Genomic DNA, 72,089 nt, shown 5'->3' with positions numbered 1-72,089 from the left:
ACCTAATTGGTAGATGTTTAGATCTTAATAACCAATTGCAGTCACCAACAGTGGAATGTTGTTAATATTTGGCCTGTATGCAGTGGCGATAACATTTAATTTGGAATCAAAATCATTGAATATGTTGCATCTTTCCTCATAGATGAGATTAAGTACTTTCTCATTAGACATGGCCTATTTTTATCTAATTTCATTTAACCCCTTCCACGCTGATGACGAGCTGGGCTCGTCATGAGGTAGCCTCCTGCTACGCTGATGACGAGCCCAGCTCGTCACGTAAAATGCGGTTTCGCAAAACTCCGCGTTCGAGCGGAATTCCGCCCGCATGCTTGCGGTTAATCATGTATAAGAACAATGGAGTGGTATTTTTGAAGACACTGGTTATTTAGATGTCTACAGTTGTGTTATTATACAGAATGTAGTGTGGATGATCATAGACTAAGACAATCAAAGGTTAAAATCTGTGACATTATTAATTGATTATGTTATAGTATGTTATTGTTATATATGCATATTAAAGATAATACATTTTTGCAATAAAAAAATCTTTTTATGTTTTAGGTTTATGGTAGTAAGTTCCTGAAGAAGGCGTACATTACGCCGAAACGCGCGTCGAATTGTTACTACTAAATTTAATATTAATTGTATAAACTTTTTTGTTTATTGATTGTTTTATTAATTTTATCCTTTATTAATTGAAATATTGTAATCCTGATCCTAAATTGTTTTGATGTGTATGTATTATGTTGTTTTTAACTAATTATGTAATAAAATCAAGACACCTACCTATATAGACATCTTTTCTGTCTCTTTGGTTTCTACAACACCCTCCGACTGTATAATTATGTTTATGTTCATGTAGTATTGCCTAGGATTTGGTTTTTCACATATGTATGATAGTGATGTCTTACTCACAGTACCATCCTCCCAGTGCGGCACTCTCAGTCCAACTCTCCTAATCAAGGAGCACCTCTAATCAATGGTGGCAGAAGCACAGCAAGTGTCATGGTCCTTTCATACCAGATCAAGGAGTGCATAAACCACTTGCCTCAGTAGTGCAAGAATATCCTTTCTCCTACCCTTTGATTTTCTTTGGGATCTGTAAATCCTTGTATCAAACAGTGGCATCAATGGAATCCAATTCACTGGGGCCTTTTGGATGTGCTTTTGTTTTCAATAGCCTCCAATTAACCTTAGGATCCTCTTTCCACGCATTCACGGACACTAGAACTATTTATTCTGCTAGAATTCTTCAAGATAGGTAACAACTTCCTCTGTCTCGCCACCATCTGAATAATGCTACCTTAAGCATTTCCAAGAGGGCTTCTGTATGAAGTCACCATACTAAAGGCTCTACTTATTTCATGGTGTTCAAAATACTACAATTTTATTTCTCATATATATGCTTACAAATAAATGTAGTCCTAATCACTTTTTTTCATAATTCGATACAATAATAGTGTGTATCAATGTTTAGACAATGTTTATGTGCTTAAATTATTGCTACACTAAAATTCATGAATTCCTGTTTTAACATAATCAAAACCTTCACTGGGTCATAAAATAAAGAAACACCTAGGGGCCCATTAGAATGTCGGGCGGATTGCCCCCGCCAGGCTGGCGGTGGCCCCCGCCAGCCTGGCGGGGGCAATACGCCCGACATCCGCATTCTAATTCCCCTCCGCCATATTAGGATGGCAGGGGGGACCGCGGCGGACGAAAACACCGTCCGCCGCTGTTCTGCCCCCGTCGCATTGCAGGGGCGGTAATGGGATCATATGGTGGTGGTGTCTATCAGACACCGCCATCTATATTAGGATGTGCGTCTGCAGCTGCTTTTCCGTGGTGGCAATGCCACCACGGAAAGGCATGCGGTAATTGCTTGTGGGGGCCCGTTGCGGGCCCCCAAGGACTCGGGAGGGGGGTGCACATGGGGGGTACATATGGTACCCCCCAGCAGTTCCATGCACAGCATGGCAGGCACCGCGCAATGCCTGCCATGCTGTGCATGGAAGTGCACAGCATGCCTTCCGGCCATTGTGGCGGGCGGTGCTGAATGCATCACCCGCCACAATGGAATGAATGCAGGATGCGCCCGCATTCTAATGCTGCCCACGGGACCCCCGCCCTTAGGGCGGGCGGTCCCCTACTACGACAGGATGGTGGGCGGACAAAGTCCGCCCGTCATCCTAATGGACCCCCTAGAGCTTCAATATAAATTGGACTAATATCATGTTTGTTCAAATTCATTATGGTATTCTTAGCCTTGTCTATTAGTCCTTCTTCTACCCCTTATGTCTTGTTTCCATTTGTATCTTGTTATTCAACTTGGCTTACTTCTTATTTTCTTCCACCTTCACCTCTAAGATAGCTTATTTTAACACCCAGAACTCATCTTAAAAAGTCCCTTAGTTCATGAGATTTTTTGATGGGCCTGCTCCATTATCCAAGGAGTCTGCTTCCAAACTAGCCTCTGAGCTAGAATCAATCAAACCGCTCCACAGAGATTTTCCATTGTTAAGACCTCTAGGATTAGGGGACACTGGAGGGCCATATTATTCAGCAGAGTTATCTAAACTATGCATCAAAAAGGAAAAATATGCAGCATGTTGGGAATTCTGGCATTGTCATTCGTCTGAGCACTTGTGTCGGATTGTACTAACCTTGCGTGTAGCATTCAACAGATGTGGTTTCCTTTTCTGTTTCTCACCCTCCCCACCAATGTCTGCGTTCGCTAGATATGAAGGCCAGTAGTAGAAGTGGGGAAAGTGGAATGTGATAAGAGAGAAAGCAGAAACACAGAAATTTGAACTCTGCCTTATTACTCCTGGGGCCTAGAAAGTCTGTGGGCTGTAGTGGACAACTAGAAAACATAAAGTTTCTTACCGACCTTGTCATTAGAATGTTAACTGTAATTGTGAATATGGATGCCTTAGAAATATCTCGGTATAACTCTCTATGCATCAATCAGAGACTCAGAATTCCTGACAACTAAGCATATATGAATGTAAGTATTTCAACCATGGCATGAGCACCTCTCCTTATTTTTAGAATACATTTCTCAAGCATTTCAATGCACACTCTCTGATGTATGTAGTTTAATTTTGATTTCTACTGAAAAGTAATACATTAAAATCATCCTGCTCCCTTTTCTTAAGAAACAACCACATATGCCAGTACTGCAACACTGTTTATCATAACATCACCATGAAGAAAAGAATTAAACTACTTCTTCAAAAAGGCACCGTCCCCCTGAATTAATCCATTTATTTTCAAGTCATAAGTCAAAAGAACACAATTTTACTTTTATCAATAAAGTTACATGTTAGATTCAGGGGAGAGAGAGGAAGAGAGAAGGGAAGGAAATTCCTTATATAAAAATGTTTTATGTTTGCTAAAAAAACATTCATTCATTTTCCACATACATACTCATATATACAATGTTTAACACATCAAGAATGTGGTGTGTGAAAGAAAGAGAGAAAGGTGAAAAAATTGAGGAAAAGTCTTCACAGACTAGAAAAAACGATTGTGCCGTAACAAAAAAAGAAAGAAAAGAAACATTTAGAATTAAATTTGTAAATTTCACAATAGGCCATCTAAACCATTCGACATCATTTCCAAATAATTTTTCTCAGTAAACAATGATTGGCCTAACACAATGCTGGTCGACGCGTTTCGAGTTCCCAGTGCGAGGAACTCTCTTCAGGACCTCTGATGGTTCTGAAAAATAAGGAAAGAACTATGTCTTATTCTGTTGTAGCGGACCTTTTTGTATTCACACCCACTTCCAGCCGGGAGCGGTGAATCTCTTACCTTAGCTAATTTTCTTGAACACAGTCACTTCCATAGTGGCATTCATTCTACAAAAAAATGACAATGGCCCTTGTAAATGTCTTGTCTGGGCGGGCATCTATGCAATGTATGGGGATTAAATGAAAAGTCCTTACTTGTAGCTGCTTTCGATTTGCTTATCTTATACACTTCAAATGTCCGCAGGTCTGGGCTTGTGGAAAAAGCCTGCAACCAACAAACATAACGTTTTAATACCGTGTGAGCATTCCTATGGAATGCAAGGTGGAACTTCAGTTGTTTTCATACCTCAAAAATCACTTAGTCCTGCGTTGTCCAGGTGTCTCCTCGTATTATTGGAGAGTCTATGGGGAAGGAAACAATGGTTCAATAATTGACCGGGGCATTGCACAGGCAGAAAAAGTCGGTCTGATCTTTATTTGCACAATGGCGTTTTATTTACAAAACGATGTAGTCGCGGCAGCATGTGGCATGTCTTGCATTTATTTTCACAATGACGTATTATTTACAAAACAATGTTGTCACTGCGGCATGTGGCATGTCTTGCATTCGTACAACATTATCTTAAAACGTGGCGGCAAACCGGTGGCTGAACACTACTCTTATCTCAATTCTAGAGCTGTTAATCAATTCACCTGGGAGGGCAGTTTTGTGTCCCGTCTCTCTCAGCTTGGCGTTGCCTCTGTTTTTGCTCGCCTTCGGCTGCTTTCCCGCTGATATCCCGTGGGCGGTTCCATTAGGATTTCTGGGATTTGTAGTTTGTATCAGATTGCGCAATAAAGTTTTATCGGTTCCTCCCGCGAACAATTTCTTTTGCATTGTATGTGGTTTATATTGTTTGTCATGTTTTGCCTTCACAATAAAGTTGATTTAAGGGAAGATGGTCTCAATGATTAACATTGTTATTCTTCGCGTGATCGTTCTTCTAAGATCCAGAAATTTCTATGCTATGAGATGTATCAGCGGAGAACAATATACGAAAAATGATTGTACTATTATGAAGTTATTCCGTTTATCACAAATGAAGTGTTTTAACAGCCTTTTATATGTTCAATTTCGCAGCATTATGTAACTTGGGGACGTCATTCAGAGATTAAAAATCTCTGACAATTCATTCAATCCTTCTGTGGCCGTGTTGAATTTTATAATTAGCATTGCCTCTTGTTTAGATAACTTTGCCTCCAAATCACCACCTCTAGCATCATGTTCCACTTTGGATATTACGGTCCATTTTAATTGCTGTTCTGTGTGAGACTTTGTATGCCAGTGATTCACAAGGGGCGCAGTTTGTACATTTCTTCTGATTCTGGATTTATGTTGCGATATCCGATATCGTATTTCTTGGGTGTGCAGTCATAATATCGAGTTGTTTATTTCGACTGGACAGAATATCGAGTAAAAAATATAGAATGGACATAATATCGACTAGACATAATATAGACAACAAAAATATCGACTAAAATGGACATAATATCGAATCAAAAATATAGAATGGACATAATATCGACTAGACATAATATAGACAACAAAAATATCGAATTTAAGGTAAGTTAATACTAGTTTTAATTTTTTGTGTAATATTATTCTGTAGCGGGTTGTGGGTTTATAGGGGAATAGGGTGGGAAGTAATTTAAATATAATTTATTAAATCTGTAATATAATATTAATTGTTAATTAATTATTAATTGTTAATTAATTAAAATATAATTGGTAATTAATAATAATTGATTAATTGATCAATAATTATATTTTCGTAAAATATTTTCTGTAGCGGGTTGTGGGTTTATAGGGGAATAGGGTGGGAAGTAATTTAAATTTAATTAATTAAATATGTAAATTAATAATAAGTGTTAATTAATTATTATTTGGTAAATAATTAAAATATAATTGGTAATTATAAATATTTAAAGAATAAATAAATAATAATTAGTAAATTAATTTCTGTAGTGGGTTGTGAGTTTATAGGGGGATAGGGTGGGGAGTAATTTAATAATAACTAATTAAATATGTAAATTAATTAACTTTGTTAATTAATTAATAATTGACCATTAAATAAAATTTACTTCGTAAATAAAAGTAATTGGTTTTGGAAATTAAATTTAAGTTTTGGGTTTTTGGGTAAAGGGGTATTTTTAGGGTTCAGGGTCAGTTTTGGGTTTTTGGGTAAAGGGGTATTTTTAGGGTTCAGGGTCAGTTTTGGGCTTTTGGGTAAAGGGGTATTTTTAGGGTTCAGCGTCAGTTTTTAGTTTTTGGGTAAAGGGGTATTTTTAGTGTTCAGGGTCAGTTTTTAGTTTTTGGGTAAAGGGTATTTTTAGGGTTCAGGGTCAGTTTTTAGTTTTTGGGTAAAGGGGTATTTTTAGGGTTCAGGGTCAGTTTTTAGTTTTTGGGTAAAGGGGTATTTTTAGGGTTCAGGGTCAGTTTTCAGTTTTTGGGTAAAGGGGTATTTTTAGGGTTCAGGGTCAGTTTTTAGTTTTTGGGTAAAGGGGTATTTTTAGGGTTCAGGGTCAGTTTTTAGTTTTTGGGTAAAGGGGTATTTTTAGGGTTCAGGGTCAGTTTTTAGTTTTTGGATAAAGGGGTATTTCTAGGGTTCAGGGTCAGTTTTCAGTTTTTGGGTAAAGGGGTATTTTTAGGGTTCAGGGTAAGTTTTTAGTTTTTGGGTAAAGGGGTATTTTTAGGGTTCACGGTCAGTTTTTAGTTTTTGGAAAAAGGGGTATTTTTAGGGTTCAGGGTCAGTTTTTAGTTTTTGGGTAAAGGGGCATTTTTAGGGTTCAGGGTCAGTTTCGGGTTTTTGGGGTACAGGGGTACAGTGTAAAAATAAAGTAAAATTAAATTTAAATTAAATTAATTTAATGAAATTAAATTAAAATAAATTATATTATATTAATATGTTTATTTAATAATATGTTTTTATATATATATATATATATATATATATATATGTATTATTTTTGGTGATGTAATTTTTTAATTTCTATTAATTATTTATTAATATTACATTTATTTAATAATTATTTCTAAGTTTATATTAAATATATTTATATATATTATTTTTAACTTAATTTTAAGACATTTAAAAAAATCGATATTTTGACAGTCTATATTTTTGTAAGTCGATATTTTGGAGTCGATATTTTAGTACTTACCTGTTTGAAGATAGGCAGTCGATATTTTGTCCCTCGATATTTTTTCCTCGATATTTTGGTATCTCGATATTTTTGAGGTCGATATTATGTCAGTGATCCATTTCTTGTGATGTTTTCCCGATGTATATTTTGCCACATGGGCATTGGATCGCATAAATGACATGTTTCGATTTACAATTTGTGAAACTTTCATGTTTCCAAAACAACCCTTTGTGGCTGAATAGATCTCCTTCAACTGTAGAGGTGCAACATACACAGTTGCCACATTTATGGTGGCCTTTCACAGGGGGTAAGTTGACAAAATCCCGCACTGTTGGCATCCGATCTTTTGGCATTGCTGCTCGTACAATTTGGTTCCCTATACTTTTATCCTTCCTGAAGGCAAACAGGGGAGTGTCTGTTAATTTTTGATCTAGGCCTTGTACTAGATGCCAGTTGTTTCTGTTCTGTTTTTTGAGCCAATTGGAGGTCGGGCAGTACGTAGATACGCAAACTATCCTGTCTAGTGTTTTTTTCTGGTTGGATTGTAATAATGTATCCCGGGGAGTCCACCAGGCTCTTTTTATCGCTCTTTTTAGTAGTTTTTTTGGGTAACCCCTTTCCAGCAAGTTGTCTTTCAACTTACTGGCATGAAAGAAGAATTCATCTTTGTAGGTACAATTGCATCTGATTCGCAAGAATTGTCCCACTGGTAAATTGTCTTTCAGACTTCGTGGATGGTTGCTAGTGTAGTGCAGGGATTTATTTCTGTCAGTTTTGTTCTTGTAAAGAGTTGTTTTTAGACTTCCTTCAGAAGGATAAATTTCAACATCAAGAAATGGCAATTTATTGCGTGAGTGGTTTAGACTGAATTTGATGTCCTCTGTCTGATTATTCAGCCATTCATGAAATTTATGTAGCTGATCCTCGGGGCCTTTCCATGTTAGAAAAATTTAATCGATATATCGGATCCAACATCCGATATACTGATGATAAGGGTTATTTTCATAAATGAATTTCTCCTCATATTGTGACATGTACAAAACTGCCAGCTCTGGGGCAAAGGGACACCCCATCGCTACACCTTTGATTTGGTAGTAGAAGTCTTCCTTGAACTTAAAGTAGTTCCTTTTGAGAGCTATACTTGCTAGCTCTAGAATAAATTCTGTTGGTATTCTCATTGGTCTTTCTCGTTTGTTTAAATATATTTCTAGAACTGCTAGACCTTCTTCCTGAGGGATCTGGGTATATAAGGATGTAACATCCATACTCACTAGAAGATCTTTTTGCTCCTCAAAATCCATCATTGCAAGTTTGTTGATGCAATCTGTCGTGTCCTTAATGTATGATTTCACATAGATCATGCAAGGTTTGAGAAAGAAGTCCACATACTTTGAAATTGGTTCGAACAAAGATTCGCAACCAGAAACTATTGGTCGCCCGGGCGGTTGATGTTCATCTTTGTGCACTTTCGGCAGTACATAGAAGATCGGTGTCCTGGGATGTCTGTTTTGAAGATATTCATATTCCTTCTTTCCAAGGAACCCATTTTCAAAACCTGTTTGAAGAATCTTGAAAAGTTGGTTCTGTAGTTCCCATGTCGGGTCCTTTGGGATTTTCTTGTAGCAGTTCACATCTGAAAGTTGTCTGTTAACCTCAGTTGTGTATTCCGTGGAGCCCCAGAATACTATTGACCCGCCTTTGTCGGCTTGTTTTATGACGATGGAATAGTCATTTTTTAGATTTTGTAGGGCTTCTTTCTGTGGTTTTGTTAGATTGTATTTAATGAAGCCTTGTCTTTTATTTTCCTGAGCTGTAATAGCCGAAAGAATGGTTCTTTCAAAGGTGATTACCTCCTTTGGTATTTTATTTGATGGCGGACAGAATTTTGAGGGTCTCCTCAGGCCCGTGGTCTCAGAACTTTCAGACAGTTGTTGTCCTGAAAAAAATTTTGTTAATCTGATCTTCCTGCAAAATTCAATGAATTCTGTTTTCAACTGTACATAGTTAGTAAATCTTGTAGGGACAAACGATAGTCCTTTCTCTAGTGCACTTATTTCCGTAGATGTTAGAGTTTTTTTTGATAAATTATGTATCGAGGTTTCTTTTAGTTTCTGTATGTCCGTGTTCGTGTTGACATCTCCCATGGTTGGTCGTTGAATCTTGTTTTCCCCCTTGGTTTTCGTTGGCCTCTCCCTAAAAAAGACTGTTGTTGCACTTGAGGGTTTTGTTGATGGAAATTCCCTCTCCTATTAAAGCCTGTTCTGTTATTGATGTTGTCCGTTTCACTCCCACTTGAAGATGATGATGTATCCGAAAAGGTGATGTAATTGTTTTTAGACCTTCCTTGATATTCGGATAAATAGCGCCTCGAGTTGGTGCTCGTATAAAAATCTTGTTGTAAATAGGGATACGCTTTGTCCAGGGAGAAGTTCTTTTTGTCTTTTTCAAATTTGGACTCTTTCTGATTTATAGTATAATCCTTGAACTCTAAAATGTCCTTTTCGATCTTGTCCAGTAAGCTTTTTGAGTCAGTGATAAGTTGATTTATTTTTATTTCAGATTCCAGTTTTTCAATTTCTATGAGTTGTTCTTTTGACAGTCGTTGTGCTGTTTTGATCGTCAGGACCATGAGGTCCCTGCTGCACTTAGTCTCAATGAAACTGTATCCTTTTTTATATATTGGATCCTCTGTGAAGATTACTGGGATGTTGCGTACTATTAGTCCATTCGGTATGGTCCCAGAACGTAGATGCTGTATGAGGTAGTGTCCGTGGAGGTCCGTTCTTATCTGTTTCTTTTTGAGCCTAATTAATTTTTCTGACTCGTTATTTACTTTAGCTGTAGAGCTCAAAGCTGCCGAGCTGAACAGTGGGGGATTGCTAATAAGCTTTTGAATATGGTCTTCGCTATACGCAAAAGTTTCATTCTCTGACATGGTCCAAGCGAATGGAATTGCGTCGCTTAGTGTGTCTAGCTAGAGCTGTGTGTGCTTGTCATCTGAGAAGTGTACAAAAGTGAGGAAAAATCTAAAGAAAAAACTCAAGAAAAACATACATGCAGTGACTCATTCACTCTCTGCCTGCCTAGATATAGCCAAATTGGCTCAGTCAATCTGAAAAAGACAAACCGTGGTTTGTCTGTGTCACCTCCTGCCAGGTAGGAACCCAATGTTGAGCAAAAAGATCAGACGTACTATCTCGTCCTTTGTACCCTCGCGGGACTGCTCCCGCTACAAATAGCAAAAACCAATCAAGGGTCTGGCTCATCTGCAATAAGGCCAAGCCTTAGAATTAAGAAACAACCACATATGCCAGTACTGCAACACTGTTTATCATAACATCACCATGAAGAAAATAATTAAACTACTTCTTCAAAAAGGCACCGTTCCCTTGAATTAATCCATTTATTTTCAAGTCATAAGTCAAAAGAACACAATTTTACTTTTATCAATAAAGTTACATGTTAGATTCAGGGGAGAGAGAGGAAGAGAGAAGGGAAGGAAATTCCTTATATAAAAATGTTTCATGTTTGCTAAAAAAACATTCATTCCTTTTCCACATACATACTCATATATACAATGTTTAACACATCAAGAATGTGGTGTGTGAAAGAAAGAGAGAAAGGTGAAAAAATTGAGGAAAAGTATTCACAGACTAGAAAAAACGATTGTGCCGTAACAAAAAAAGAAAGAAAAGAAACATTTAGAATTAAATTTGTAAATTTCACAATAGGCCATCTAAACCATTCGACATCATTTCCAAATAATTTTTCTCAGTAAACAATGATTGGCCTAACACAATGCTGGTCGACTCGTTTCGAGTTACCAGTGCGAGGAACTCTCTTCAGGACCTCTGATGGTTCTGAAAAATAAGGAAAGAACTATGTCTTATTCTGTTGTAGCGGACCTTTTTGTATTCACACCCACTTCCAGCCGGGAGCGGTGAATCTCTTACCTTAGCTAATTTTCTTGAACACAGTCACTTCCATTCATTCTACAAAATAGCAATGCATACACAGATTGTAAATCTAATCCCTTGTATGCAACAACACTGTAACATGGCTGCACAGCGAAGTACACTATGAACCATGATGATCCAATATAACCACCATCTCTCTACACACTGAAGAGTGAGTGACCTGCAGGGAATCATAGTTCACTGCGTGAGCATTAAAGCACAGCATATCTTCAATATGTGTGCAGCCTAAATCCAGTTAGAGCAAGCACTCTATGATGACCATCAGCCTTACCTTCTCTGAATGCACTCAGTGCAAGTGGTCCCAAAATACTGCTTCCCAGCCCACAAAGCAAACTAAACTGTGAGGAGTACCTCCAGCCCTGCTTCACGATAATATATTTTATTTATCAATGTGCTTTTGGGTAGGGGTTGTATATCAAGAAAGAAGGGGCATCCTGGGTTTCATAGAGACCAGGGGGCCTATTACGATTGCGGTTTTTCCGCATCCTCCGGGCCGGCGGAAGCCACCGCCGGCCCGGAGGATGAGGAAAAACCGCAGCGGACCCACCAAAGACCCACCGCCACATTAGGATGGCTGGTGGGTCCTTGTTTCCATCTGCAGCTTTTCCACCGCGGTTGGCTTCAACCGCCGCGGAAAAGCTCTAATATGGTGGCGGTGTCTCTCAGACACCGCCAGCCATATTAGGATGGGCTTTAAAAAATGCTTTTCCGCTGCGGGTTTTCTGCCATGGAAAAGCATGTGGAACTTCACTGCGGGGGCCTGTTGCGGGCCCCCTGGGTGAAGGGGGGGTGGGGGGTGCACATGGGGGGTACCTATGGTACCCCCTGCAGTGGTATGCAGAAATCGGCAGGCACCGCACGGTGCCTGCCGCTTTCTGCATACAAATGCAATGTATGCATTTTTACCATTGCGGCGGGTGCAGCTTGAAGCCGCACCCGCCGCAATGGTAAAAATAGAGGATGTGACTGCCAGGGTGGCGGTCACATCCTAATTGGACAGGAGGGAACTCCGCAGGCCATGCGGAGGTTCCCTCCTCCTCTATGGTCGCGGACGGACTCAAGTCCGTCCGCGATCATAATCGGCCCCCTGGTGTGAATATTATTCTAAAGGATGCAAGGGTCCCTTTGTGGGTAAGAATTAAACTATAGTAACAATCATAGGTATGAGCTTAAATATCCAAAGTTATAACTAAATTTTATACAAACATAAGATGCAGTGGGACGTGAATCAAACTTGACGTGATCATTTGCTCAGGCAAACAAAAAGTGATACATGTGACTTATAAGTGAAATCGAGGCATCACATGCAAATTAGCTTCAAAATAGCCCAACAAATTTACAATGTTTAAAATGCTAAATAGGGTTTGTATGTGAAGTCAATGACACTGCGAGCCTTTATTAATAGAAGGATCATCATCATGCCAAGTATAGATATGCATCTGAGATGCTAGAAAATGTAATGTCTTGGAGAAACGTCTTATTGCAATCAGCGTTTTGTGTGCAGCTGATGTGCAAAAAACCTGGGCAACAGATTATCCTGGCGGTGGTCAATCTAAAGATAAATCTGAAAAAGAGCTCAAACAGGATAAATGATGAGCCCCAAGGGGTTTGAACATACAAATGCCATTTGCCAGAAATAGATGCAGTGAACCATTGCTGGGAAAGTTAGTAAGGGTTGACAAATTCCTTTTTTTTAATCTGCGATAATAGGATGCAAATTTTCAGGCAATTCTGCTAATTTCCTCTTGTTTCATATGCTCCACACAGATATAAGCAAAGGTGGAAGGCAGGGAGAATGCCCTTAAGCACAAAAAATCCATTAGTTTAAATACACTGGCTGATCCCTGACAGAGCATGAAAGCAAGTTTCCTAGATGAGGAGCCTGCATGTGCGGTCTGCCTGCTAGAGCACCAGGAGGAACTTGTACACAAACCCTGCACACATGCTCCCCTTTTGTGGAATCTATTGTCATGAAGGCCATTCAATAGCTAGATAAAATATTCACATTGATTCCATTATCATTAATGCATATATCTTGCCCAGCCCTTCACATTTCTCCCAAAAGCAACCACCACTGAATTGCAGTTTTGTCAGCGAATTTCTGAGGATATTTGTTAATAAATCCAACTTACAAAGCACAATGGTAGCAAAGTACAACAACTCATAGCCGGCATTGGTCACATGGCCTGGTTGCTGACCTTGCACTGAGTCCAACATGCTGCAGGCAGTCAACCATGGCACATGGCCTATGTCTGTGTACATCAGGGTTTGGCCATAGGGCCTAACCTCAAGCCATGCCCTTAAGCCACCCAATCATGGATGGCCAATTCTCAATGTGCATGGCCTTTGGCTGTGCGCAAACAGGGTTGACCACAGGGCCTAGATTGGGGCCCTGTGCCCCAACCATTCTGAGTGATGATGTAGGGCATAGAACTAGACAAGAGACAAGTTATTTTATTGAGTTTTAATGGAGGGCTTGTATGGATTTTGTGTTTTTTGTTTTTGAACCGAACTTTGTTGAAGCTAGTGACACTTTGCCATGTTATCATTTGCAAAACTGGGAGTCTGTTCCCTTAGCCACTAATTAGTTTTGCACTGCATGCAGTACAAGTCAAAGCTGCTAGCATGAGGGTTGTTCTGATTTGATTTGATTTGATTTTAAAACTTATAATGTGCAACGAATGCCCGGAGGCGTCTTGGCGCTAACACTAAAAGATCGATCCAGAAACAGCAGCCGGTACATTAGATGTCTGTTTGAAAGAGCCATGTTTTTAAAGATTTCCTGAACATAGTGAGGTTCAGACTGTTTTTGATCGTGATAGGTAGGCTGTTCCAGAGTTTGGTCACTCTTACCAAAAAAACCCCGCCACCCCAGCGTACCTGCTTAAATCTGGGTGCTTGCAGCAGCTTCTGATTAACTGATCTGAGATTTCTGGAAGGAGCGTAGTACTTTATTCTGGAAGTCAGATAGAAAGGGCCTCTTCCATGAAGTGCATTAAACGTAATGCAGAGCTCCATGAAAGCTATTCTTTTCTGGACAGGTAGCCAATGAAGTGCCACCAGCCACTGGGCTACTGATTCATGCCTAGGAATATTCAAAATGAGTCTGGCAGCCGCATTCTGCAGACGTTGGAGCTTGCTCAAATGTTGAACTTGTGTCCCGAGGTACAGGGCATTACCATAGTCCAACCTTAATATTGCAAGGGCAATTACCATTGTTTTCAGGATCTCAGGTTGAATAAAAGCATGAATCTTTCTAATCAGCTTAAGCATAGCCCAGGACCTTGCTGTGAGGGCATTGATCTAACTGTCAAAAGTTAGCCGATCATCAAAGATCACCCCGAGATTTCTGACTTTAGGGACTGGTAGGGGGCACTCACCCAGCTCAGTAGGCCACCATTTAGGCGACCAGACCAAAGGTTTGGTTCCCAACAGTAAAACCTCTGTTTTGCTGCCGTTCAGTTTCAGACAGTTAAATTGCATCCAGCTATTAACATGTGACATGCAGGTGTTAAAGCGATCTGCCACCTCGCTTTCATTGTTGGTAATTGACACCACAATTTGTGTGTCATCAGCATAGCTGATTACAGAGAAACCGTACTGTCTGATCAGAGCAGCTAGAGGGGCCACATAGACATTGAAGAGCGTAGGGCTCAAGGAGGAGCCCTGCGGCACTCCACAGTTCAGATTAAACGTTTGTGAGCCGGTCCCTCCTACTTCTACCCTAAAAGATCGTTCAGCAAGATAAGATAGAAAGAGCTTTAATGACAGGCTGTGAACACCCAGTTCAGATAGTCTCGAGATTAGGATCATGTGGTTGACGGTGTTGAAGGCCGCCGATAAGTCTAAAAATATCAAGGAGGCCTTCCCGCCTCCATCGTGAGTTTGCCTGAGCTCTTCACTTGCAGTAATGAGGGCAGATTCGGTCCAATGTCCTTCTCTTAATCCGTTCTGAGAATGGTCCAGCAATTTGTTCGAGGAGATAAAGGTGGAAAGTAGGGTATTAAGAAGCTTCTCCAGGATCTTTGAACAAAACGGAATTCTGGAAATTGGTCGATAGTTGTTGGCAACATCGGGGTTTAAGTGAGTATTTTTTTTAGCAGGGTATAGCACAGATGCTACTTTCCATGCCATTGGAAACTTTCCATGGTGTATAATTCCCCCAAACAGATCTACTAGTTGAGTACTAAGCAGAGCAGAGCTGAAATATTTTGGGGGGACAAGGGTCAGAAGGGGCCCTTGATTTAATTTCTTTAATGGTTTGGATAATTTGATCCCTGCTAGGTGGGGTGAAGGAGAAGTTCAAAAGGTTCATTGAGGGGACAATATTTACGTTAGGCTCAGCAGAAATGTTGCGAAAAGTGTCATAAACTGTTTGCACTTTATCAACAAAGGCCTGGCCTAAGATATTACAAAAGTCTACATTGTCACCCGAGATCCTTTCATGGGATTTTGGCCAGTTTTTTAACCGTCTTAAATAGTTCTTTGCTCGAGTTGTTGGATGCTAAGATCTTATCCGAATAGTATCTGCTTTTTTCCTCCTTGATTAACTTTTTATAAGTGACCAGGGACTGTGCATATTTCTTTTTTATTTCTGTGTTATAGTTAGATCTCCATTGTTTTTCTGTCCTACAACATAGCTGTTTCTGGAGCCTTAATGTCTCTGAAAACCAAGGTTCAGATGGTTTTCTTCTTCTTATCGAGGAAGTACGGAGAGGCGCAGCTATATTGACCGCCTGTAAGATCCAATCGCCGATATTTTTGACCGCTGGTTCAATATCTAACCCCAAATTAGGTGCATTCTCTAGAAGAGAAGTATGAAAAAGATCCAGATCAATTGTATCCCAATTTCGATAAGATAAAGTTGGGGGCAACACAGATCCTATATTTGTTTGAGCAGTGGCTTAAATTATAAATGTGATAGCTCTGTGATCAGACCATACCACCGGAAGAATTTTATCAATACTGATCATAGGATTGGACGTGAAAATACCATCCAGGGTGTGGCCCCCATCATGGGTACACTCTTTAACCAAGTGTTCTAGACTCAGCCCTGCCAATACCTCAAGAAGGTCGCCCTTACCAGTACCTGAAGTGCTCTCAAGATGGTAATTAAAGTCCCCTAAGATGGTATAGCTTGCACGATTTATGCTGGATTCCAAAAATGGAGTAAGGATATCAAGCAGAGGGCGCTGAGCTTTAGGGGGACGATATATTAGAAGATCATTCAGGGAGTCATTATGATTCAATAGGACCTGAAACTCGAGCAGTTCGCAATCCGACGATGTTTTTACTGAGATGTCATTTTTAGTGATAATTGCCAGTCCACCCCCTCGTTTATGTGTCCTGTCTGCTCTTGTAATGTGAAAGTTTGGGGGGAGTGCTAATATTAGGTCCGGATCGGAAGATTCATTGGTCCAGGTGTCTGTTACAAAGACTAAGTCTAATTTGATATTTAATCAACAGGAGAGATTGATTAAATATACTTGGCAGCGCGCAGCTGCGAGAGTAAAATACATTTTAATCTGTTGAATAGTGCTCCGTTACACATTCATAATGGAAGATTCAGGCCTGTCCTTTTCGAGAGAAGAGGCGGACGCCATTCTCAATGACCCCTTATTGTTTGCAGACCCCTTAGTCGCTCAGGCAATATCACGGATTTCTGACTGGGATAAGTTGGGCGAACAGAAAAAGAGTCGTATTAGAGCCATTTTATATGGCACGAGGATGAAAGAATACCTAACAAATAAAATGGCTCCTAAAGGTCTTTTAGTGACTAATGCACCCCGCATCTTTCTGGAAGATAGGGTGTTTATACAGGAATGGGTCCAAATTGCCTGTCATTGCACACACGACTGGGCTATTCTGATTATCAAAACAGCAATGCGTTTATCAGAAGCCCTGTTAATAGAAATACAGGCAACAGAAACCAATATAAAAACAAAAATAACTGGTTTCAAAAAGAAACTTGAAGAATTTAATAAGGAGATAAATGAATATAAAGATAACCTTGCCCAAATAAAGGTCGTAAAATTTAAAAAGGACCTAAAACGGTGGTCGTATGATAAAACCTACCCATATGCCACCCCAGATTATACCCCACTCGATCGGACCAACTTTAAGTCTGACACTTCAGATGACTCTAAGTGGATCTAGCACTGGTAGTAGAGGTAACGAACAGCGTGGGAGGGGCCGAGGCAGGGGAGCAAAACCTTCTCAGTGGTTCCCTTATCAACAGCAAGCGAGTGATGGTTTTCCATTCAATCCGTATAATCAACCAAATTACCCACTCAATATAGGTTGGAACCCATATTTTGTGCCACCACCACCACATTTCCAACAAAATATGTACCCCCAACCTTTTTTAGAGTTTGGCCGCAGGGACAGGGGCAGGAGGAGAAGAGCGAATCAAGTACATTGGGGACCGACCGACTCCGTGGGCGACAACACACGGAGCAAGACACAAGAGCAGAGAGTGGGCCCCAGCAATGTAAAACCTTGATCAACAACCTTTCAAAAGTTCCTTTAAACCCTGATGAAACTGCAGTTTTGGAGAAAGGACTTGGCTTTATACCTACGCCACGCCTTGACCCCTTCAAACTGCAGTGTGAACTCAGTGAGTTCTTTAGAAAACTTAGGTTAAAGACCTTTTTTGAGCACCAAGATCAAACAGAAAGTCAGGCTACAGCTAGTGACACCAATTTTAGGAACAAGTCTACTTTTTTTACCACCGTCGCATCTAATACCTGCTGACATCATTGCCTTTGAACAGGCAGTATTCCATGAAGTAGAGTCTTTGGTTGAACCTACCCCCTTCAAAAACTTGATAGCTGGTGAATTCCAAGCTATTCAATCACTCAAGAAAAACAACGAAATTGTCATCAAGAGTGCGGATAAGGGGAGTGGTATCGTTATTCAGGATGCCCCCGCCTATGACCTAGAGTGCAGACGCCTTTTAGACGATACCAGAAATTACTCCGTCCTCCATCAGGACCCTTCCCCTTTTTTGAAGGATGAAATATTGGAACTAGTTAGGACAGCGGAATGGGACGGTTACATCAGTAAACATGAGGCAGACTTTTTAAGCAACTCTGAAGGAAAAATCCCGTACTTTCATACCCTACCAAAAACCCATAAAAACCGGCTCCCTCCCCCTGGAAGACCGATTGTTTCGGGTATTGGTTCCCTTTTGGAACCCCTTTCAAAGTTCTGCGATTTTTTCTTTATGCCATTGGTGCAGGCAACTAGCACCTACATCAAGGACACCAAAAGCCTGCTAGCCATGCTTCTGACCGTTCAAATGCCAGAGGAGCCATGCTTTCTTGTCTCTTTAGACATTGAAAGTTTGTATACCTGCATGCCGCAGGATGCAACTATCAAAGTTCTGGCGGATGTTCTAGAACAAGCTACCTGGGACTATACCACTTCCCGGACTTTTATTATTGAATGTGCTACATTAGCCCTCAAACGCAACTTCTTCCAATATGAGGATACCATCTACTTGCAAAAGACAGGAACTTCGATGGGCAGTACATTTGCCCCCAGTATTGCAGGTCTGTATGTGTACAATTTTGAAGGGACTCACAACCTGGCTGCCACCAACCCCTATACTCTCAATGTTATCCTGCGGCAGAGGTACATTGATGATGTCCTTTTAATCTGGAAGGGTAATGAGGAAAGTCTCCTTGCTTTTTTTGATTGGGTGAACACACGTGATCCCCACCTGAAATTCACCCATCAATACCATCCTAGTTCCATTGTCTTCCTGGATGTAACAATAACTAGGGTAGCTGACCATCTAACTACCAAGACCTATTATAAGCCCACCAGCAAAAACAATCTGCTACATTTTTCGAGCTTTCACCCGCGGTCCTTGCGGGAGAATTTACCTTTTGGTCAATATCTGCATATTCGCAGAAACTGTAGTTCCCTGACCGATTTCAACATACAGTCAGAAGATCTTACCAACAAACTACTGACAAGAGGTTACCCAAAAAGAATTCTAAACAAAAGCTGTAAGAGGGCCAAAAATCTAAATAGGGAGGCCCTTTTGGAAGAATATAGTAAAGACCAGCAAGCCGAGACACCCTTGACCTGTGTGACGACTTACAGCAACATTTCCAACGCTGTTAGTCGTTGCATTGGCAAGCACTGGCGTATTTTGACCAGTAATGGGCGCAAATGGAAAAAAAACCTTTTTTCGTACAAACGTGACAGGAGCCTACAAGATGTACTCGTCCACACCCGCCCAAGAACAAATAATATAACACGGGACGACAGTGTACTCACCACATGGGGTTTGCCTCCTGTCTGTGGCCATTTCCCTTGTGGGGGGTGCAGTGCGTGTCATCTTACTACAGCAACAAAGACACTTAATCTGGAGGAAGGCAACATATGCATCTCAAAGGGCATACTAATTGTAATTCAAGTCATGTTATATATCTCGTCACATGTCCCTGCAATCTTAAATATGTCGGGATGACTACGAGAAAAATAAAATTACGGCTTGGCGAGCACCGCAGTAATGTTAGGTGCCGTAAGAGTACCACAAAATTAACTGCACACTACCTAGAATGCGACCATTGCCCTAACGACATCAGATACACATACACAGGGATTAAATGACGCTATTCCGATGGGTTCAGTGATGCGGCGGTAACTCTCTCCATCTGCATTACTGAAGCAAGCTTCTGTCCGCGACTCTTTACAAAACAAACTCCCTCCCCTCTATGTAATAAAGAAAGGTTGACCATACAACTAACAGTACTTTTCCCTCGAGCTTGTTATAAGTATTAGAAATTTTCTATTCACACAGTTAATGAGATTCTTGATCGTTCCTCAACTGACAAAATGGCCTATGATCCATGTTTTTCGTCACAATCTTTTAAAGTACTTAAAAATTCATACATGCACTAACAAACGTATTGGAAGCTGCACTGTTTTAATTTGGTCACTAGGAAGTCATATGCCTAATGTGCAAAACCGTAATTAGTGTGGACACCAAGCTATAGAGATCAAACATTAGACTGTTAGTGTATATTCCCAAACGTTTTGCTTTTTCGGTCCAACACATGTGCTAGTGAATTTCATAAGCGTGTAAGGCTCTGATACTTGCCTCTGCACATATTGGACTACGATGCATATTTGGCTTTCTGAACGCAACTCGTTTTAATGATATGTGAGACATGTTTTGCAGCCTCACAGTCATTGAACTCAATAAAGTTTCCTTTAAAAAGAAAAAGATACATCAAATACGAAAATAATGCTGGCCCTTTAAGAAACTACATCAGAGCCCCGATCACGTGACTACGACTAGCATCGATCACGTAATTACAAATGGTAACGTATCCCTTGTATGCTGTGTTTTCAGGCTGTGGATGAGGATTCAGTAGGTCCCATGGAGGGTAGTCACTGGGATATAAGTGAGTGGGCCGGTAGCATGTTTTAAGTTTCTGTTTACCCTGTCGAAGCTCTCTACTTTGACCGAGTGTGCTTTCCTTCCTCCTCTAACTTTTACAAACCCAACTCGGTTTGGTGTGTGTTCTGGGCTTTTGCACTTTTCATTGCATTCTATAGATGGTCCGGGCGTGAAGATTTCCCCCCCGCCACGAGCCTAAGGAGTATCGTTCCTGATACTTTAGAGTGAGTGCAACATCCTGGAACCTTCCATAAATGAATGTGTATTTTAATTTATTTATGACTTTCTACAACGGGCACTATTTTTCATTTTCGTTTTTTGGAAATCCCTCCCAGCTCACTATTAAAAAACTAAGTGTGCTTTTGTTGAGGTTGATATTCCTTTGGGTTGAGATACCTTTATTGGGCTCTATAAATTTGTAGCAGCAATATTTCTTGTACGTAAAACACACTAATTTTAGTGGGGTTCAAACGTATCAAGAGATTTGTTTCAGTGAGACATATATAATATTATGGTGTTTCCATTCTGTACTATTTCTTTGGTGGGCTCACCCTCATGCACTTTTTCTGATAACAACTGCGGATTTCATATTGAATGACATACTGGGAAACGTTGTAATAGCTCACCCTTGTTTTTCTGTTTTTCTGTGTTTTCTGATTGTTTGCAGATACTTCAGCCCTCATACTTTGGAGGGAACGCACGAGGAAGTTCCTGTGCATGGTTTTACATTCAAGTTTGTAACCTTTTTTTGTTCTTTTCCCACCCCTGGTGGTAGTGGCGCCTTAGTGTGCGTCACCCACAAAGGCGACTTTCACCTTTTGATCCTGATGAATGCTAAGCCCGAATTTTGGCTCTCTATAGCAGAAACATGTTGACCCTTAATTCTTTATAGGACTTTATTGGTTCAAATTTACACAACCAGGTTTATGTCTGCCTTGCAATAATGTTTTTAATGGAGTTAGAGCTACCTATTTTTTCTTCACTGGGGATTAGCCAGCACTCCTTTTAATTCCCTTTTCACTACTGTTGGATACCACTCCACTTTTTCTCAACTAGAGCCCAATGACGACAACTGGCAACCGACTTTCTGTTGGTGCCGGAGGGCTCTTTTTCTAGCACTGTGCATGTATCTGTCTATTATTCCTACTTTGGTGGTAGTAATTGAATCCCCTTTATGGTTCGCCCCCCCCTGTTTTTTTGTTTCTTATGTCACTCTTCCGTTGATTTGTACTAAGTCTAATTTGAGACTATCGATCAACTCAGCAGTCTCCAAGTTGTGTCTGATTAGAGAGTGGGTGTTAAGTAGCATAGCCTTAATCTGTGCAGCAGACTCTTGCTGTATATATAAAGTCAAGGAGGATGAAAAAAGAAAACAGAGATTACACTCTGAGCACTTACTGGGCTCCAACAGAGGGTTAATTCTGGGGGGTTCTGCCCTTCAATTTGTTCAGCACTACTGCAGGGACAGATTCTTGTGTTCCTGTGTCCCTTGTGTTATTTTGTCATTTCTTATAAATACATTTTTCATTCTTCTCCTTGAGGTGCATTTGCATTGTTGAAGGCTCAAAAGAATATCAAATATTTATTAGCTGATTATGGTATGGACCATGAAGGCTCCAACCTTTGGTCAGAGCCTTAAGGGCTGCATCATAATAGGCCGCTCGTTTTCCTTTCCTACCGCCTCATTATGATGGCGACGGTAGGAAAGGAAACGGGCCATTCCGGCTGGCTTCCAACGGGCTTAAGAATTCGGCCTTGAATATCAAGGGTGGCTCTTTCCGCCCTTAAGATTACGATCACAGTTTCCTACATGGTTTCCATACCAGTCTAAAGCATGTTAGGGTACCCCCAGCAGGGCCCCTTTGGTGCATGGCCTCCGGTTGGAGGCTGAGGGGGCATCTATGGTGGCCCTCTGTTGATCCCTGCACCTTGTGGCAGACACCTTGAGGTGTCTGCCACTTGGTGCACGATGAACCGCACCTCCCATTTCACTATGGGAGCATGCATTACAGCAGGTTTAGAGCTGTAATGCGTTCTCCCATAGTGAAATGTAGGAATGAGACCGTACAGTGTTTGGTCACATCCTAATGGGGTGGTCGGGACTGCCGACTGGGTGTCGGTCGATCCCATGACCTCCCATTTCACTAGGGTAGCCTGCTTTACTGCGGGTTTAGAGCCATAATGCATGCTCCCATAGTAAAATGTAGGAATGAGACTGAACAGTTTTTGATCGCATCCTAATGGGGTGGTTGGGACCGCCGACCGGGTGTCGGTCAGTCCCATGACCGAGTCGGTGTGGGGCGGAAGTGATTCCGCCCGACATCATAATGAGCCTCTTAGTCCTCTTTTAAACTTTATATTTTGAAGTTTTGTACTTACCTTCTGGAATTCATTTCCTACTTTCCTGGACATGAGGAAACCCTCTTTGGTGTTTTTTTCTATCACCACAGTCTTAACTGGGCAAAAAGACTTTGTCTCATCTTATTGTGACTGAGAAGCAAACAGTGGTCATGGAAATACCTCCCAGTTGTGTTAGGCATGACTCTAAAGTGGAAAGAGCAGTGCGTCATAGTAAGACCCACTATGTCCTTTGGAAATGGAAGATATTGATCATGTCATTATGACATATATGTTTGAATGCAGTGTAAGGTTATAGTTTCAAACAATGAAAACCCCAGAATGCCCTTAATCCTGTGAAATATCCTGCAGACTTTTGTATCCATAATGCCGAGGTTGAGTCTCTGAACACAATTCTTAACTTTTCAGTTCACTTGGAACGCATACCTTGAGACTGAATCTGAGCCTGATCACTCACAAATAAAAAGCATGTCAAAATAATGCATTTTTCATATTTTATATGGCACCTAAATGTGTCTGAAATTTGGGTCCTTCAAATTAGTTTGAGAAATTGAATATATACACCTGAATGGAATGTGTAGTTTTCAAACTCTGCACAGTACCAATGAACTAAGGGGTCGATTATGATGGCGGACGGACCTGCGTCCGTCTGCCACCCCCAAGGTGGAGGGACGGTCCGCAGGGGCAGCGGCGTTCCCTTCGTTGGAATTAGGATGTGACCGCCACCCTGGCGGTCCCATCCCGTATATTTAACATTGCGGCGGGTGCTGCTTTAAGCAGCACCCGCCGCAAAGTTAAAAATGCATGCTGTGCATTTGCATGCACAAAGCGGCAGGCACCATGCGGTGCCTGAGGCATTGTGCATGTAACTGCAGTGTACTCCCCACCCCCCGTCACCCTGGGGGCCCGCAAAGGGACCCCAAAGCAAGGACTGTATGACCAGCCTGTCCCTTTAGGATATCTTTTGACTTTGATCTTGTTTTTCAGAGTGTCGGGTCCGTGCTCATGTCCTGCTATTGCACCAGAAAATTACCTGTTGTGGCCAGCCAATCAGTACCTTCAAATCTGCAAACCCAATTCAGGGTTTGAGTGCCTGAAAATGATAGTGAGAAAAAGATCTATCTTTCTAGTGGGTTCTATTATTTTTACAGACACTTCGCAAACCCTGGGTTCAAGGACTGTCCTTGAACTAAATGACCAGATAGCTCTGTAAGGATGTATGACATTACAACGCATGCTTTTACCACGCATGCCTTTACAACGTGGGATTTACAACGCATGCCTTTACAGCGCATAGTGCTTTGGGGCGCTGGATAGTGAAATGTTTAATTTACTATTCCAACTTCAGTCCCCGTGGATAGTAGGGAAGGTGTTGGATAGTCAATTAAACATATTCCCTATCCTAGAGCGCCCCCCAGCGCAATGCGTTGTAATGGTTTGCAGTGTAAAAGTTGCGTCGTAAAGGCACTGCGTGGTAAAAGTTGCGTTGTAAAGGATGTTTCCCCTCTGTAATGTAGCTCTACAAGCCCACCTGGCATCTTTTTCTAACACTAATTTCTCACAAGCGGCTGAACAAATTTACACTAAATCCCTTTACTTCTACATTGATTGATCTGCCTGAAACTTAGGGCCTTTGCACTTCGCAATATGGTGCAAGAAAGACACAACTGGAAAATGAGAATTATGAAGCCATGCAAGGCAAGTGGCTTCATTGATCTGGAGTAATTCAATGCAGTTCAAATCACGGGACAGCACTCCGTGGGCGTTGTATGGGTTATCCAAGCAACTCCCATTTTTTTTTCGGATTTCCATATTTGCTAAAAGTGGTAGACCTGGGAATGCATCGAAATCATAAGGCTTCTAAGAAGAGGTGTAACAAAGAGAAATATCTATATTTCTCCTTGTTACTTTCTCTTTCTTGAAAGATGAGAATGCATCCCTTCATGCACAAAAAACAAGCAATATGAGAATAGAGAGGCAACAAGAAGAATGTTTGTAAAGTTTTTCACAAAGTCAATAATAGTCCTTCAATGATATGCACAAATCACTTTTATTGCATCCTCAGACATATTCTTGATTCAAGAGGATCGGACAAACAGTCAACGCGTTTCACCCAAAAGCTTTCGAAAATAGAAGCCAAAGTTTAAAAATAGTGCGTTTTTTAAACTTTGGCCGTTGGCGGGAAGAGAGACCTGGCGTTAGATGTGGGACGTGGTTGGAGACCTGATCCCCTATTGCAAGTGACACATATCATAGTGTACACTGCCGTCTCGAGTTGAATGAAGTTACCAAGAAGACTATGAACTTATGAAAGGAATATTGTTCCGGCTGCTGAGATAACTCAATACATTTTGTTCACACAACTTTCTTCCATCTGAAATGCTGGATACTTCTATTTTCGAAAGCTTTTCATATTGCTGTTGAAAATCAAAATAAATGCTGCTACACTAGCGCATTTTGAGCATCTGCCCAGAGGAAGCCCAACATGGGCGAAACGCGTTGGCTGTTTGTCCGATCATCTTGTATCAATAATATGTCCGTGGATGCAATAAAAGTGATTTGTGCATATCATTGAAGGACTATTATTGACTTTGTGAAAAACTTTACAAACATTCTTCTTGTTGCCTCTCTATTCTTATATTGCTTGTATGTTTTTTGTTCTTGGGCGGTGGAACTAAGAGGTGGGCAACACTGTTAAAATATTTTGTATTGACTTTGGTGTATAGGGTGGTTTGTGCAACTGGTCATTAGTTACTGCCTTTTTGCTGTTTTTCGATGCACAAAAACAATCCTGCATCCAGGCACCTTTGCACCATGGTGCAAGGAAGTCTGCATTGATGTTAAGCAAGCCATTGTGAGCCAGAGATGGAAAAGGACAGGAATGCGAGATAATGCAATTAATGAGAGAAGATTATGCCTAATGGCTATAGAGGACGACCTAGAACTTGTGGAACAGGGTTTGAGTCTCGGCAGGGGCGCTCTACTTCCTGTGTTTCTGGGCAATATCACTTAATCTCCCCATGCCTAACAAAATGAATGTGTCCGCCTGTAACGCAACTGGTGCTCAAGTAAAGCAATCTCAAATACCTTTGGGTTGAGATTGCGCGATATAAAACTAGACAAAATAAATACAGCACATTCCTTTCCCTTTCCTGTAAATCAAACCAATGCGGCCCAGCAAGGTGCCTTGTTGTGCTGCATTGCTTTACACATCCATAAACACGCCCCTTAATATGCTGAAATAACCCAGCTTTACTTTTCCTGGAATCTTTCATGCAGGTTCACCAAACGGGGCCAAAGTTTTAAGCAAAATCACGAATCATTTTTTCAATGGAAACTCAGACGTAACCATAAGTACAGTGTCACTAAATATACTCACATACACACAGGACACTTGCCAATACAGTACCTTTTGTCCCAGTGACATTTGTTCAGGCTTTTTCAAATGTGATTATATCCCTCATCACAAAGTGTTTACACCCATATTTAAGGATTATTGAACAATGACAACATTTAAAAAATCATAACAGACGATAGTCAAGAGCCAACTCATTTCTTTTGCACAGCGCAGACAAATGTTTTTTGAAAGTTATGCTTAGTTGTGTCAGTGGGGGTATGTAAATGTTCCACTGGGTACACATCTTCATTTCTTAATAAAACTTTGCCTAGATAAGAACATATTGATGGTTTATAAATTCTATTGGTGTTTTTAAGGAAAGTTAACTGACATTTACTTAGTCGACTCATATTTTTTAAAATGGCTTGTCAATACTGTCATTGCTATCTCCCTTTTTCATCTAATTATGGTGCAAAACTACAAAATTCAAGTAAAAATTGAATAAGGGTGTTGAGTGGCCGGAATGCAGGTAGGATATTTACCACACCTGATATCACAGGGGGTAGTATATACCAGGGAAGTTAAATACCTCATAATATTTTCAGTAACAAAGTGGGGCATACACAGTTGACAGGGAAAATTAGGAGTGGTAATCTCTCACTCAATAATGCTGGATGATCATCATGACCTTAAGGCCCCTTGGTGGATCATTGGTTTATGCAACAGGAGCCAGCAAAGGCACCCACCACTTTAAACACAGAGGCATATTTATGAAATTATCATGCAGTGCAGTGCAGCACAGCGCATCATTTACCTTGCTGTGCTGAACTGCATAATAGGGAAAGGATAGTAATCCACCATGCTTAATAATATACCGCACAGTCCTGTCATTTACCAGTGCTGGCGCACAATGTGCTGACTAACGCCAACACTGGCAACAATCCACCAGGGTGCAAGTGTGCCTGCATTGCAAACAGGATTGTTTTTGTGCAAGAAGGAATAAAACAATCTTGAGATAATGCATCACAAATAGAAAGTGGAAGTAACTTGGAAAAATAAAGATATTTCCCCTCATTACGTCTCACCTGGGTAAGCACAGCATTTAGATGCATCATCAGCTTTGCCAGTTTTGGTAAATCTGGGAATGCCCCAAAATCAATGGGTGGATTCTTGGGAACACCCACTCTCCATCCATGGAATACCTTCCAAGGGTAGAGTAATGCAATGCAGTGATTTGTACTGTTCTGAGTAACTCTGGAGTTATCAAGCCATGCATGGCCATGCAAGTTGGCCTTGAGTGGCTTGATACATCCAACTTACTTTTTGTGTCAACCTTGCTCCCCATTTGCTTGGTGCAGGGGCGATGCCAAACCTTCATAAACATGCCCCACAGTGCTTCCCTCAATTCTTGATAAAACCAGGGAAACAAAAGTTTGGTGGAGCCAGAGCAATGCTGATTTATGTATGTGTTCCTGCTCTAAATGAGGCACATATTCTACATCCTCTGCATGGTGTCCCCTAAAAAGGTGCTGATTATATTATGTATGTGACTAGTTATCCTGAATTAAAAAAAACAAGTTGGCTGAATACTCTATTCATTAAGTGCTATATCTGCAGTAAAGATTGTTGTTTTTATCTTGCATCTACTGGATCAGCTACATGGTGCTCATGAGATGGATGAGTTATGAACAGAAGTAATTAAAGCAAGTTTGTTTAATACTGATTATTTTTTCAATTATGTGATGTAAAAGAAGTTCATTAATAATGTTTTCAATTTCTATGAACATAACTTCTGCAACCCGCTGACCATGCCTTCCTCAATAGCTTCAATCGATCATGAAATGTAAATCATGTGGTTAATTCATATTTGGATTTACTTTCACTGTTGTTGCATTCTATATCTTGAGAAGAAAGCGAAACTGTTGAAAATAGTCATTTAAATGTGACATTTTATGAGTCATATATTATCTTTTTTATGTCCTTTTATGGATTCGCTCTCTATTTAAGTTATAAATGTTCAGCGGTACTTAAAAGGAGAAGCAGAGAAATGCACTTCAATCCCTTCAGTTATTAAGCAGAAGCCAGATTCTCACAGATTGAAGACAGAACGGTGTAAGAAGGAGAAGGAGGAAAAAAGGCAGGCAATCCTTTTTCTGTACATGATCCGAGGGTGTGGAACAGCATTCCTAACATCGGATCAGCACCAACTCTCCTGCAACTCAGTAAAAAAGGTGGTGAAACACCTCTTTAAAGAGTGCTACTCCTGACCTTTCAGTATACTCTTGACCTTCCCCCATTAATTGCTTCTTTCTGCGGCCATGTCTCCTGTTCAAGCGCCTTTGTTCTCGAGATATGTGAACTCACTGCAAATACCAATACATACATTCATACATTCACCCACAGAGTCACCGGTGCACAGGGTAATTAATTCCTGTGTGGCACATTCCAGCCCCAGAGTTACAACTCCAATCAACAATGAAACCCCTCTTGGAATTAAATGTTAAATATGTGAAACAAATGAAGAAAAGAGACACTTTTTAAAGTCTTTGTGGCAGATGATGGTCTTTGCACAGACACAATGGGCAACAATTTATATTCTTCATGCCTGCTACACACCACCAGCAGACAACGATCATCTCAAACAGGAAGGCAGCACTCAGATAAATCCCCTTGAGATTTGTTTAATTACACGGAAGGATACAGCCACCAGCAATATGGTAGTGTGAAAAGTGGTGCCCCCTGATAACACCGGGAGCATTTGCCCTACATTGTCTCGAAAACAGCTATTTTGCTTTGCCATTGAAGAGACTCGCCTGATTTGCAACCAGTATTGCCACTTGTAATATGTGACTCCACTGTGCAGCAGTTTGGAACCAAAGCTCTATAGGAGCAAAAGTGTGTCTAAAGCAAAAGGCACTCAGTCAGTAGAAGAGGGAAGGAGTGAAAAGGTGAATAAGAAAGGGATGACAAAAGTGTGGTAGGAGAGATAGGGAGACAGGAAGAAGAAACAGAGACAAAGATTTGTAGGAAAAGAGGGCATGAGGCAAGAATTAGGGAAAAGCACATCAGGAGATTGATGCGGGGGATATTGGGTATACGTTGATGGAGAAAGATAGAGCGCTGGACAGAGAAAGAGATACATTGAGTGAGGCAGGGATTATTGGAGAGGCGAACACTCTGAAGGGAAATATATGTAGGCTAAAGGATGGATGGTGTAAGTGAAGAGGGATAATATGAATGTTCATATACATATTTTTTTATGCACATAGTTCTGCATGTGTACGTGTATCCATGGCTTTTTCGAAACACTTGTTTATCCCATCTAGCTTCGTGGGTAGTGCAGTGGCTGAATGACCAAAAGTTATATAGAAGATTTTTTTTACCATTTTTGTGTTAATTTTTTTATTATATGTACTTTTATCATACAATAAACACTTTACAAAAAATAACACTGAACTGTAAAGAATGAAATAAAATGCAATTGCAAGGAAATATAAAGCATCAATTTGCATCCAAGTATGATACGATATCAATAAATATCAACATGAAAGAGATAAAACAAAAAGGGCTACAAATGAAATTATATGAACGAGTGAAAACTATAATGCATGTTTTAAATTAAGGAATAGGCAGTAATGTATGAATCCAGGCTAGACCACATGTAAGATCCAGAAGTAGATAATTAATTCCGAGTATGTAAATATGAGGAGTGCCCACGCCTTAAAAAAATAATCCAGTCCCACCAAACATTAACTGAAAGTAACTTAGCATCTTTCCAATTAGAAGTAATATATTTAAGTGCAGTAGAAATATGGAAATCCAAAAGTTTACAATCCATAGGAGATGATACAGTTTTAAGGGGAAAAGATTTAAGGATTAAAATAGAGAAAGATAAAGATATTTGGATTTTAAGGATCTGAGTTATAATATTCCATACATCAGACAAAAACTGAAAAATAATAGGACATTTGTAGAGTAAATGTAAATGTCCAGTCATGGTATTACAATGCCAACAGTTTGAAGTATCTAAAAGTTTAGCTTTAAATAGTTTATCTGGAGATTAGAAGCATTGGTATAGCAAATAACTATTAATTTGTATGAGGGTAGCCGGGAGATAATTAGCAGTGTTTGACTTCGAAATATCCTTCCATGGCACATTTGAGAGCTGAATATTTATGTGTGGTGACCATTTCTGGGTAAAATGTGTAAAGGAGGAAATAAGAGTATGCAGAGAGAGGAGCGTAGAGGCCTCCGTAAAACGCACATCTCAATGGAATGGCAAGCCATACTCATAGAATTTGAAGCATGTGATGTCACTGTATTGGCATAGGCAAATGCTGCTGATATGATGGTTATGATGTATAATGGATGCAAAGCCTAGGACCTTCCCCCCACTTTTTTCTCTCCCTCTCCCTCCCCCCCTCCCCCTCCCATCTCTCTCTCCCCCCCAACATTTCCCCCACCTGATTGAAATGGAAGCACACCGAAGGGTGCAGTAGTTGACAAACTCAGAGGAAGTTAATACTGAAGACAGGCGTGTCGGAGGTACGAGGAACAGAGGATAATACTGTAATGTATAGCAATGACCCAGTGCAACGAGAAACACACGAACGAGTTGATTAAGTGCAAGGGAAGTTGCGGGAGGGGGGTTTAAGAATTATAAGGGATGTTATGAAAAAGAAAACTGCAATGTTATGTATACTCAGATTTATGTGCACAGTACAGACTATATTGTAAGACGTACTGAAAACAAATGCTGTAATACCGGAATAATTACTGCAGATAATAAAAATATTTCACAAAAAAAAGAAAAAGGAGGAAATAAGAGTAGAAGGTTTTTTATATACTTTAGAGGCTATGGGGTCTATTAGATGGCGGACGGATGGCCGCCGCCGGGCTGGTTGTGGCAACTGCCGGGCTAGGGGCGGCCATCCGTCCTCGATCGAAACCCGGAAAACCGTCAGTCACATTAGCATGGGAGTGATGACCGCGGTAGTGAGAAATTCCACCCGCCACTTTTATGCCAGTAGCAGTCCACACGCTTGCCTGGCGGGTAGAGCTGGACTGCTAAAATGGGGCCGGTGCAGGGCCAGGCTCTGCCGGCATGAATATGATGCCGGTGGTAGCCAGCCTTTCCGCTACCATGGCACAGGCATGCCGAGAATGTCATTGGGGGCCCATTGCGGGCCCCCAATGTGTGAGGGGGGATGTGGGTGCACTGGGGGGGAACTCTACATGTCCCTATTCCAGGTTGCAGGCACTGTGCAGTGCCTGCCACACAGTGCATGCATATATTCAGGACATGCTCCTTTTGACTTCGTGGCAGTGCTACTGGCAGCAGCAACCGCCTCAATGTTAAAGGACGCGATCATACTGCCGCTGTCGGATTTCGACTGCGGAGCATACTAATTGGAGCTGCGGTTATGCCGGCGGGCCTGGCGGAAGGTCTTTTCCCGCTATCAGAGTGCGGGTGATTTCCCGACACCATCCTAATAGACCCCTATGTGTCCTGTATGACTAATTGTGTTAACACAAAACTCCATACTAGAAAGTTGGGTCATAGGTAATAGTTGAGAAAACGCATTAAGAATGGTGTTACATAGTAATGTATATTTAGGAAATTTAGATAAAGGTAAATTATATTTGGCTTTTAGATCATCAAATGAATAAAACATGTCTCCTTGACATAGATCAGCAACAAAGAAACTATGAACAACAATCCATAAATTCCAAAAATAAATATGTTTATGGTATTAGAGTTTGTTTAGAACCAAAGGGAAACTTTCTTGGTAGATGCAATGGTTATAGAACATTTATCAACAAATGATAAAAGGGCAATCTCAGAAGCCACAATAATGGGTGATCGTTTGCCAAATGAGCTATTGGCCATGGCAATGAATGCCGGTAATGGATATGGTGCCAGTATATTTTCCACCAGAGTAAGCCATTTAGGTGAGTTAGAAGGAGACATATTATGGAACCATAACGAATATTGCATCAGAAGAAATGATACATTGTACCTTTTAAGGTCTAAGACTAATGCCTGCAGGCTTATTCTCCATATAAGCTTAGTAAATAATTTATAAAGGCTTACAAAAATATTAGAAGGAAAAGAAAGGGGTAACCTGGACAGCAAATAAAGAATTGTTGGAATTATAGACATTCTAAATGCCTCAATACATCTCCACCAATTTAAATGAAGATGGACCATCTATCCCATTTCTCTTTAGTGCTGGTTAGTACTCTAGAACAATTGGTTTCAATTGGTCTTTTAATCAAATCAGTAAATGATATGCCTAGATATTTGAGTGTTTTTGGAGTCCATAATATATCAGTATTTGCCAACATTGTAGAAATACAAAGAATATTTAGGGGAACAAACTCTGTCTTGTTAATATTCAAAGAGTGTCCAAAAACATCTGCATACTTATAAATAATATTGAAACTAATAGGTAAGGAAGAAAGGGGATCATTAACATATAATAACACATCATCAGCATATGCAGAAACATTTATAGTAGTATTCTAAAAAAAAAACCACCTGTATATTTGTCGCTAATGCAGAGATAACACAAGAGGCGATCTATGGCAATAAGAAATAACAAAGGGGATAGTAAGCATCCTTGACGCGTACTTCTATATAAATAGAATGGAGAAGTAAAATCCACCAATAACATAAAAAGAAGCCGAGGGTGCTGGGTACAATGCTTTAATTATGTAGAGAAATGTTGGCACAAACAGAAACATTTCCACTGTATTAAATACAAATTGCCACTTTACTTTATCAAATGGCTTTTCCGCATTCAAGGCCAATGTACCAGCTGGACAATTGATGTGCTTAACAAGAGATTGGACATGACAAGTGTTATTGTCATGGTTACAGGGTGCGGCTCTAGGGGCATCACCACATCCTGTTCCATCACTCCATCTCGCAGGTATGCATGTTCACGTAGACTTTGTGGCAGGGTTCATTGTCCTTTGTTAAGTCACAGATCTGTCCACTAATCATTGACAGATTATACTCTGCTCCATGATAATACCATTAATGACATTACAGCATCCATCTTTCCTGCTATAGAAATGTCTTTCTGCTAAGTATCCTTTCCTGTGTTGTGATTAAAAGAAGGCGTTATACTGTTTATGCAATTATCACTGTGGTTAAAGTAGGCGTTATACTGTTTATGCAAGTATTACTTTGCTTGTTTTGCTAGTGACTTTTCCTCCCTCGTAACGTAACAAAGGCTGAGCAGCTCCATACGATACCACGCCTCCCGCGTGACGTCACGGACTTCCTTTAGCGTCACATACGTCTGGGTGGGTCTCTCCTATAAAAGGGAACCATGTCCAACGATGCGTGCTCGCTATTCAGTACAATTTAACCGGAGCTGGTTTTCTTCACCGCAGGTCATTTCCATCGGAGGCCGGAAGCTCTCAGAAGCAGCAGATTATGTAAGGTGCATCTCTAAGGTACAGTGGAAAGAGGAGTCGGGTCCGTAGAATCAAGGTAGGACTCTTCTTTATTCGAACTGATGTCTTCCACTTGATTGAACACGCTCCCAGAACTGTTGAGACAACAATTTCTGTAATAAATAATCGAGTCTGTGAAGAACAGAAATAAGACCTTGGACACTGAAAAGACATAATTGTATGATTAATCAGCGGGGAGTTTCTTGAGAAAACTGTTTGAAACCAAGGCGAATTTAGTACGTGTACATATGGAAGAAAACTAAAATCTTGGAAAAATAACAATGTTATTGAACTAAAGAACTCTTGTACAAAGTTGTGAGGCAGGTCCTGCTTCAACATTATTATTCCTGAACCTAAGACTTCCGATAGAAAGACTTTGAAGACAACATAAATAGGAACATGGTGGGTATTCTTGTGCTTTTATGTATTAGAAAACCTTGGGTATAATTCATGGTTGATTTATAAGCAATTTACTAAAAGGTTTCTGTACTCTTTTATAGCAAACCCCCAAAAATCGTTCCTGGTCAAACTTAAGGGAAGAACAGGTGATTATCTTAAAAGATAATTAACATAGGAAATTATAGATGTTAAAAGATCGAGTGTAAACGTGTGTCTTCTTGTCTTTTCAGATCTCCTTCCCAGCAGTTCCCTTCCTCCCCTCCTTTCCCTCACCAGGCCACTCTAAAGCTCTGTTTGATAACCGCAAATCAGAGATTAGAGGTGCCTGGAGGTGGAACCCTTCTGGCATCGTGCACGTCCTGAGGAGCATCGTCCTGACAGTTATGGGGTGACAACCTGCCGTTCATAAAGCCAGTCTGGTCAGGTTGAATATTTGAGAAAATGAGGGGTAATAATCTATTTGCTAAGATTTTAGCATATATTTTACAATTCTGAGTAATTAGAGATATGGGATGATTTGAAACTAAAGTAGGATCCTTATTTGCTTTAGGGAAGACAATGATAGTGGTTTCATTTAAAGAGACATTCAACATAGAAGAGTGTTAAAATTCCGCCAATAAGGAAAGTAGGATAGGAGATAGTGGGTCTTAAAAACATTTGTAAAATTTAGCCAGAATACCTTCTGGGCCTGGTGTTTTATTGGGGTTTAATGCTTTAATAGCTGTGATTATTTCATGAATATCAATAGGATTTTCTAAATACAGCCTATCAGTCTCAGAAATGTGATGTAATTGACAAGTATTAGGGTAATCAATGATGGCTTCATTTTGAAGAGCGAGAGGTTAATGATATTAAGAGGAATAAAAGGATAAAAACTCTCTCAATATTTCTTCAACACCTACCAGTAGAGTACTTTTATTTGTTTTGATGGCAGAAATTTGAATTTTATCACGCTTAATGCATATATAGTTAGCTAACTAAGTTACCTGAGAACAGGGTCAAAGCGACCTTTGACCCTGTTCTCAGGTAGGTTGCCCCACAGCCGCCGCACGGTCCTCCTGTGACGCTGCTCCTGTGCCCCCATTGTCGCCTTGCCCCTGCCGCTGCCTGGTGCGGCGTGCGCCTCCTGTTTCCTGCCTTGGTTTTTGTCCTTTGCTCTCATCTGTGATCTGTGTCCTTGTCTTATTTTATTCTGTGCCTTGATTGTGTCCTTTTTCGCCTTCCGTGCCTTTTTTATTCTATGCCTTGATTGTGTCCTTTTTCGCCTTCCGTGCCCCCTGTGCCCTGCAGTGCCCCCGGGCCTCTCCCCACCCTCCCCCGGCTTCCCTCGCTACCACTACCCACTTCTGCATCCCTGCGGCTCCGCCCCTCGCTTCTCCCATTCGCCGCCCCGCTCCCGCCTCCCAGCTGCTCCACCCTCCCTCTTCCCCTCATATGGAGGCCGCGTGGCGGTGAAGGGAGCGACCTTTGACCCTGTTCTCAGGTAGGTTGCCTGCCAGCCCCCGCACGGCCTTCCTGTGACGCTGCTTCTGTGCCCCCGTTGTTCTCAGGTAGGTCGCCCCCCGCAACGCCAGACAGCTCTACAACTCCAGCACCCTCCACGCACTCAACAACGGACAAGACCACCCCTGCTACCGGGCCACCCCGAAGCGCACCCAAGAGCCCTTCACCTGCCGGAACTGCAGATTCACCAGCATCCAGCCAACCAAACCACCAACCAGAGAACCCAACCACCTCCGCTGCATCCTCCTCAACACCCGCTCCACCCACCAGCAAGCACGCCATCGAATCCTGGAACCTCCTAGACTCTACTGCCCCCGACGTTGCCTTCCTGATGGAGATCTGGCTGGACGCTACCTCAGCACCAGACATTGCCATAGCCATCCCACAGGGCTACAAGATCTCCCGCAGAGACCGCACCAACGGAGTTGGAGGGGGAATCGCCATCATCCACAAGGGCACGATCAGAATATCGACCAACACCCACGACACCCTCACGAGAGCCAAGCACATGCACTTCCATATCCACACCGACCCCAACACCACCCTCAGTGGAACACTCGTCTACAGACCACCTGGCCACGACCACAGTTCAGCGACACCATCGCCGACCTCGTCAGCACCCACGCCCTCGCCTCCACGGACTACATCCTCCTCGGGGACCTGAACTTCCACCTCGAGAACAACAACGCGAACTCCACCGCCCTGATCGACAACCTCGCCAACCTCGGACTCAAATAGCTCGTGACGATACCCACCCATGCTGCTGGACACATGCTGGACCCCAATCTTCTCCACAAGCCCCCACATCTTCTTCAACCACACCACCGAACACCACTGGACCGACCACAGATGCGTCCACTTCACCTTCAGGAAACCCACCACACACCACCACACCCAACAGCTGCCACGCCGCTGATGGGTCAAGGTCACCAAGGACGGACCAACAGACTACCACCCTCGCCCTGAGACCACCCGCCGACCCCACCGACCCCGACCCCGCCGCAACCAACCTCAAACAGTGGATCAACAAGAAAGCCGCCCGGTTCACAGAAGACCTCTGGATCTCCAAAAGCACCTGTCGGAAGCTGGAAAAGAAATGGCTCCACGACCGAATACCAGACAGCCCACAGGAGTGCCCCCCGCAGACACCACCAATTCATCAGGACCGCAAAAAGGACCGCCTTCAAGGACCGCCTAGACAACAACACACACAACACCAAAGAGCTCTTCAGCATCGTGAAAGAACTCTCCAACCCCAGCTCCAACACCAAAAACCTCCCACCATCACTGAACAGAACCTGTGCGACTCCCTGGCCACCTTCTGTCACCGCAAGATCACCGACATCCACAACAGCTTCAACTTCGACAACCCCGCACCCACCATCGAGTCCACCACCCCTGGGACCACCACCCGCACCAGTCGCCTGACTGCCTGGTCCAACGTCAGCGACAAAGACACCATCAAAACCATGAACTCCATCTACTCCGGACCCCCATTCGACCCCTACCCTCACCACGTCTTCATCAAAGCCAGCACAACCATCGCACCCCACCTCCGGAAAACAATCAACAGTTCCTTCGAGACAGCAACCTTCCAGGAAAGCTGGAAGCACGCCGAGATCAACGCCCTTCTGAAGAAGCCCATGGCTGACTCCAAGGACCTCAAGAACTTCCGACCCATCTCCCTGCTCCCGTTCCCGGCAAAGAACAGAGAAGATAGTCGACAAACAGCTAACCCGCTACCTCGAAGACAACAACATCCTGGACCCTTCCCAATCCGGTTTTCGCAGCAACCACAGCACCGAGACCACTCTAATCGCCGCCACTGACAACATCAGGTACCTGATGGACAAAGGAGAAACAGCCGCCCTCATCCTCCTGGACCTATCAGCAGCCTTTGACACAATCTGCCACCGCACCCTATCAGCACGCCTCCATGACGCCGGAGTCCAAGAGAAGGCCCTGGCCTGGACCACATCCTTCCTCTCCGGCAGAACACAGAGCGTCCACCTCCCACCCTTCCGCTCGAAAACCACAGAGATTATCTGCTGCATCCCACAGGGATCCTCCCTCAGCCCGACGCTGTTCAACATCTACATGGCACTGCTCGCCCACGTCGCACGACAACACAACCTCAACATCATCTCCTATGCCGATGACACCCAGCTGATCATATCCCTCACCGAAGACCCGCCCACCGCCAAAGCCAACCTCCACAGAGGAATGAATGCCGTAGCCAACTGGATGAAGGACAGCAGACTGAAGCTGAATTCAGACAAGACAAAGGTCCTCATCCTCGGACCCACCCCATCAGCCTGGGACAACACCTGGTGGCCCACATTGCTAGGCACAGCCCCGGAACCCACAGACCACGCACGCAACCTGGGGGTCATCCTCGACTCCACCCTCCCCATGACCAGGCAGGTCAAAGCTGTCTCCGAGTCCTGCTTCAACACCCTCCAAATGCTCCTCAGGCTCCTTAAATGGATCCCTCCCGACAAGAGAAAAACCGTCACCCAGGCTCTCGTCACCAGCAGACTCGACTACGGGAACTCCCTCTACTCAGGAGCAACAACCAAGCTCCTGAAACGACTACAACGAATCCAGAACTCCTTGGCACAACTGATCCTCGACGTCCCCCGATGCAGCCACATCACACCCCACCTGAGAAGCCTGCACTGGCTCCCCATCAACAAGAGGACCACTTTCAAGCTCCTCATCCATGCGCACAAGGCACTACACAACACCGGACCTACATACCTCAACAACTGACTCAGCTTGCACACCCCCACCGAAGCCTCCGCTCAGCCAACCTTGCCCTCGCCACAGTTCCCCGTATCCGGAAGACCACCACCGGTGGCAGATCCTTCTCCTACCTCACTGCCAAGACATGGAATGCTCTCCCCACCAGCCTACGACAGACTCAGGACCTGCTGGCCTTCAGAAGACTCCTCAAGACCTGGCTCTTCGATCAGTAGCGGCCCATCCCCCCCCAGCGCCTTGAGACCCTCACAGGTATGTAGCGCGCTTTAGAAATGCATTGATTGATTGATTGAACAGTTGGCCAGATTTGTTTGAGTTAAAATGAAAATTAGATTTTCCTTTTGAAATAAGTAATCCTGCTCTTTTACTAAGCATACAATTGTATTCATATCTACATTTCTGAAGTTGGCACTTATATTGTGTATCTCACGATGAAATTAAAACTCTTTCCAAAGTTGCTATGTGTTTTTCTAATTTGGAAAGGTGATCGTAGAATGGTTTATTGTTATGAGCCATAATAGAAATTGTAACTCCTCGAATATAAGCTTTAAAGGCATCCCAGAGGATAGGTTTGGAGGTATCACATGGATTATTATGCAAAAAATACTCAGTAATGGCCAGTTTTTTGGAATTAGTTGGATTAAGAACTATATCAGAGTGCTTTCTCCATCTTTTATCAGAAATATGAGAATCTGAAAGAAATAAGGAAAAGGATATTAGGACATGATCAGAAATTGTAATAGGGTGTACAACTGATTCATTAATCATTGGCATAGAAGGAAGGAATCAGTGGTGACACACCATTTTGCCCTAAATCGACGTTCACGCCACAATTGGCGGTGCTCCCTCCACAGATTGCAGCCTTTGAGGAAGCAGTGGTTCATGATTTAGAAACAGCTAACCTCAATCAATTGGGCAATTTCTCTAACATGTCTAATTGTGAGAGAAAGATATTGAGAGATCTGGGGAATAATAAGGAAATCATCCTGAAACCCTGAGATAAGGGGGATGCTACTGTAATAATGGACGTAGAGGCCTGTCATCAAGAATGCACCCGACTCCTTGCCGACCCCAGAACCTACAAAAGACTCAGAGAGGACCCCACCCGAGGAGATCACCAGGGAGATTGTAACCATGGTGGAAGAGGCGAGGAGTAACGATTGGATCACGGAAAAGGAAGCTGAGTTCCTTGTGAACAAACAACCGAGGGTTCCTTATTTCTACTGCCTTCCGAAGATCCACAAAACAGCAAGACCCCCTCCTGGTAGACCTATTATCTCTGGGATGGGGTCTTTGCTAGAACCTCTCTCGCAATTTTGCGATTTCTTTCTGAAGCCGCTGATACAGCATTTACCCACCTACCTGAGGGACACCCTGGACATCTTGAACCTGTTGAAAGACATACCATTCGATCCTGACCATGAGTTCTTGAAAGGGCTCGATATAGAGGCCCTCTATACGAACATTCCATAGTTTAAAATCTCTGGGTCTTAGAATCTTTACTTTTTGAAAGGGATTGGCCATATGAAACCCCACAGGCTTTTATTTTACACCTGGCTGAAATAGCTCTCACGAAAAACTTTTTTGAGTTTGAGGGGGGCTGTATCTCCAAACCCATGGAACTTCCATGGGGAGTGTTTTCGCCCCAAGTCTTGCGGGGCTTTATGTAGGGGCTTTTGAAGAACTGACAGTGCTGAATACCAATGGTCCATGGACGAACAATCTGAGGTTGTGGAGACGTTATATCGATGATGTCTTAGTGATATGGAGGGGCAAGAGAACATCTGTTGACCTTTTTCTTGACTGGCTCAATGCCCAGAATCCGTTCCTCCATTTCACTTCGACCATCACTAAGACCAACCTACCCTTCCTGGACCTGGTTATTGAACCCAGCGGCGGTACCTTAAAAACAAAGGTCTTTCATAAACCTACTGACAAAAACGCTCTGCTGGCATTCGAGAGCTTCCATCCGCGCTCCCTACGGGAAAATTTACCAGTAGGACAATTTTTCTGCATCCGCCGCAATTGCTCTGAAAAGAATGATTTTATTGAGGAATCAGAAACCCTGACGAACAAGTTACTTACCTTCGGTAACGCTTTTTCTGGTAGATACAATATCTGCCTGTGGATTCCTCACCTTGTGAATATCCCCCTTGTGTCAGCAACGTTCGGAATTTTTCTTCGTAGCTCGCCGGCGTGGACGACGTCACAGGAGCACGGCATCGCGCGCGACTCCGACTGACGTCACCGACTCCTTATTAGGCCCACGTCGGCGTGATGACGTCAGTTCCGCCCTTTTTTCCGTGCCTTCGAGGCACCCAGACGGACCAACGACAGCAAATATGCAAATATACAGTATACACAGTACATACAAAACAAAACCGCACACAAAGTGCGCAGCAAGATTAGCAAAATAGCAGAAAATATACACACATAAAACCAGGTATAGCAGAGTGGACAACGGGGAGGCGGGAACGGCATGTGAGGAATCCACAGGCAGATATTGTATCTACCAGAAAAAGCGTTACCGAAGGTAAGTAACTTGTTCTTCTGATAGATACATCTGCCGTGTGGATTCCTCGCCTTGTGAATAGAGTCCCACAGCAGTCCCCACTCCTGGAGGAGGGTATCCACTCTGCTATACCAGGAAATCTTGGAGAACAGAACGCGCGAAGTGGCCATCCCTCTTCACCTCGGAATCCAAGCAGTAGTGCTTCGCGAAAGTGTGGAGGGAGGCCCAAGTCGCGGCTCTGCAAATGTCCTCAACTGGTACACCCCTAGACAAAGCAGATGTTGCAGACTTTGCTCTAGTAGAATGAGCTCTAATACCCTCAGGAGGGTCCTTACCCACCAAGGAGTAGCAAATCTTGATGCACAGGATTATCCACCTGGAAAGTGTGCGCTTGTGCACCGCTCTGCCCTTCTTACAGCCAGCAAAACCAACAAACAGCTTGTCGTCCATCCGGAAGTCTTTAGTTCTGTCCAGATAAAAAGACACCGCCCTCTTAGGGTCCAGACGGTGCAGTCTCTCCTCCTTGGAAGGGTGAGGGGGAGGATAGAAGGTACGAAGGGTAATGGACCGTCCTAGATGGAAGGGAGTTACCACCTTAGGCAGAAAAGCAGCCCTGGTCCTAAGAACCAGTCTTTCAGCATGAATGGTCAGGAATGGGGGTTTAGAACTAAGAGCCTGAAGCTCACTAACCCTCCCTGCCGAGGTGATTGCAACTAAGAAAACCGTTTTAAAAGAAAGAAGTCTCATTGGACACTTGTGCAAGGGTTCGAAGGGAGAACCCATCAAAAAAGTCAACACAAGATTCAAATCCCAATGAGGAACAACAAAAGGAGTAGGAGGGAATCTATTAGTGAGTCCCCTCAAAAATCTTAAAACCAGAGGAGACTTAAAAAGAGAAGGCTGACCCGGCAAACAGAGAAATGCCGACAAAGCCGAAAGATACCCCTTTACCGTAGCCACAGCAAATCCTTGCTGTGCCAGAGAAAGAGCAAACTGCAAAATGTTAGACAAATGAGCCTTCAAAGGGTCAACATCCCTCTCCCTACACCAAGAGTCAAATTTAGACCACCTATACGAATAAATGGACTTAGTGGAGTCACGCCTGGCAGAAAGAATTACATCCACCACATCGTGGTGGAGAGAAAAAGAATTCAAGTTGCCCCGTTCAATCTCCAAGCATGAAGGTGTAATGTCTGGAGGTGGGGGTGTAGAACCTGCCCCTCCATCTGAGAGAGGAGGTCTGCCCTGTGAGGGAGACGGAGCGACGGGTGAGAGGAGAGGTGGAGAAGGTCTGTGTACCACACCCTTCTTGGCCAATCCGGGGCGATCAATATGAAATGGGCCCGGTCCTGGCGAATCTTCCTCAGAACCCGAGGAATCAAAGGTATGGGAGGAAACGCGTAAAGGAGTAGATTTTCCCATCTCAACTGAAACGCATCCCCCAAGGCTCCTTGCATCGGATACTGGAGACTGCAGAATGACAGGCAGTGAGCATTCTCGCGAGTGGCGAACAGGTCCACCCGAGGAGTCCCCCACATCTGAAAGATGTCGTGAACCACCTCCGGGTGAAGCCTCCACTCGTGGTCGGCAGAGAACTGCCGACTGAGACTCTCTGCACGAACGTTCAGAGCTTCGGCCAGATGATTTGCCATCAGACAGATCTGATGGTCCTGAACCCAGGACCAGAGACTCAGAGCCTCTCTGCAGAGACACTGCGACCCCACTCCTCCCTGTTTGTTGATATACCACATCGCGGTCGTGTTGTCCGTCAGGACTTGAACCGACAGACCGTGAAGGGAAGGGAGGAAGGCCTTGAGCGCCAAACGTATTGCCCGCAACTCTAGAAGGTTGATGTGAAGCAACCTTTCCTCTGGAGACCAAAGACCTTTGACCTCTAGATCCCCCATATGAGCACCCCACCCTAGAGTGGATGCATCCGTTATCACTGTGGCCACTGATGGAGGCAGTTGAAAAGGCTTTCCTTGTGACAGATTGCCTTCCACACTCCACCAAGACAGATCCGTAGCAGCTTCTCTGGAGATCCTCACTGACTCCCTGAGATCTCCGTTGTGCTGATACCACTGCCTGCGGAGGCACCACTGGAGTGCCCTCATGTGCCAGCGTGCATGATTGACCAACAGAATGAAAGAAGCCATCAGACCGAGCAGACGAAGGACCTTCAGGACTGGAACAACCGCTCCATTGAAGAATAAAGGAATCATTTCCTGTATGTCGTGAATCCTTTGAGATGGAGGGAATGCACGACATACAGTAGTGTCCAGTACCGCACCTATGAACAGGTTGCGCTGGGAGGGCACCAGGTGAGACTTGGGTACATTTATCGAAAAACCGAACCTGTGCAACAACTGAGTTGTCTCCTGCAGATGATGGAGCACCTTCTCCGGCGACTCCGCTTTGATCAGCCAGTCGTCCAGATACGGGAACACAGGTATCCCCGAACTTCTGAGATGTGCAGCCACCACTGCCATCACCTTGGTGAAAACTCGAGGCGCAGTAGTAAGCCCAAAAGGAAGGACCACAAACTGGTAGTGTTGCGATCCCACTGTAAAACGGAGATACTTTCTGTGCGACTTCAGAATGGGGATGTGAAAATATGCATCCTGCAAGTCGATCGACACCATCCAGTCTTCTTCCATCAGCGCTTGAAGAACCTGTGCAAGTGTGAGCATTTTGAACTTCTCTTGTTTGAGATAGAGGTTCAAAATCCTGAGGTCCAGGATTGGCCGAAGCCTGCCATCCTTCTTGGGTATCAGGAAATACTGGGAGTAGCACCCCTGACCCCTTTCCTGCTCTGGAACCACCTCTATCGCACCTTTTCGGAACAGTGCCAGGACTTCTGCCTGCAGGAGAAGCAGGTGGTCCTCCGAACAATAACCTTGGCAAGGAGGGTAATTGGGAGGGAACTCCTGAAAAGGAAGTGCATACCCATTCTCTACGATATTGAGAACCCAAAGATCTGATGTAACCAATTCCCAATCTCGTAGAAAATGAGTAAGCCGACCCCCTACCGGACCCACATGATCCAGAATGGTGGATCTAGGTCTGCTTTGCTGATGTAGGGGGGGTGGGTATTAGAGGAGGAAGTCGAGGAGGAGGAGGCTTGACGACCACGTCCACGACCTTTCTGTCTACCTCTATAAGATTTGTACAGAGGGTTTTGTTGCTGCTGCTGTTGTTGCTGTCCTTGTCTGAAGGGACGGAAGGAGGATCTACCAAACCCTCTAAACTTCTTAGTGGTAGAACCTCTTGCCTGGAGACCCAAAGATCTTGCAGTAGCTCGACTATCTTTGAATCTTTCCAAAGCTACATCCGCCTTCTTCCCAAAGAGGCCTGTCCCATCAAAAGGCAAGTCCATCAAAGTGGATTGAACGTCTGCTGAAAAATCTGAAGATTTTAACCACGCAGCTCTTCTGGTAGCAACAATAGAACCCATAATTCTAGCAACAGAGTCCGCCGTATCCATGCCACTGTGAATGACTAAACGGGCAGCAGCTTGAGTGTCGGAGACTACCTCATTAAAGTTCTTTCTATCATCTTCAGGAAGCTTAGATGACAGTTGCTTCACTGAGTCCATCAAAGCATGTACATACCTTCCCAGCAGACAAGTAGCATTAGAAGATTTCAAAGCAATGCTACTTGATGAGAAAATCTTTTTAGCAGATTGGGCTAATTTTTTTGAGTCTTTGTCTGCTGGCACTTGAGGAAACGAACTTGCCGACCTGTTGAAACAAGCGGCCTGTATTACCAAGCTCTCAGGAGAAGGATGTGAAGAGAGGGATTCGGGATCACCAGGAGCCACTCTGTAACGTCTCGCCACAGATCTAGAAACTGCAGGAGCAGATAAAGGTCTTTTCCAAACTTCCATTATTGGTTCAGTCAAAGCCTCAGTAAATGGAAGTGTAGGCTCAATAATGGATGAGGGTGAATGTAGAACCTCTTTAAGGATATTAGGTTTATATTCCACAGTAGGTAATGTCAGATTAAGTAGATCTGCAGCCTTTCTAATCACGGTGTGGTAAGGTGCGGTAAGGTTCCTTTGATGGAACATCAGAAACTGATGGTAAACCCTATTCAGGAGAAAGTTCTAGGCCACTGGCACTATGAAGGTCTTCAAAACAATCTCCCTGATCCAGAAGCTCACCTTCCTCCACTTCAGGATCATCATATTCCTTTTCTTCTAAAAGACGCTGAGCTCTACGTCTTGACCATTCCATATGAACCGAAGCCGATGGATCCGGTAACGACTCCGATGGAGTCGGCTCCGACGTCGAGCGAGGAACTGGAGCAGCAGGAGGATGAGACTCACAAATTGAAGTGGTATTTCGATTGGATTCACGAGGTCGATCCGGAGTCGGCGAAGCCGTATGTGGAGTCGACGACCTCGGCGGAGCCGTACCGAGCCAAGGTGTATAAGGCGTCGGCATAAACGGCATAAATGGAGCCGGGGCATAAGATTGAGGAAAACCCAAATTGAAAGATAATGGACCCACGGGACCAACTGGTGCGCCAGTAGGGTACATAGCTCTATTATAGACCCCAAACATCGCATTAAGAAAATGTGAGGGGTCTTGTCCCGGACCAGGGAAAGGAGGATACGAACCAATCGGCTGTTCTGGAGGAGGTCGTTCCGGCATCAGTTCAACCTGGTCTTCGAGATTTTGAGGGACTTCCACAGAAGTCTGAGCACGAGGGTCTTCTTCTTCAACCTCATGATCCGAAGAGTGATGTGAAACCGGATCAGGTTCCTGTTCCGGAGTCGGGGAATCTTGAAGAGATTGTAAAGGAGAAGGAGAAACAAAGTCCTTATGATGTCTTCGGGATTTTTTCTTCGAATCCGAAGAATCTTTACCAGAATGATGACTAGAGCTATGCTTCCTCCTCTTGTGTTTCTTCCTCGAGGAACTCGAAGCATGACCCGAAGCCGACTTGGATCCGGACCTCGATCTTCCCCTAGATCTCGACCTCGCTCTGGATCTTGACCTCGAAGCCGACTTCGACCTCGACTTCGAACGCGACTTCTGTCTCGACTTCGAGCGTCTCGACGTCGACCTCGATGATCTTTCAGCATCTCTTCCCTTTACTTTCGCTAGAAGAAGTTTAGCTTCACGTTAACACAAAGCCTTAGGATTCATTTTAAAGCAGGATCGACAGTTTTTAAAGTCATGGTCTGATCCTAGACACCATAAACAATCACCATGTGGATCGGTGATAGACATCATGCGAGCGCATGATCCACATTGTTTGAATCCTGTCTTCCTCGACGACATTCTCGACGAAGAAGGAATAACCAAGGATAAAATAGTAACACTAGAATAGTAGAAGATACTAAGTATCGCAGAAGATCCCAGAAACCGTTAGCGTCGACGACGCGGAAAAAAGGGAACTGACGTCATCACGCCGACGTGGGCCTAATAAGGAGTCGGTGACGTCAGTCGGAGTCGCACGCGATGCCGTGCTCCTGTGACGTCGTCCACGCCGGCGTGCTACGAAGAAAAATTCTGAACGTTGCTGACGCAAGGGGGATATTCACAAGGTGAGGAATCCACACGGCAGATGTATCTATCAGAATATGAGACTACAACAGAGGGGATACCCAACACGAGTCATCAAAAAAGCCCGCAAAAGAGCCTTTAATGCAAACCGGGATGCTCTGCTGTCTAAGAACATGAGACCCCCAAACTAAGAAACCGGTGTTTGTATCCACCTTTAACACCGCACCACACCAAATCAAAAAGTTGGTTCTGAAGAATTGGAAGATACTCAACACAGGGGGTATGAACGTAGAGACACCATTATTCTCTTTTAGACGCAGTCAGAACTTGAAGGACCTTCTCATACACACCAGACCCAGGGACCTGGGGCTAATAAGGGAGAATACTACTGTGACAGGTTTACCTAAACTGATCGGGCACACACAATGCGGTTCATGTAGTGTCTGCCACTTGACTAACAACTCTACTTCTCTTGATCTAGGGCTCCACACTCCCTGGGAACAGAGATCTCACACCAATTGTAATTCCCAGGGAGTGATCTACTTGCTAACCTGCCCTTGTCAAAAAAAGTATGTAGGGATGACAAGCAGAAAGGTGCGCACTAGAATCACGGAGCATCGGAGCACAATAAGATGTGGCAAGACAAATACAAAACTCACATCTCACTTTTTTGAAACTGGACACAGTATAGAAGACCTTGGATGGACTGTGATAGAGAAGGTAAAACCTGGAAGACATCAAGCAGATGATCAAAGGGTGTTACTCCAGCGAGAACAGCGATGGGTGTACCGTCTGAGAAGCCACCTAGTGGGACTAAACGATGACATTCCATGGCAGTCACTGGAAAGACACTAAACATAACACTTTGATGTAATACTGACATTGGTGTTTTGATCACCGCCTTATTAGTAACATCTTAAGACATCCTCTATACACTAGGTTTTTAGGGAACTTTTGGTGCATGTTCCCTTTCAATTAAGTACTGATTTCGGAAGGTTCCTGCTGGGGCTAGGTTCTTCCATTTATATTGTTTTATGTAACTATCATAACAATATTATTATCGTAGACATGACCGCCGGATGGGACCTTTGATTTGGATTGGATGCGAGTAATTATTCCAAGGGCACTGTATCAGAGAACAACTGCCCCACTTGGTTTATCAGCCCTTAGGGAGTATTCCTCTTGGGACACTATGTGCAGTTGAGCCACACTACTAGTATAACCTAATGCTGGTACATATGGTCAGTTACATACCTTGAGCATGAGGATACATCCTTCACAAACCCCCCCTCGTTGGGACAATTGTTCTGTACTGGTGAAGCAATATGGAGAATACCCAATAGTCATTCACCCATTCCTCTGAGCCTCGGGGGACCTATACTGATTGGTAATGCCCTCTCAACATCATGTACACATTAATCTTGAATGCGGGTCCTGATACTCGGGGTCTGGGGTAATATGACTAGAATTATCGAGTGACGTGTCCTCTAGATATCAATTTATCATACAATACTCTCGCTGCATTTTACCGTGCGAGCAGTTGAGATCATGGATATTCATTCACTTTGTTTATGGGGGATAATGGTGTGTTCCTCGTAGACCAGCCTGCCGGGTCTTTGAGAACAAGATGACGGATTTGCGATAGAGTCGGGAACTACATTACCCGACAGTACCCAATTGCCCCACGCCTCACGCCATGACGTCCTTACGCACGTGATGTCCGAAGGCAGGGGCGGAGTAGGAAATGGTTAGTTCTTCGTTAAATATTCATCCTGACAACGCGTTTTCTATCTACGCGGTGCTCCAAGGTACAGGAACTTTTGACAGGGCTAGCCCCAGAGAACGGTAAGGAGGTTGGGTGACGGATATATAGATCGGCTCCTCGATGTGACACTTGAGCGATGCCAGTACAGCTGAATAGTCACCGAAGGGTGACTGGATTGACACTAAACATCCTCTATATTTTATTATTCCTCCGTAGATTGTGTTCTTAGGGAGACCCTCCTGGCGGACACCAGTTTGAGTTTGTGTATCACATAAACTCGGTAAGTTTGATCTACGAGTGGGTCATTAGCCTAAATGAAGGCCTTTATCGACGTGCCTTTTTATAGAGTGGTTCACTCGTGGGGTGTGTGTGGGTTCACGGGAGTCCAAGGCCTGGCCATGGTAACAGGAGTGTGTTGCGTATATCATCATAAAATCACTAAACAAATGTCATGAATGAAGATGAAGTGATCGAAGTTAATCACCTGGAGTGTTTGAAATAAAGAAACCCGGGCTGTAACACCATAGATATAAGGTTAACACTGGAACTTGTGTGAGCATATTTCATTCATTTTGAGTAACACCCTATTTAGAGAAGCAGAAATCTAAAGGGGCGAGTAGAGTGAGGGGGGATAGAATGTGTGTCTCTATCATCACTCTTTGCTCTTTTCTAGTGAATGTTTTTCCCGCATTATGGGGTCTAATCTCCACTGAATGATCAGAAGATTTGGAGGAGTATGGTTCTGCAAGACCTACTCTAGTCTGGAGGCCCTGTGACCGAATTACGGCAGGGCAATAAGTGGTTCTGATCGCGACAGTCCTGATAAAGACCGAGGTGACCTTTTTAGGCACAATTCAAGCGGTCGAAACATATTGACTTCAGCAGTGGTAGGAGGGAAGTCTTGAGGAACCTCATTTTCTCAATAAGACATTTTCCCATCCTTTTTTTACTTTTAATCCTGATAGGGGTATCAAACTGCGTCTAATAAAGTAATTCTTTCTATTGGCACCCTTAATCAGTTTTAATCACATCCTTACTGCACTTTTTTGTCACACTATCAGTTAATCCACCAGGTGTTCACTGCACGTTCTATTACATATGTGTGTTACTCATTGTACGTATTGACTTATTTGGTTGTACGTCTCGTAGTGTGGGATTTATTATTTTTTCCCCCTCCCTAATGCTCCGCCCTGGATGTGGCTACACCAGGGCGTCTGTAGCAGGCCCTATGATGAAGCATGTCACATACCTTGGTATGTGAGTGAGGGCAGTTTTTCCAAATTGGATAATTTTCCTTTGTTGTGTCTTTGTTGTGTACTCTATATACCCCCTTTGTGGGATTATTGGCATGTACCAGGGGGCCTGGGTTATTGGAGTTTAAACAGTATTGGCCCTCTCCCCTCATTTGTGTCGATGATTATTATAGATTATGTGAAGTCACTGAGTAATCCATTCTAGAGAAAGAAGAAGGGACATTAGAATAAAATGTACATTCTTTGTCTGTCGGGTGTTCTAATCTCCAGAAATGAACCAATTAAGTGACAGAGAAAAATTTCAAAACAAAAAAGTATTTGTTAGGTCAAAATTTAAATGTAGAAGAATGGTCCAACAAAGGATCTCTGTTGAGATTAAAATCACCACCCACAATAAGGATCGGGTTACCCAATTTTAAATGTTTCAGTAGACATATACAACCAGAAAGAAGGATCATCTGATGTAGGGGCATGTATATTGACAAGGTTTGAAATATGTCTAATGATTCGGACTTGAGCGTAAATAAATCGACCATTTGAGTCATGATGGTGAGACATTAGTTGTATTATGGCAGAAAAGTATAGCTACACCATTTTTACATTTTGAAGCAGGAGATGAAACTATATTTCCGACCTATCCCTTAGTAATAGTATGTAACATTTTATCATCCACATGTGTTTCCTGCAAAAATCAAATTTCCAAAATGTTACACCTTTTACCAAGATGCATCAAACTTTTTACATTTGAAGAAATAACAACTAACTTATGTGGTGTAGCCATAACTAGTTGTAAGGGATAGAAAAATAGATAGAGAAAAGAGAGAAAAAAGTATCCCATATAAAAAGACAAGACATACAACACATAACGAGGTTGACCTCCAAGACCTCATATCAAATAAGGGAGTAGTAGAGACGGAGGTGCAAAGCAAGAGTAGCCACCTTGTGTGCACCTGCTATAAAAAAAGAATAACATCCTTTAATAAGATGAGTCAACATTAGCCTGCACATCCTGAGAGTTGAGAGTCCTTGAGAATAGAGTCATGCTGGTCCAGAAATCATATCAAATCTGAAGGTGACGAGAAAGACTTGTAGACATTATTCTTCCAAATGTGCAGGTGCTGGTATACACAACCTCAGATTGGCATTGTATTCAAACTGTCTCTTTTGCAAGATCCTGATGTATAAATACTTTATTTCCTTCTGTCAAAAGTCTTGGGATCTCTCATGCAGCTTTTCTTATGAGACGTAGGTGATGATGTCTCAAAACTTTAAATATGATTTGTTGATCCTTAACCTGGGGTTTCTATGAGCTTCATCAAATTCAAACCATTCTGGAAATGTTATGCTTAAAAGTTTGGGCAATACATTTTCTAAGAAGATACAACAACATTGTCCCTCAACTCCTTCTGGGATATTAAATCTGCGTAAATTGTACTGCCTTTTTCTGTTTTCCAAATCTAGTAACAATCATTGGAGAAAAGCAACCTGAGGAATAAGTGGATTCATATTTGTAATAGTGTTAGCATTGTCACAAATCCTAATCTCATTGTCTGCTACTTTCATTGATAGGGAGGCAATGTTGCTCTGAATATTTTAAATATATGAGTATATGGTGATGGTATTTATAGGAATAGGTTGAATTTCCTCATGATTCTTGACAATGATGTGTCTTGTGAATCTGTAGCTTAAGACTTCGTAGGTGGCGGTGAAACAGATTGCTTCCGAATATTTGAGTAGTTTGCCACCTATTTTGCATCCATGTTGTAGTACTGATGGAGCAAGGTGGCAAAACAAAATTTTGTGTACCCCTTGTAAAATCAATGATTCATAACGTTAACATTTACCAATGGTGTGTTGTGGTGAATTAATCAACAATAGTATAAGATGCACACACATGCACACGTGGAAATATTAATTTTGCCTGCATGAAGCAATATAATTAACTAATTTGTATTGGTATTGTGTTGTGAACTAGCGCACAGCTTAAATATAAATAAACGCAATATGAATGTGCTTATTGTACACGTTATTGTGCTAGAAAGTCGTTGGATATGTAAGTATGAAATGCATTTATGTGGCTTACTTGCTAGGTAACAACTAATAGGGAAACATTAGTATGGTGGGAGGTAAACAGAAAGGATTTAGTTCCATATTTAACATGAATTTGTGTTTGTTTCTATGATAGTTCCAAAAGTGGCCTCTGAGGCCTAGTGAAAACATGGCTCCTCTGGTAAACTGCGCGTAAGTGCTGGACTGCGCATGCGCGCCCAAAGCCTGCAAGCGAGAGTGAACGGCCTGTGCTCGGATGGGAAGTTCAAGGCTACTGTGCCCTGGAAGTCAGGATGGTTGCCAAAACATGGACAGTTGAGTGTTCTGAACATTGGAAAGTAATGCGAAGTTACAAATCGAGGAAGTGACCAGGTCAAAGATTGTCTTAAACAATACCCCTTTATTAAACTGCAGATTCACCGGGAATATGATGTTGTAATGGTGAGGAGATGCTCACCCATCCCAAATGTGTCCAATCAGAACCTGAATTGGTGATGTTAGATACTTTTTAGATAGATTAAGTTAGGAAATTAGTGTATAAAAACCCCTGATTTTGCTTAGAGAGGGTTGCTCTTTCGATTTCCTCTCGAAGTGCTGTCAGATTGCAGATCGATTCCTGGATGTAAGATACTTTGAATTCTTTTCTTGTTTGCTTTGCAGGACTGAAGGATAAGATGAGGGCGTTAGTTAGGGATGTTAGGAGAGAATGAGTTTGGAACTATCTATTCTTTGCTAAACTTTTAACTGACTTCTAAATAATTGACCGTTTTCTGAGCTCTAAATAAAATGATCATTCTGAAATAAAGTTTAAGATTTTACTGAATAAAGAATTAATTAATGCCTAAATGTCAGACATATTAAAGTTTTGCTTTTAATAAAATTAGGAAAATGGAATATTAAAGCTGGTCTTGTAATTTTTCCTATGCCTGATTTTCTTTCTAGCAGATCCATTGCCACTATGGTGGTGTGTCTGAATAAAATTCATGTTTGATTAAATCCATGGTAAATCATATAAAACTGTAGGTGTAAATAATAATTGGTTAAATAGGTTTAGACAATCCGCAAATGTTACAGCATTACTCCTTTGTGTTTCACCAAACCTTGAAGCCGAATTAAGTGAATTGAGTAAATGTGCAGTGTTATGGGCCCCATTGACGTATGAATATGTGTTAGGAGGTTTTCAGGGAAAAGGTGATACTGATTAGAAATGATTTTTGGAGTTCCGCTGTAGCAGTTATATCTTAGTAACAGAGTAGTGGTTGCTAAGGAAATTAGCTAGGGTTATGTATAAAGTACTATATAGAATTTAATGTACAAAATTATGAACTAACATCTGTTGAGTTCGTATTTCGTTATATGTAGTTCTGAAAAGGCTTCCAAGTGTTGCGTGAAGCCAGTGCCTCTGTCTGCAGGCAGAGGAAGTGTGGCAAGTAAAGTCGCACAGTGCATTGGTCTGTTTCAAAGAAGTAGTATCGCCGTATACTGCGGTGGTATTGTCACATATCACTGTTTAGGGACATTAGGTGTGAAAGGATAAATGTATAGTGAGGACAGTCTATAAAATCTTAGCCTTCAAGTACAGGGATCATTGCGTATCCTGATTAAAACTTACTGCTGGGAGAGTAGTAGGACTTAACCCGAGCTTGATAGAAGGGTAAAGGAGTGGCGTCTACTTTACTAACGATAGAGGAATTCTGTGGTGGGCTAGAGGTAAGCGCTGCCTACTGGAGATACAGGGTTCATGTGTATATGAATAGGGATTTCTGTTTGAACGTAAGTAAATGAAATAGCAATACGCGTTCTGGTGAAACTCTGGGATTGACTCTAAGGAGGTGAAAAAGATCTCTGTATGTGCTTTCCTGGAGAAACGAGTTTGTTATTGCCTGATAGAAGGGTAAGGTAGAGGGTAGTGCTACTTTATCGACGAGTCTAAAATTCTGTGGAGGTAAGCGTCGTCTACTCCACTTATAGAATACTTGTGTGATTCAGAAAAATCTATCACTTTATTAGCAAAACAGGCAAATGGTATTGTTTTCTGTAACCTACTAACTGATTTTGTAAAATATTTAGTAAATACGGCTTCTTGAAAAATCCTGTAAAGGAGGGGTCAGTCACGCTGCAGAAGCCGGAGCGCTGGTGACGTCAAAAGTGTCGCACTGGGATTGGTCCTCGTGACCAAGACGGAGAAAGGGCTGATTGGTGCATCACAGAAAACAGCGAGAGCTATTGGTTGAACACTACAGTGACGTATCTTGTTCTAATTGGTACGCTAGTGTGAACCGCGCTGTGATAGGTTGGTGTTACGGAAACAGCAATAGAATAGTACATGATCTTTTGAAAACAGGAAATTTGTTGAAAATGGCTTACTACTATTATGATGAAGACAAGAAGAAACCTTCATGGTTTAAAAAGTTGAAAAATATGTTTGTAAAAGACAAAGAGGTAGTTACGAGAGAGGGAAAAACACTTCCTCCGCCAAAGACACCTACTTCTCATATGTTGTCAATACCTGTGCTTAGTTGGAGAATTGGGTACAGTATACCAAGGATGATGGTGTGTTAGCTTTTCCAGAAGGAGGATCTTTTGATTTGTCAATTTTGAGAAACCTGAGAGACAGAATGATGAAGCTTGAGCCGAGACCTAGACCGACTCAATTTTAGGCACTGGTTGAATGGGAAGATGAGATGCACGAATTGGAAAGCGAGAGGTTAAGCAGGCATATCAAACCAAGAGGTAGAGGTCGAGATTTATGGGGAGACAAACATGAAAGTAGAATGCGTAGATGGAGAAATGAATATGAGGGACGGAAATGCACAGAAAAGAAAAATAATGTGGAAATAGGGAACCAAAGTTATGGTGAAAGCGAATCAGAGGATGCTGTATTGGAGGAACTATTAAATAGGAGACCGCCACCATATCAATCAGGTTCTTTATGGACTACCCCGAATGCTCCAATAGCAGATGAGAGAGTTAGTGAAACTCAGAGACAACCATCAAAATTCCGAGAGTTCCCTGAAAGAGTAGAAACAAGATATATTCCAAGTAGACTGATAGGAGAAGTTAGAATTTCAGGTACTCCTGTACAAAGTAATGACTCGCATAAAACTGTGCCAAGTGCTGAAAAACGAAATGATGTACAAACAGATATTTCTGATTATGAACGTTCCACACGTGAGCTGCTTCAAAACCTTACTCAGAATATGGAAGCAGTAACTGTCCCAGTAACAATAGGACCTGTAATACCAGTATTCGAAAATCAAAAAATAAAAGAGCCAAGCTTAACAATTCCATTGCAACAGAGTTTGCAGAAAGTAAAAGAGAATATTTATCCTGATTTGTCAGAAATAAAGCAGAATATGAATGTGAATCCACCTGAATTGACTTTTAATCAAAGTTCGTTATGCAGATATCCGACTGGGGCAGAATCTGACTCTGCAACCCCAGAGAGAAGTGTAGATAAAATAGATCTAACGCAAACACCTGTAGGACCATCAGATAAAGAACTAAGTGATTGGATTAAAACTTTAAAATTAAAGGAGCAGGAATCAAAAGTGCTGGATGTGGCAAAATTAAAAGTAGACATGGAAGAATTAATCATTGGAACTATTGGAACAGACAGACTAAAAACGTACCAGGATGATGAGCTTATGTTTTTGGGTAAAAGCATAACATGGAAGGCAAAAACGGTGTATGAACAGTTGGAAGAATTGGCAAGTGAATTTGGAATAGAATTTTCAAAAATTAAATCATTGCAGAAATCATATAGAGTAGATTTTGCAGAAAGAGACATTGACAACATGAATACTGCTGGAAGGTTAGCACAAATAAAAGAGTTGATTGTGCTGTTGCAGAAATGGGGAGATGTAAGTAAATGGAGGGTCAAGTGGGCAAAGGAGAAAGAAGAAATTAGTGATAAATCCACATTAGCTTTTCTAATCAGGGAAAAAGAGACAGTGACAACTGAGTTTCCCATGAGAGAGATACCTGGAGGAGGATATGTACATGTTCCTTGGAGCAGACAAGATATATTGTCATTTACAAATGATTTTCATAGGCTGAGAGAGAAACCTGTGGAATGGTATCGACAGGTAGACAGATTTGTAAAAGTGCCAAAAGTTTTATGGATCAATTTGGATGGATTGTTTTTGTGCAGGTGACATAGTGGTGCCAGCAGACTTATGGACAGAATGCAAAATATCTGTAGATTGGCCGAGGGAAGAGTATCCCAGAGATAAAGTAACAGGAGCTCCATCACCAGATGTAATGCGAAAGTACGAACAAGTGATAGTATGGCTGAAAAATAAAATACCTCCAAAGGAAACTGATTGGGTGAAAATAGACAGGACCACACAAGAGCCAAAAGAAACCGAAGCCCGAAAACAACTCCATTGGCTTCCCGTTGAGTACCGGATCCTTTTTAAATCCATGTGCCTGGTGTATAAAGCTTTAGCTAAATCCTGCCTTACAAGCATGGGATCCATTCTTTCTCAGCATAACCCCAGTAGGAATCTTCGTTCCAGCCATAAACTTCTTCTTTCTGTACCTCGTGTCAGAAAAGCAAGATGGGGAGGTAAGGCCTTTTCCTCCCTGGCACCTAAATGGTGGAATGCCCTTCCCTTGGAAGTGAGATCCCGTCCCTCTCTGCAAACTTTTAGATCCGCGCTAAAAACTCACCTTTTCACACGTGCATACCCGTAGTGGTGCTCTGCAAATTTTGCTGATTGATTTTGATAGGCGCCTTGATACCTTCGGGTTTAGTCTGCGCGTTATAAATTGCAAAATAAATAAATAAATAAATAAATAAAAGATTGTTGTTAGTTTTCAAACAGTATAGCGGTTATGAGGAACTGAATGAAAACGATATGAGCCATTTTATATATAGATTTGCATATGAGACCAGAAATTTCAGACATGATTAGACACAGCATGATAGGATTGCAGTTGAGCTCAGTAGACAAAGTACTGAGACAGGCAAAATATTGCAGTGAAGAAATTGATGCAAAACAGAAAAAGTTGAAAGAGAAAGCCATGTGGGCACAAGTGAAGGTAGCAGAACAACAAGTAGCGCAAATGGAGAGCAAGAATGTAGGGAATCAAGGAAGTTTCAAGGGTAAACCTAAATTAGTAGGACATATTGAAGAAGAAATTCCCATGTTTCAATTGCGGCAAGTTAGGGTATTGGAAGAAAGAGTGTAAATGTCCACCAAGACTTAATGGGGAAAATACATCATTGAATCCGCAGGTGCAGTTTGAGGTAAATAAACAGCAACCGCAACAACAGCAGATAGCAAATCAGCAAAGTCAGGTGCCACAACCACCACTGCCATACAGTGTAAACCAGCAGAGGTACAGTGCAGAGACAGGATTCATCGGAGGTGAACAGGTAAAAAGACTGAAAAGAGTGAATGCATGTCCTCAGTATTGGTTACAGGAGGAGGATGGCAGTGAGCCAGATGAAAGTTTCTGACAGTGCCTGAGAGAGGAAGAAGAGTGTTTGCTTGGAGCCACTCTTGAGGTAGATTAGTCAGGCCCATTTGTGAGCGGAAAGGTGAATGATGTAGAAATAACATTCCTAGTGGACACTGGTGCTACCCGTTCTACTGTTAGCTCAGTGGAATTTCAAAATCTTCCTCTCTCGGGAGAGACAATTCAAGTTGTAGGTGTAGCTAATAGACAGATAAAAACTCCCTTGACAAAACCAGTTGAAATAGAAATTGGAACTTCCAAAGATATGCATCGATTTGTGGTGTGCGATAGTAGGCCTGTTAATTTGTTAGAAAGGGATATATTGTGCAAGATGAATTGTGCCATATATTGTTCACCGGATGGCATAGAATTGTAAACTCCAGATGAGGATAGTTTGTATGAAATGACAATGCTTATGATTGAGGCAGAGCAGAACAAGCTATTTCCTGTTTTTGACAGAGAAAAGATTCCTGTTGAACTGAAAGAGGCAGTGAAAGAAGGAGTTTGGTATTTCACTGGAAAAGATATAGGATTGATGAAAGGCGTTGATCTTGTGAAAGTCATAGTAAAAGAAGGTGCGAGTTACCCAAATATACCTCAGTATAAGATGACTACAGAAGTAATTGAAGGAATAACTCCAGTGATTGACAAAATGATTAAGCAGGGCATACTGAGAGAAATAGAAAGCAGTCCTTGTAATTCACCAATTATGGGATTGAAAAAGCCTAACGGAACATTTAGAATTGTGCAAGACCTTAGAAAGGTTAATAAAATTGTTGTCCCATGTTGTCCGATTGTTCCAAATCCTTATGATGCAGAATGGTACACTGTGATTGACCTGTGCAATGTGTTCTTTACTGTTCCATTGCATCCAGAAAGCCAACCAATTAATATGTTCCGATTCCAAAATCGTATCCTAGCATGGAGTAGAATACCGCAAGGGTACACTGAGAGTCCATCGTTTTTTAATCAGCTGCTGAAGAAATCATTAGAAAACTTGAGCATGCCTGGAGAGTCTGTGTTAGTACAATACATTGATGATCTTTTGGTTGCATCGAAAACAAAGGATGCGTGTGTAACTGACACCGTAGCATTGTTGAATCATTTGGCAGAGGAGGGACTTAAAGTGTCTCCATCCAAATTGCAGTTTTGACAGAATGAAGTACAATATTTAGGTCACAAGATTGCTAAAGGGATTAGACAAGTCACAATAGAAAGAATCAAAATTATACAAGGAATGCAGCCACCTAAAACTCAAAGACAGGTAAGAATGTTCTTGGGAATGGTAGGTTATTGTAGACAGTGGATTAGTGGATTTTCATTGACTGCAAAACCATTACAGAGACTGACAAAAGCAGATATCAGAAACCCCATTGTTTTGACCAAAACAAAAATGGAAGCATTTGAACAGCTGACAATGAAACTGTGCGAAGCATCAGCTTTAGGAATGCCTGATTATGAGAACTGTACTGCAGTGAGCGAGAAGGATGTGCATTGTCAGTGTTGGTTCAGAGACATGGAAAACTGAGAAAACCAATTGCGTTTTTCTCAGCTGTTTTGGAACGTGTAGCAAAAGCTTTGCCAGGTTGTCTGAAAGCAGTAGCAGCTACTAGTGTAAGTTTGGAGCAAAGTGAAGGAATAGTGATGGGATTTCCTGTGAGGGTGTATGTACCTCTTTCTGTGGAGATTCTCCTCACTCGAGCCAAAACACAGTATATGACCAACAGCAGAATGACCCGATAAGAGAAAAAAAATAATTGGGAGCTGAGAATGTGACCATTACCAGATGTGTGAACGTTAATCCCTCTACATTGTTACCTGACACCATTGAAGCAGAAGTGAAAGGTGAGCTTGATAACAAATGTTTGGATGTTTTGGAATACTGCACAAAACCTAGACCAGATATCAGAGATAAACCTTTACCTGAATCAGATTTTGTGATGTTTGTGGATGGATCATGCCTGAGAACGGAGAGTGGTGTTCTAAGTGCTGCTTATGCCGTTTGTACCGTGGCAGAAATGTTGGAAGCATCTTGTCTGAAAGGAATTCATTCTGCTCAAGTAGCGGAACTGATTGCTTTGATACGAGCATGTTAATTGGGAAAAGAGGTGAGAGTAAACCATAGTGACTGATAGTCAATATGGCTAAGGAGTTGTTCATGATTATGGACAGCTTTGGTCCTGAAGAGGTTATTTGACTTCTGCAGGAACACCTATCCGGAATGCTGAATTTGTGAAAACACTAATAGATGTGATCCATTTACCTGAGAAAATAGCTGTTGTAAAATGTTCAGCCTATAAAAAGAGTGAGGATTACATTACCTGTGGAAACAATTATGTGGATGCAATTGCAAAGCATTGTGCGAAAAATCAAATTTCAATCAATTTAGAAAAGCTTAAAGAACATGTTCTGAGTCCTTTAATGCTAACTACTGTAGTTGAGACTTGACAGGAAGTGAAACAGATACAGGAGGAGGCAGAAGCAGAAGAAAAATATATTTGGCTAAAAGCAGGATGCAGACAAAGAGAGGAAGATGAAATTTAGGTTTACAAAGATGAAAGACCAGTAATGCCCGATAGCATGATCTCAGACATGGCCCGAATGTACCATGGTCAGGCCCGCATTGGTAGACAGACAGATAGACTTGGTATAATCCCAAGTTCAGGCTGATTATTGAAAGCTTGTGCCAAAGGTGTTTGGTATGTCAGCAATTCAATACAAACAGGAGAACCATTGTAAGTTTGGGAACCATAGGACGGGAGGGTGGTCCATTTACAAGGGTTCAGATGGATTTAGTGGAGTTGCCCCCATGCAATAGACTTAGGTATATTCTTGTGATAATCTGTTTGTTCTCCCGATGGGTGGAAGCTTTCCCAACGAGAAGGAACGGTGGGTTGAATGTTGCTAAACTGTTTTTACGTGAGATAATACCACGTTTTGGGTTCCCGGTGACAATTGAGTCAGACCGTGGACCTCATTTCCAAAATGAACTTATGCAAATGATCTGTGAAGCTCTGGACATTCGCCAGAAGCTGCATTGTGCTTACAGACCTGAGGCTTCAGGAGTAGTGGAACAGGTGAATGGAACAATTAAGAACAGAATTGCAAAAATGTGTCTGGCAACAGGACTTAAGTGGCCCGATGCCTTGCCGCTTGTCTTAATGACACTAAGAAGCATACCTGACAGGAAAACTGGACTAAGTCCGCATGAGATTTTGATGGGCAGGGTGATGAGGCAGGCCTATGTACCTGTTGATAAATTGTTAACAATTAATGATGACATCATACTGGATTACTGCAAAAATCTGTCTGATGTGGTAACTTCTGTGCTCCACCAGGTGGGAACTGAGTCAAATTCCAAAGAGAAAAATCCAGCTCATGATCTAGTCCCTGGAGACTGGGTTCGAGTGAAAATGCATCACAGGAGAAATTGCTTGGTACCTCAGTGGCAGAAACCACGACAGGTTATCTTGGCCAGTACTACTGCAGTCAAGTGTGCTGGATTGAAGAGGTGGGTGCATGCAAGCCACACCATTCGTGTGCCTGCACCTGAATTCCCATACGATGGTTTAAGTACGACTCACTCTGATTCTGAAGCTGAACCAGAAAAAACTCCAGATATTGAAGATCGACAGGAATGTTGACATCTGAAAGTATCAGAAGCCAGTTCTGCGTCTGAAGGTGAAGGTGAGGGTGAAAGGGAGGATGTGGAGATACCAGATTCTAAAGATCAATCTGAAGATCGAGAATTGGTAAAGACAGACACCAGTATAGACCCAAAAGAAAGTGAAGACAAAGTTGTTGAAGAGGAGAAAACTGAAGAGCAATCTGAAAACTCTGAAAGCAGGAACGGAAATCCTGAGACTGGGGAAGAGGAAGTAACTCACGATAAGGATGAGATTCCAAGTACCAGTTATGAAGGTGTTCCTAACAGAGTAGCAGAAAAGAAAGCTGAATCCGATGAAGACAAAGACATTGTGAAAATTATAATCAATGATACAGTTGAGGATACTGAGAGTGAAACTGATGATAGTGCAGATGAAACTCCATTACGAAAAAGCCCAAGGAAAAGAGATTGGAGAGTGGAGCATAACACAGTAGAGCCAAAGACTAAGAAAGTCTGTAAAGGAGACAATTGGCCTAAAGAAACTGGTGGATTGAGAGTTAAACTAGTGAACAAAACAAAAGAGCCAGAAGAGCAAGTGAATGAGATCACTAGCCGGAAAGAAACGCTGGGAAAGAAAATAGAAATTATTCAAAGGCCAAAAAGAGTAAGACGACCGAACAGAAGTATAAATCACCTGAGTGGACATATATTGTCCTACCATCAATTGTTGAGGTTAATAGCAGCCAATAAAACCTGTACTACCCAAAGACGATTGGAAAAAGTGAGTAAAGAAGTCAACTTAGGGAAAAGAGATAGGTGCTCAAAGTATATGATAGTAGGTAAAAATTCTGAAGTCCTGTGAGACGGATATTGTAAATATAGAAGAGGTCGGAGTTGACATAAGGTCGAAGAAAACTTGTTAGAAAACTTAACTATAGTATAATTTAGAATAGGATTGACACAAGGTCGAAGAATACTTGTTAGTGAATTAAGTGGTGTATAACTCATAGGTGACACAAGGTCGAAGAAACTGTGTTAGAGAAATATGGCTATCAGTAACCATAAAACAAAATGTTCAATTTTTAGAAAATGGTGTAGATGCTGCTCAATATGCATGGGATTGTTGATAATATTATGGGTAATTTTAGCTATTGTTATTCCTTTTGAAGATAGTTTAACCAAATTGAAACCAAATGTGAGTTTAAATAAGCCAAGTGAGAAAGAAGAAGTTCATGAGATTCATGCGTACAAACCAGAGTTGCATCAAGATAGGTCAATTAGTGACTATACAAAGAATACATTTTCAAAGTTATTATTTGAGTATATTAAAACTATGAATGTTGATGATTTTTATGTGTGTGTAAAATTGCCAGCATCAGTGTCAGAAGGGGTAACCTATCACCACCTTCCTCTCACATACGGAGTGACTTGTAGTGCAATTGCAAGCTTGTTTTATCAAACTGGAAAATTATAATATCATTATTCCAATGTAGATAAGATTTTTGCACAATTAAAAATTGATAGTGCATTGAACAAAAGGAAACCTGCAAAAGAGATGGTAGATTATTTCTTAGAATTAGATGAGCTGACACATGAATACGCTTTTAATAATAATTTGACATGTAAAATGAGAATTGAAGAGAAAGCATTTCTGAATATGGTTGAGGAAAGAAAGGTTCCTTACAAACAAAATGAGAAAGTAAAACATGCGAAATCTAAATACTGGATATTTGATGATGAGAATCTTGATGATAAAAATGTGAATGTGGCTATAAACATAGATATTCCAATGTTAGGGAAATTTTGTATTAGAAGAGATATTACTATGTACGACAAATATTTTGTGGGTGCAAGTCAATGCAAAGACACCTATAGAATTATAGGGGGTTGGGGATTTAAAGGAGGAGATGATCCTGTTTTTCCTGGAATATATTTCAACTATGGGAATAGAGCTTATTATAGGTTACCTAACCATTGGTATGGGACCTGTGATGTGGGCTTGGTCTTTCCTAACATTTTCCATGTAGATAGAGGTACTAATGGAAAGCATGATATAGGTAAAGTCTTAAGTCGAAAAAGAAGATAGAGTGTGATGGAAATAATAGGTAATGTCTTCGGAGCACTGATTTTATTACAGATTTACATAGAGAAATTGAACCACTGGAGGTTGAAGGTGTTCTTGAAAAGTTAGGTAAAAGTTTCTCAGCAATCAAGCATTGGTTCCAAGAAATAGGTAGTTCAATTATAGGTAAAATACTAATTCCAAGTACAATTTTAGTGATAGTAATTTTCCTAATAAGATTATGCTGTATATGCAAAGGGAGGAGAGATTTTAGAAAGGCAATAAAGAAGACAATTCAAGAACGAAATGCAAGGGAAAGAGAAAAGAATGAAATAGAAATGGAAGAAATCAGAGAGAAAATGTTTAAATATTCAAAGGTGAAAGATACTAGAGTGTAGATGGTACTAATATGAAGAATTCGAAACATGTTCTGCAAAATTTTTTCAAAATTTTCAGAGATGTTTGGTGCTAAAATCACCAGATGAGGAAATTGATGGAGCAAGGTGGCAAAACAAAATTTTGTGTAACCCTTGTAAAATCAATGTTCCATAACGTTAACATTTACTAATGAAGTGTTGTGGTGAATTAATCAACAATGGTATAAGATGCACACACATGTACACGTGGGAATACTAATTTTGCCTGCATGAAGCAATATAATGAACTATTTTGTATTGTTATTGTGTTGTGAACTAACGCACAGCTTAAATACAAAAAAAAGCAATATGAATGTGCTTATTTTACACGTTATTGTGCTAGAAAGTCATCGGATATGTAAGTATGAAACGCATTTATGTGGCTTACTTGCTAGGTAACAACTAATAGGGAAACATTAGTATGGAGGGAGGTAAACAGAAATGCTTTAGTTCCATATTTAACATGACTTTGTGTTTGTTTCTATGATAGTTCCAAAAGTGGCCTCTGAGGCCTAGTGAAAACATGGCTCCTCTGGTAAACTGCAAGCAAGTGCTGGACTGCGCATGCGCGCCCAAAGCCTGCAAGCGAGAGTGAACGGCCTGTACTTGGATGGGAAGTTCAAGGCTACTGTGCCCTGGAATTCAGGATGGTTGCCAAAACATGGACAGTTGAGTGTTCTGAACGTGGGAAAGTAATGCGAAGTTACAAGTCAAGGAAGTGACCAGAACAAAGACTGTCCTAAACAATACCCCTTTATTAAACTGCTGATTCACAGTGAATATGATGTTGTAATGGTGAGGAGATGCTCACCCATCCCAAATTTGTCCAATCAGAACCCAAATTGGTGATGTTAGATACTTTTTAGATAGATTAAGTTAGGAAATTAGTGTATAAAAACCCCTGATTTTGCTTAGAGAGGGTTGCTCTTTCGATTTCCTCTCGAAGTGCTGTCGGATTGCAGATCGATTCCTAGATGTAAGATACTTTGAATTATTTTCTTGTTTGCTTTGCAGGACTGAAGGATAAGATGAGGGCGTTAGTTAGGGATGTTAGGAGTGAATGAGTTTGGAACTATCTATTCTTTGCTAAACTTTTAACTGACTTCTAAATAATTGACTGTTTTCTGAGCTCTAAATAAAATGGTCATTCTGAAATAAAGTTTAAGATTTTACTGACTAAAGAATAAATTAATGCCTAAATGTCAGACATATTAAAGTTTTGCTTTTAACAAAATTAGGAAAATGGAATATTAAAGCTGGTCTTGTAATTTTTCCTACGCCTGATTTTCTTTCTAGCAGATCCATTGCCACTATGGTGGTGTGTCTGAATAAAATTCATGTTTGACATAAATCCATGGTAAATCATATAAAACTGTAGGTGTAAATAATAATTGGTTAAATAGGTTTAGACAATCCGCCAAATGTTACAGCATTACTCCTTTGTGTTTCACCAAACCTTGAAGCCGAATTAAGTGAATTGAGTAAATGTGCAGTGTTATGGGCTCCATTGACGTATGAATATGTGTTAGGAGGTTTTCAGGGAAAAGGTGATGCTGATTAGAAATGATTTTTGGAGTTCCGCTTTAGCAGTACAGAGAGAAATAAAATAGTAATAATTGAATTAAAATCCTGAAATGGCAGAAAATAGTCAAAACCTTGAAGTATGTTATGGCTATTTTGACGACATATCAATTTTAGCTGAAGAAAAAAAGAGCAAAAAATGCTTAAATAAAGTTTCAATGTTGAAATGTTGGAAACAAAGAAAATCCTCTTTAAACTTTAAGAAGTAAAGGTTTCAAGCATGCCAAGTTGTAAAAATCCCATTAAGGGGGTGGTAAGCTCCTAAGGAGGAGAGGTGCTGAGGAAGAAATGCCCGCTTCTTCAGCAGTTCACACAGAGCCCTGAAGATGGAAGGAGCTTTATCTGAGGAGTAAGGCACACTTCCTCTGGGATTTCCCCAGATCTGTCCTGCAGCCTTCCCAAGGAGTAAGAAGGGCCTGCGACCAAAGACCGCTTGCACAAAACTCCCCTATAGGCTTAAATAAGTCATCAAAAAGCAGGTGAGCCAGGAGCTCAAGTCGCAGTGGTTATATTGCATCATACGCGCTGCTGTCTCCCATTTGTTTACCATTTTAATTGCAATGTGACCATCAAGAAAAATGCTGCATTAGATCTCATGTGCATCTACCTAAATGCTCCACAACATTCCTTAATCTGATGCAATCTCAGTCATTACTTCTGTAAGGAATGTAACCATTCAAAAGGATAGAAAACAGTCAAAACCTTGAAGTATGTTATAGCTATTTTGACGACATATCAATTTTAGCTGAAGAAAAAAAGAGCAAAAAGTGCTTAAATAAAGTTTCAATGTTAGTATATAAACCCCTGATTTTGCTTAGAGAGGGTTGCTCTTTCGATTTCCTCTCGAAGTGCTGTCAGATTGCAGATCGATTCCTGGATGTAAGATACTTTGAATTATTTTCTTGTTTGCTTTGCAGGACTGAAGGATAAGATGAGGGCGTTAGTTACGGATGTTAGGAGAGAATGAGTTTGGAACTATCTATTCTTTGCTAAACTTTTAACTGAGTTCTAAATAATTGACTTTTCTGAGCTCTAAATAAAATGGTCATTCTGAAATAAAGTTTAAGATTTTACTGACTAAAGAATTAATTAATGCCTAAATGTCAGACATATTAAAGTTTTGCTTTTAATAAAATTAGGAAAATGGAATATTAAAGCTGGTCTTGTAATTTTTCCTATGCCTGATTTTCTTTCTAGCAGATCCATTGCCACTATGGTGGTGTGTCTGAATAAAATTCATGTTTGATTAAAACCATGGTAAATCATATAATACTGTAGGTGTAAATAATAATTGATTAAATAGGTTTAGACACTCCGCCAAATGTTACAGCATTACTCCTTTGTCTTTCACCAAACCTTGACGCCGAATTAAGTGAATTGAGTAAATGTGCAGTGTTCTGGGCCCCACTGACGAATAAATATGTGTTAGGAAGTTTTCAGGGAAAAGGTGATGCTGATTAGAAATGATTTTTGGAGTTCCGCTGTAGCAGTACAGAGAGAAATAAAATAGTAATAATTGAATTAAAATGCTGAAATGGCAGAAAATAGTCACAACCTTGAAGTATGTTATGGCTATTTTGACGACATATCACTTTTAGCTGAAGAAAAAAAGGGCAAAAAGTGCTTAAATAAAGTTTCAATGTTGAAATGTTGGAAAAAAAGAAAATCCTCTTTAAACTTTAAGAAGTAAAGGTTTCAAGCATGCCAAGTTGTAAAAATCCCTTTAAGGGGGTGGTAAGCTCCTAAGGAGGAGAGGTGCTGAGGAAGAAATGCCCGCTTCTTCAGCAGTTCACACAGAGCCCTGAAGATGGAAGGAGCTTTATCTGAGGAGTAAGGCACACTTCCTCTGGGATTGCCCCAGATCTGTCCTGCAGCTTTCCCAAGGAGTAAGAAGGGCCTGCGACCAAAGACAGCTTGCACAAAACTCCCCTATAGGCTTAAATAAGTCATCAAAAAGCAGGTGAGCCAGGAGCTCAAGTCGCAGTGGCCATATTGCAACATACGCGCTGCTGTCTCCCATTTGTTTACCATTTTAATGGCAATGTGACCATCAAGAAAAATGCTGCATTAGATCTCATGTGCATCTACCTAAATGCTCCACAACATTCCTTAATCTGATGCAATCTCAGTCATTACTTCTGTAAGGAATGTAACCATTCAAAAGGACAGAAAACAAAACAGGAAATGCTAACCATATCCACAGCCACCCTCTGCTAGGTATAATAAATGAGTTAGCAGCCCCAACCACTTCCTGATTTGTTTCCTGTCCGGATGAGCAATGAAGACATGGAGTCATAGAGGTGGTAGCTGGGCTACTACCTCCAACATTGTACCAGATGTCTGCCTGCTATGGTCAGCAGTTATTTTGTACCAATGACGGAGCACCTGGTGCTGGGGAGTTTGGAAAGGATCCCCAGAACCATATACAATGAGCAGGATTTGCTGAGAGACACGCATGTCCTACCAGGGAAAGGAGTAGCAGCTTGTATCTATTAAGCAGAATATGGATGCCTCATTTTCTTTTTTATCATTTAGTTTAGAATTGATGCAGCATCTTGGATCATCCATCAGATTGTATTGAGTGTGGGGTCTTGTCCACTCAGTTACAGAGTTAGTGTTCATTTTCATTTCAATGCTCATGCGTTGATTTTATTTTAGTCTTCCCGTTTGTGTGTGCTTTCACTTTTTACTGCACAAAGAGGAGCACATGCACCAATTGATTCTGCTTCACTTCACCAATATAGGAGGTACTTGTGGGTTAAATCTTAGAGCTTGTTGGGTTTGCTAGAATTTCTTGTTTCTGGATAATTGTGAGCATTGGGAAGCATTCAGAGCAGAGAATGCATCATTCTTCATCACCTTCCTCTTACAGCTCCTTTGCACCATCCTCTTCACCAATAAATAAAGTAAAGTAGCGATTAGGGAGGAGGAAACAATTTAGAAGATAATATTGGAGACTTTGACCTCCTAAAAGAAAAGAAGTGGGGGCAGTAGAGGTAGGTCACAAATTCAGCTTATCTAGACTGATCTGCCGGCATCAGAATTTTCAGATGAGACATTTTCCCATACGCCACAGCAAAAGAGGAAATACATTTCCAAAGATATATTACTTTGTTTTTTAAATCAAACCGGAGAATACATGGGTTTTCAAGTGAAAGCATTAGTGGGCTCATCCAAGGACACAGTGTTATGTAAGTATGGGCGAAAAATTCGTTCCGCTCACGGAATTTGCGGATTTTGCGTGATTTTGCAATCCGCGAATCGTGCAAAATCACGGAGAAATCCACGAATCCGCGGGAGGGACGAATTTTGCTCAGGAAGCACTTACAGGGTTACAGCAGGTGCCAAAGTTGAAGCTAATTTCTTTGTTACCATTTACAAAATGGTTACAAAGAAATTAACTTCAACTTGGGCACCTGCTGTAACCCTGTAAGTGCTTCCTGAGCGGCGCCTCGTTGCCTACTTGCAACTATTCTCTGACCCTGCTCTGACCCTCAAAGCAGGGTCAGAGAATAGTTACAATTAGGCAACGAGGCTCCTGTCACAAAAATTAAACCTCAGCAGGAAGCACATACAGATATAAATAAAGCAGGTGCCCGAGTTGAGCTCAAATTCAGTAACGCATTATAATCAACCCAAGAATCTAGTGAGCACGGTTGATGCTAGGCAGGTGTGCTTTCTCCCCAGATCTACCATCTACAATTAGCTGTAATCCGTGATGGGGATCTAGGCATCCACGAGTTTCTCGAGCGCAATCCCCCTGTACTTTTAGTGACCAGGAGGCTGCTTTCTCCTCATTTGCAGCTCTGATCGGTCTCTGACCCTTTATAAACGAGAGGCATGTGAACTCGCACAGAAGCCCCGCCCGTTTGGCCCCTTCCCACACGCACTAGGCTATGCAACCTCTTCCCTTCCTTTCCCCCACTGTGATGGACAGCTCACTCGAGGGACCTCGGTACCTATGGGTGCGGTGGCAAAGTTACAAACGCACGAGGTCACTGGAGACAACTCTTCTGGGCCTTTACACAGCTGTAGTGCAGGAAAAGTACGATACATTTACCCAACGAGGTAGCACTTACTGCTTTCTCTTCATCTGCTGCGCTGATCGGCCTCTGACCTTTATAAACAAGAGGCATGTGAACTCGCACACAAGCCCGGCCCCACTCACACTAGCCTATGCAACCTCTTCCCGCCCTTTCCCCCACTGTGATGGACAGCTCACTCGAGGGACCTCGGCGCCTATGGGCGCGGTGGCAAAGTTACAGACACAGGGGGTCACTGGAGACAACTCTTCTGGGCCTTTACACAGCTGTAGTGCAGGAAAAGCATGATACATTTACCCAACGAGGTAGCACTTATTGCTTTCTCCTCATCTGCTGCGCTGATCGGCCTCTGACCTTTATAAACAAGAGGCATGTGAACTTGCACAGAAGCCCAGCCCCACTCACACTAGACTATGCAACCTCTTCCCACCCTTTCCCTCACTGTGATGGACAGCTCACTCGAGGGACCTCGGCACCTATGGGCGCGGTGGCAAAGTTACAGACACACGGGGTCACGGGAGCCAACTCTTCTGGGCCTTTACACAGCTGTAGGGCAGGAAAAGCACGATACATTTACCCAACGAGGTAGCACTTACTGCTTTCTCCTCATGTGCTGCGCTGATAGGCCTCTGACCTTTATAAATAAGAGGCATGTGAACTCGCACAGAAGCCCGGCCCCACACACACTAGGCTATGCAACCTCTTCCCACCTTTCCCTCACTGTGATGGACAGCTCACTTGAGGGACCTCGGCGCCTATGGGCACGGTGGCAAAGTTACAGACACACGGGGTCACTGGAGACAACTCTTCTGGGCCTTTACACAGCTGTAGTGCAGGAAAAGCACAATACATTTACCCAACAATGTAGCACTTACTGATTAGCCAGTATAAAGTACTCCAGTTGAGTATGGTGCAATTGCCAAAAAATCCGCGATTTCGCAGGGAAATCCGCGAATTTGCGGATTTTTTGCGAATTGGTGCGAATTTGCGAACCGCGAATTTGCAAAATTTGCCCATACTTAGCGTTATGCCAATTTTAGAAACCGCAACTGATTGGCCTACTAAATCATTAATACCTTATGAATATTGTCCTTAACAAATGAAACAATCTAGATTGATTTATTGTTCCTAGATTCATGGGAAACTTTAAAAATTGAAAGCTATTTAGGACAAGCTGACAGACACTATCATAGATTAAGTTGTGACAAGTCGAGTGGGTTGATCATAGGTGGCAGCAGAAAATATCCACAAGAACCTGGCAGACAAGAAAGTGGATACTGCATTTCAAAGTATTTCTTGTCTCCTAACGGTGATCCATGAAGGGCAAGAGTGTGTGAACATCTTGGAAAAATTGAGAAGAAGATGCAGCATAGATCTAATGTTGAATTTGTTCCTGAATGGTTAAAAAATTGATTCAGACGTGAGATCAGCAGCTCTGAGGATTCTTTTTGCAGAGAATAGATCCGATTATTTGAGACTGAGCTAGAAGATAAATTACATAGAACTTTCATAAAGTAGTTTAGGAAATAAGAAATTGAAAGCTTAAGGTTTTTTTAAGCATAAGCCATCTTTTAGACAACCATCTAGAAGACAGCAAAATTCTGATAATACATTAAGATTTTATACAAGAAAATTTGAGCAGAAATTCCTAAAGAAACAAAGTGAAGACCCAACAAACAAAGAACAGTGTTTCTGATTATGCAGGGAGCAAGGAGAACAGTGATAACAAATACAATGTTGGTGGTAGACAAGTGGCTGCTTAATATTGTGAAAAAAGGAGTTTGCTTCATCCCCAAGGGGTTCAGGGATCATATCTACATCCTTTCTGAAAGCGCAAATGAAGCAAGAAGCCTTGAAGAACATAATTCCATGTCTATGGTTGAAAATCACCATCATCGCAGTTCCAGAGAAGGAGAGAGGGAAGGACGATTTACTTGGCTGTGTTCCTTTTTCTATGGGTGAATGAAAATTATTTATTGGTCACAGATGTCTCTAAAAAAGGTGGTGAAGAAAATTCTATTCAAGGTGGAAACTTTACAAAGGATAAATCCATTGGTGCAGAAAGGTCTTTCTTACAACCTTGGATCTGATGGATGCACATTTGCATGTTCCAATGGTGAAAGCCCATCAGAAGTACCTCAGGTGTTTTGTGAATAATCAACATTGGAATTTCAAAGTCCGCCTCTTCAATCTGAAATTATTACGCAGAATTTTCACAACAAAGATAATCCCGATCTAATGTTGAATTTGTTCCTGAATGGTTGAAAAATTGATTCAGACGTGAGATCAGCAGCTCTGAGGATTCTTTTTGCAGAGAATAGATCCGATTATTTGAGACTGAGCTAGAAGATAAATTACATAGAACTTTCAAAAAGTAGTTTAGGAAATAAGAAATGAAAGCTTAAGGTTTTTTTAAGCATAAGCCATCTTTTAGACAACCATCTAGAAGACAGCAACATTCTGATAATACATTAAGATTTTATACAAGATAATTTGAGCAGAAATTCCTAAAGAAACAAAGTGAAGACCCAACAAACAAAGAACAGTGTTTCTGGTTATGCAGGGAGCAAGGAGAACAGTGATTACAAATACAATGTTGGTGGTAGACAAGTGGCTGCTTAATATTGTGAAAAAAGGAGTTTGCTTCATCCCCAAGGGGTTCAGGGATCATATCTACATCCTTTCTGAAAGCGCAAATGAAGCAAGAAGCCTTGAAGAACATAATTCCATGTCTATGGTTGAAAATCACCATCATCGCAGTTCCAGAGAAGGAGAGAGGGAAGCAGGATTTACTTGGCTGTGTTCCTTTTTCTATGGGTGAATGAAAATTATTTATTGGTCACAGATGTCTCTAAAAAAGGTGGTGAAGAAAATTCTATTCAAGGTGGAAACTTTACAAAGGATAAATCCATTGGTGCAGAAAGGTCTTTCTTACAACCTTGGATCTGATGGATGCACATTTGCATGTTCCAATGGTGAAAGCCCATCAGAAGTACCTCAGGTGTTTTGTGAATAATCAACATTGGAAGTTCAAAGTCCGCCTCTTCAATCTGAAATTATTACGCAGAATTTTCACAACAAAGATAATCCCGATATAATGTTGAATTTGTTCCTGAATGGTTGAAAAATTGATTCAGACGTGAGATCAGCAGCTCTGAGGATTCTTTTTGCAGAGAATAGATCCGATTATTTGAGACTGAGCTAGAAGATAAATTACATAGAACTTTCAAAAAGTAGTTTAGGAAATAAGAAATGAAAGCTTAAGGTTTTTTTAAGCATAAGCCATCTTTTAGACAACCATCTAGAAGACAGCAAAATTCTGATAATACATTAAGATTTTATACAAGATAATTTGAGCAGAAATTCCTAAAGAAACAAAGTGAAGACCCAACAAACAAAGAACAGTGTTTCTGGTTATGCAGGGAGCAAGGAGAACAGTGATAACAAATACAATGTTGGTGGTAGACAAGTGGCTGCTTAATATTGTGAAAAAAGGAGTTTGCTTCATCCCCAAGGGGTTCAGGGATCATATCTACATCCTTTCTGAAAGCGCAAATGAAGCAAGAAGCCTTGAAGAACATAATTCCATGTCTATGGTTGAAAATCACCATCATCGCAGTTCCAGAGAAGGAGAGAGGGAAGGAGGATTTACTTGGCTGTGT

The sequence above is a fragment of the Lissotriton helveticus genome, chromosome 2_1 (assembly GCF_964261635.1).
Source record: "Lissotriton helveticus chromosome 2_1, aLisHel1.1, whole genome shotgun sequence".
Classification (NCBI taxonomy): Eukaryota; Metazoa; Chordata; class Amphibia; order Caudata; family Salamandridae; genus Lissotriton; species Lissotriton helveticus.
This window is presented reverse-complemented; position numbering follows the sequence as displayed.